This window comes from Vanessa atalanta, chromosome 17, assembly GCF_905147765.1.
Source record: "Vanessa atalanta chromosome 17, ilVanAtal1.2, whole genome shotgun sequence".
Classification (NCBI taxonomy): domain Eukaryota; kingdom Metazoa; phylum Arthropoda; class Insecta; order Lepidoptera; family Nymphalidae; genus Vanessa; species Vanessa atalanta.
The window spans coordinates 11664731-11736819 of record NC_061887.1 but is presented as its reverse complement, the minus strand read 5'-3'; the positions used below and the strand labels follow the sequence as shown (position 1 = coordinate 11736819).

At 33.9% G+C, this 72089-nt stretch overlaps 1 protein-coding gene and 1 non-coding gene across 4 annotated transcripts; one reads left to right on the top strand and one right to left on the bottom strand.

The window, feature by feature from the left end:
• Positions 1–18005: 18005 nt before the first annotated feature.
• On the bottom strand, positions 18006–18077 carry Trnae-uuc. Its single transcript has one exon. It is a non-coding gene; the product is annotated as a tRNA-Glu (tRNA).
• A 23897-nt stretch (positions 18078–41974) lies between these two features.
• On the top strand, positions 41975–55400 carry LOC125070370 (zwei Ig domain protein zig-8-like). Of its 3 annotated transcripts, none has more exons than XM_047680211.1 (8): positions 41975–42172; positions 49963–50054; positions 51106–51383; positions 51869–51946; positions 52388–52471; positions 53787–53921; positions 54267–54480; positions 54617–55400. In XM_047680211.1, exons 2-8 carry the CDS (start codon positions 49994–49996, stop codon positions 54727–54729), a joined length of 963 nt encoding a protein of 320 aa, XP_047536167.1. In that variant the 5' UTR covers positions 41975–42172; positions 49963–49993; the 3' UTR covers positions 54730–55400. The 3 variants fall into 3 exon arrangements, with proteins under 3 accessions (XP_047536167.1, XP_047536166.1, XP_047536168.1); XM_047680210.1 differs by having other exon boundaries at positions 41975–42209; XM_047680212.1 differs by lacking the exon at positions 41975–42172 and adding an exon at positions 42230–42246.
• The last annotated feature ends 16689 nt before the right edge of the window (positions 55401–72089 follow it).

The following is a 72089-nucleotide window of genomic DNA, read 5'->3' as shown; positions in this document are numbered from 1 at the left end:
TACAAGCTAGCCACTAGACCAACGAGGATTACACTAATAACATTGATTTAACGAGCATATATAATATCTGCTACGACGAAGAGAGGAGCGCACTAATAAATTTGCTTAAAGTTCTTACTACAATAGACGTAAAGGCCATAATTATAAATCACTCGATTTTAGGTAGTAGAGGTTAGATCCAGGCCATAATCCTCGTCGATGGAGTGTAAACCGCATTAGGACCGGTGGATAGGTTTAAATCGCGGTCACTTGTGAATAGCCGTGGATTTTCAAGTGCCCATTATAGTGTAGGCTTTAAACCTGAATGTAGAATGTATTCACTCGACTGCGACGATAGCTGAGCCTGATACTGTATATATGTTAGATACAAATTGTTTTAAATAAATAATTTTGTATAATAATACTAGAAAACTATTACATATATATGTATGTCTGAGAAAATAGAGTACGCGAACCGGTGAGAGCGTTACACTTTATTTAAAAGTGTTCTGTTTTTTATTTTGATTTCGAGAGTTACGAAATAGTATTTAAATTAAGTTTTGCTCCAAATTACAATTCCTTAAAGGTTTTATTACTCACAAAATGAGTATTCAATTATTATTTGCGTATACTTTGAGTGGTAAGAAGATTTATTTCCTCCTGGAAAACCGAAGCCGGAGTTCAGTTAATCGGTTATTCTACTAATATTATGGGAAGGTAAATTTTGTTTTTCCATGTTCACGCAAAGACCAAATCCAATTGATATGAATCTTACAAATTATTTTAGTGTATAGTTCCAGGAAGTTTATGGGCTATTTATTACATTTATATTATATCAATGGAATGAATGTTGTCTTTGTGTTATTCGATTCGATTGTAACGCAGTTTGAAAGGTGAGTTGAATGAAATATATACAAGTTGATAGTTGGGGGCGCAGTGAAGGTGTAAGAAGTGATCTATATATCTTACCCAAGAGAGTTCTCTACTTTGCCAATATTTATTGGCGCTGGGCCACTGCCTAACGGGGGGCAAAATAATAATAACAATATTTTGTTTCTGTAATATATAAGTTACATGTCAAATTTATAATATACTTTTTTCAAGAAGCCTCTTTTAGGCGCTTTTTAAACGTCATAAGAACATAGAGCGATTAACATATTTTCGCAGTCATCGCCCGTAACCCATATGTGCTAATTTTTTTTTTCTTTATGTGGGAGAGATTTTGAGACTTACAAGGTTTGCGACCTTGATTGATACGTTGGGCATAAAGTCCAATGATGAATGCTATCCAAAAAATTTAGGCTAAAACTGTAACAAATAAATGTACAGACATAACTAGGTCTGCGACTGCTCCCTATGATGACAAATTAATTCAAATCAAATTCCTTTAAAATCAAAATATACTTTACTCAAATAGGCTTACACAAGCACTTTAGAATCGTCATTTTTTAAGCTATATTAAGTAAAGCTTAATACAACGTTCGAAATGTAGATTCTACCAAGAAAAACCGACAAAAAAACTCAGTAGTTACTCTTTTTATTCAATATAGAAGCTTACTTACTTATATTATATTGACAAATTAAACAATACTACCAGACAGACATACAAAGCACAACTTAAACCAAATGTTCTAGTAAGTTGAATTTTTGCACAGAAATTCCATGTGGAATGTAGATGAGCACTAACAGGGCATTTCTTAAAAGCAATCTGCTGAGGGGGATTAAATTTTCTATGAAAATTCGTCATTTCTGATTTAAGAAATATGAAAATCGGTATTTAGGCTTATGTTGAGTGAGTTAAAGACGAATGCTAAAGTTTTGTTAAAAATTCATCCCCTTGGAGGGAGAACTAAGTTTCAATTTTGGGAAGGACCTAAGCAATATGGAAATGATAAATATAATTTACCATTTAACAAATTTAAAAATTTTGTTCATCCAAAATTAATCAATAAATCTTAAATACTTTTTGTAAAAAGATTAGGATTTAGGCTCGGGTTCAAACACAGAACTGATTAAACAATAAATACAATACTAGCAGAATTTTTGTTGCTTAGTTCTTGCCGATTCTTTGCTATTGGCGATTCAAGAATTGTTTATTGTAAAGTTTACTTTAATAAATTGATTTGATTAGATGATTTAGTTTATGCTTATGAGTAAAAGTTAGCAGTTTAATCGTTTCAAAAAATGTATCACACGAGAAGGTGAAATTGGAGTTGGAAGTAAGTTCATATCAAAGTAAGGCTTCCATTTATGAGTACGATGCGGTGTTTTCCGACGGGATATCCCGACGAGAACACAGTTACTGTAAATATAAATTATTAAACATTATAACAGCACAACTCCAATTATGTAAATTTTACTATTCAAGCCATACATAGCCCCGTAGCAATAAAGTATTAATATACAGATTACAGATACACATCGTATAGAAGCTGCGACCAGCTGACAGATTGAACAAGTGCTGTGAATTCATATTAGAGCTCGTCCTCGGTATGAAGGGCCCTCGGAAGATTTTCTTTTAACATGTTATTTTCCTTTCATACATTCATTATTTTCATATTTTTTCCTCGTGTGTTCCGGGAAATTGTATTTATTAAATGTCTTTACATAAGCCATAAATAATACGTAACTCATAATTTTATATTAAAGTCAAAGTCAAAGTCAAAAATCTTTATTCAATATAGAAGTGTTTGCACTTGCTTATTGATTGTCAAAAATCTACCACCGGTTCGGAATTTAGCACCTCGGACCTGAGAAGAACCGGCGAAAGAAACTCAGCGGGATATATTTTTTTTTCATTTTTTTTAACCATTTTCCATGTAGGTACAATGATAAGTATATATTAGTTGTTTAAAACAGCCTGGAGGCGATCATTTCATTCCCAAGGTGTGCAGTCAACTAAAAAGTCATTAGTGTTGTAATATCCTTTAGCACACAAACGCTCTTTAACGACTCTTTTGAATTTTATAATTGAATAATTTTGAACGTTTTCTGGGATCCTGTTGTAAAAACGTATACATTGCCCCAAAAAAGAGTTACTAACCCTGTGTAATCGGGTACTTGGAGTAACAAGTTTATTCTTGTTCCTAGTGTTAATAGAATGTACGTCACAATTTCTGGGAAAATCATTTATGTTTTTGCGTACATACATAACATTATCAAAAACAAATTGAGAAGCGACAGTCATTATTTTAATTTCTTTAAATTTACCTCTTAACGAATCTTTTGGGACCAGGTTATAAATTGCACGAATAGCCCTCTTCTGCAGTACAAAAATAGTATTAATGTCAGCTGCATTACCCCAGAGTAGGATGCCATACGACATTATACTATGGAAATAACTGAAGTACACAAGGCGTGCCGTATCCACATCAGTCAAAAGTCTAATTTTTTTTACCGCATAGGCTGCAGAGCTAAGTCTATTCGCCAATTTATTTATATGGGGGCCCCATTGGAGCTTAGAGTCTATTGTCATACCAAGGAACTCTGTTGATTCTAAAACATCTAATGCTTCCCCGTTTAAACGTACACTCGTTTTGACACATCTTACATTGGGAGTAGTGAATTTAATACATTTAGTCTTTTTACTATTTAACATTAAATTATTAACACTAAACCAATTTACTATTTCAGAGAGAGTATTGTTCACATCGTCATATATTGAAAGACGTCTTTTTATTTTAAAAATTAAAGAAGTATCATCAGCAAACAATACTATCTCGAGTTTATCACCTAGGAGATGTGGCAGGTCATTTATATAAACAAGGAAGAGAAATGGTCCAAGAATTGATCCTTGAGGGACCCCCACAGTAACTGGAGACCCGGGAGATCTCTTTCCATTTACATCAACCCTCTGAATGCGATTGCTCAGATACGAAATCAGAAGACTGAGTGCAGTGTCCCTAATTCCATAATGACGTAGCTTCCTGACCAAAGTTTCGTGTTGCACACAATCAAAGGCCTTAGATAAATCACAAAATATCCCTAAGGCATCCTGTGACTCCTCCCAGGCCCTGTAAATATTTTTAACGAGCTCAACACCAGCGTCAGTTGTCGAGCGACCCCTTGTAAATCCAAATTGTTTCTTGTGTAGCAACTTGTTATTGTTAAAATGTACTAGCATTTGATTTAGTAACAACTTTTCAAAGATCTTGCTAAGAGTTGGTAGTACAGAGATGGGCCTATAGTTGTTGGGGTCTGATGTACTACCTGATTTAAATATTGGTAATACTCTACTATGTTTCATGAGGTCAGGAAACACGCCACCAAGGTAGGGTGCGATTACATCAATTATTGAATTGACTACCTTGACAGAGATCCCCCACAGATCGGCCGTTTTCTTAATATCTAGTGATCTGAAGGAACTTATTACATCACTTACACTTACTGTATTAAATTTAAAGCTAATATTACATTCTTCCACATGGTTTTTTAATAATGATTCAGCAACGGTAGGAGAGGAATTTAATGAGTTAGTTGTCGAAAATGGAATGTCAGCAAAAAAATTTTCAAAAACAGTTGCAACATCCCGATCTGAGGAAAATAAATTGTTGTCAATAGATAAGCTAAAGTCGGAGATGTTATTTTTGACTCTTCCAGTTTCACAATTAATAATTTTCCATGTCATTTTAATTTTATCAGGTGCCTCAATAATTTTTTTTTTTATATGCAATGATTTAGCTGTATGACATACACGTTTGAATAGTTTAGAGTAGGCACTAACATAACTGATAAATGAAAAAGACCGGTTGTATGATCTTTCACTATAAAGTTCATACAACCTCTGCCTACTCTTGTGAATTCCGACAGTCGCCCAATCATTAAATTTAAGAAAATTCCTAGAATAGACTGTCTTGGAAGTAAATATGGCATTAAATTCTGTTTTAATTCATTTAAAAAAATTGTTATAAAGCTCATTAGAATTATCATTTAATTGTAAATATGAGAGCTTTGCCATGATATTACTTCTGAACTTCTCAATTCGATACAAATTGATTGGAACAAATGTCTGTTTTAAATCCTTAGCATTATTATTTATTTGCGAATTAAATGAAGCCAACTGTCCACAATGATCAGAACTTAACATATTTATAATACATTTATGATTAGGTACACAGTTGGTAAATATGTTGTCAATACATGTTCCAGTGGATTCAGTGATTCTAGTTGGCTCTAAGAATAAGTTAATGAGGTTATATGAATATAATAATGATCTGAATCTAATACTTGTGCTACAGTTTTCTAATAAATTTATGTTGAAGTCACCACAAATAAAAATATATTTACTTGATCCAGATAATTTCAATAATGCACTTTCCAATATTTTCACAAATGCTTCATATAACCCGCTAGGAGGTCTGTATACGCATACAACAATGACATGCTCAAGCTCTGCACAGGCTATTTCAATAGTCTGCTCAATAGAAAGGCTCACAACATCCTTACGTTCTTTAAATTTTAGATTTTTGTTAATAAGTATTAATGAGCCACCACGTATAGCTTTTTTTCTATTGAACATACTAGCCATCTGGTGACCACTAAAGTTAAACATAAACTGATAATTTACAAGCCAATGTTCTGTTATACATAAAATATCAATGGCATTACTGTTTATGAATAACTCAATTTCTAAATCTTTTCCTGTCATTCCTTGAATGTTTTGGTGCACCAGGTTTACAAGTTTACTATTATTATTGTTTTGATTATTTCTAATTTTAAGATTTAGGAATTTATCCAAGGTTAAATTACTATTAGGTAAATTAATATTAGTATTAATAATACTTGAGCCAGAGACTATCTCTTTTGTCTTAAAATTCAATTTAAATTACTTTTATCAGTTTTAATATAAATTAAATTGTTATTTTTATTATGCATATGATCCTTGGTAACATTAGGTATAAAATAATTATTGATATTGTAAGCTATTAGGTTACCAATTTGTCTTCTCGATTTTATTGGTAGGTACATAGTACCCTCTGTCAACTTAAATCTATATATGAATTTATTAATGTCAAATAACATAAAATCATTGCTACAATGTCGGGTCAAATTGTATAAAGATACATTTAAGTCATAAAAATAGATTAGATCCTTTAGACACAAACTTCAGTAAGAATATATATGCTATGTTTTATCGTGTATATTGTGATTGTATAATCGAGAAAGTCCAGTGAATTAAACTGAGAGATTTAAACCGAAGCCAAATGACAACTCTGAATTTTCATAATCTTCTTTATTTTTTGATGTGATGATGATGCTGATGACGGTATTTTCCTGAACGTTTTCTGCTACTTGCACAAGTATGTCTTCAAACACAGGTGCACTGTCATAATCTCATAATCCGATGGGACAAAAAGAGTTCAGATGCAAGACCAACGAATTTACGTACGCTTACGGTACGCTCTCCGAGACACGGGACAGCTCCATCTTGGAAAATAGAACTGTCTGGGCTGTTACCAAGAATTTTTCAACAGAAAACCCCAATAACTTTCATCGACTCGATCTGGGGATTGAACCCAAGACCTCGGGATCTGCGACCCTACGAAGCGGTCAGCATTTTTAGATAATTTGTATCAAATTGGTCAATTGATGGGAATTGGTTACCACTGCCATTAGTTTTTAAGGCCGTAAGAAATATGCACCACCAATCGAGGGTAATAAGATGCTATGTCCCTTGTTACGAGTAAATAAGTTACTAATAAATAACGAATAACTAAAACACTACTCCTTAATTTGAGATGGGACAATGTTATATTTTTTAATTTGAAAACATGTGTTGTTTACTTCAATGTTGCAAATAAATAATCCTGATACCATCATCATTATCCTGTTCTCGTCCACTGCTGGACACAGGCTTCTCCAATGGTATGCCACGGAATTCGATCTTCCGAGCCGGATTCCTAACCTACGTTATAGCGTAAGACTGTATTCCGAATAACAACCCCATACTATATAAGCTAATAAATAATAAAAACTTCTTTAAAAGTAACAATATTATATTAAGTTTAATTATTATTTGGATTACGAAACACATTGTGTAACGCCCCTGATCGCCGCCTGTATAAATGGTCAATTAGCTAGAGAATAGATCAAGGTAGAATACTCTGTAATCCGCTAACCGTGTACACTAAGCACGGCCTCTATCTAAACAGAATTAGTATGCAATGTTAGTTTAACGCGAGCTTTCTGATAATAATTGATTCAAAGAGAGCAAAAGACAAAGTGTATGATCAGTGTAAAGTCCGAATATAATTTATTCAAGAAGCTCTTACGAACGGAATAATCTTTATTCTACAATGTAACGTGAAACTTATAGTTATCACTGGTTCGGAAAATGGATCCTACCGAGCAGAACCGACAAGAAACTCAACAGTTAGCAGAACGACCACTAATTCAACGATGTTATAGCATGTATTTATTTATCGATTAAAAAGCTTTACTTATCAATATATTTTTATATGTGATTTAAATTTCTAGATATAAATATATTCGCAACTAAAAGTCAGGGTTGTCAGGGCTTGTACTCGCTATCATTTTACGAGATTGAAATTGTTAGGAACTGAGCTGTTTCGTCTTGATAAGCAAAGTTTACCGGCATATATTCAATAATCTCCAATTTCCCGAGGGATTCTGTATGGAGGAGGATCATGTATGAGAGATTAATTATCTTTAGTGCAGTTTTTGTTTCTTTTTCACTCAATAAAACTAGCCTTTGATTAAGTAGGTATTAGTATCTGCGTTGAAGATTTCAACGCATCTTCTTTCTGTTTAAAATAGGGAACATATTGCAACAAAACGCATCACCTTATGACATTTTTCGATCTTGTTCTGAGCTTAGTTTCAAGTTTGTTCGCTGAGAATAGCTTTTATAGCGAGATACTACTAAACAAAAGCCTTTTAAGAGCAAAGAATCAAATTAAATAATAGTTTCTCATTTTCACGGTTTCTTTTAGACACTGAGTTTGACTTTAAAAGCTTTTAGTTGACTCGTGCAAACTCATCCCGCGCGATCTCTCGAGATGTCTCCCGATAGTTGTTCGCGAGCGAAAATATCTGGGTAAAGGTCAGACTGGTACGAGTATTTCTCTCTTGCATATTACATTTTTGAAAATACGTTAAATATCCACTTCTTGAAATTCGGCGCTATTTTTATACATCATTAATTAATACATTTAAGCTTTATATTATATTTTTAAAAAGTAATTTAAAATATTACTCAATACAAGATTATACATACATATATGTATGCAAGTAGATTGGCAAATGGAACATTTAATGGTTCGTCCGCGTCCCCGTTGACACATAGCGCCAGTATGGTATGAGAAGTATTAATCATTCCTATAACCAAACAGGCTTAGCGGTATAATATATTATGAGTGACACAAAGCCCTACCATCAAATAGTAGTTGATTTCACATGATAAATTCAATACTATATTATTAACATACCTAAGTTACTTAACTGATGGTTGAGTGTAACTACCGAGTTACTTGTCGGTATTTCTGGGTATAATATATTTGATATTCAGTTTAGCTACGTTATTAACGGATATGTATAAGATTTGTTCAGTTGTAAATTATTCCACTAATCATCAAATTGGAGGTTTCCTGCCTGCCGGGCGTCCCGTGATGCTTATGATATTCAAACATTAATTAACGTAATTTGACCACTGAATCGCTTTGCTGTAAAATTGTCGCCTTCGGAATAATTAACAACGCTCAAAATAATAAAAGTTGCAAGCTTAATTAAGTCATATTTCGTTTACATCTCGCCGCTTTGTGGTGACTTTTAGCAATTATAAAAAGTTCCATAATGAGCGTCTAGTGGTTTCGCTAAAAGCGAGGTTCTACAATAATAAAATCAGCGCCTGAGGGTCCTCCGCGCCGACCTCTCGCCTCAAGTGAGGTTATTGATAAACTGGTTTTTGGCTCAGATATGAAACAATGAAATCTTATTTATGATCACAGCAGTTTACGTAAAATAATTCTTTTAAAAATTTAAAATATTTTATACAATTTTTATGTAAAATGTCACACTAACACAGTTAAGTGGGAGGCTAGGAGCCGAATCCAACATGCTTCTTCAATGCGGGGTAGCGGTTATATATGTTACAAAGTATAAAATTACAGATGCATTTTTACTTATGATGATTTACTAAGCGATACCATGTATAATAAAATACATAAATAAAGTACAACTTAAGATATTATTTTAAAACCAACGTGTTCTATCAACTACGTTATCTTGACTCATTTATCCTGTTCAAGAACGCCATAAATTTTATTATAACCATAAATTCATTTCGCATCAATGGCACAGTCTAACGATAAAACAAAATAACTTGGATTCAAACTATTTGAGACGATCAGTTAGAGAGCCACGAATGACATCCGGCCGAACAAACGACCATTTACCGACGGCCATTAGTCAACTCCAGCGCTCCGTTGGCGTGGACTTTATTCCCTGTGGTATGAGTAGAATTGTCGTAACATCCTAATGCAAAACAAGAACAAAATAAAAAACTTCTTAAGTTAAAGTTTATCCGACTTTTTAGGCAAGCGAAAAATATTTATTGTTGGTTGTTATTAGTAAACGCTTCCAGCCGATTAAGCTGATCCTTGTGACAGAACAAACTATTTTAAAACATTGTATTCGATATTTGTCTTTATCGTAGAACTTATTTATTTACATAAAAGTAATTTGAAATACCGCAGCAAATATTTCAAAAATTTCTCTATTAGCTCTAGAAAAATAAGAATTTAATATCAGTCTATTCGTTTAGTATTAACGGGCGTTTTAAATTATAATGTCACCGTCCAGTAAGCGTCGGCTTGGAATTTTTATTCTTCACTCTAATAAGAGAGAAGTTTTACGAAATTTTCGCATCCAAGTTATTGTGATAATCACGATAAAATTCTCTCGAACGACCCACTCATGTACTTTCGTAAAAACAACTTACGAGTCGGGGGCGGCCGGGATATAATTACCCTCTAAATTCTTGTTTGCGAAGGAATTTATTTTCATTACACTTTTTTTCACCTTTTTCTCTTGATATTTAGCGTTTTGTCGCTGAAACTTTGTGTTTGAAAAATGTTCTTAAGTAATTATTCGATTCTTTCTCTTTAAATTTGATACAATATTGATTTGTAAGTCTATAAAATAACTTTGATAGTTAAATTGTAGGCAACTATGGAATATATAATATGATACGGGGTTAAGAGCACGTGAATATCACCAATACCAGTAATTGTGGGTTCAAGGCCGGGTAAGTACTGATAAAAATTTACATGTATTTTTGTATTTATAATTCATCTCGTGCTTGGTAGTGAAGAGAAACACGGTGAATATACCTGCATTATTGTGTTAGATTTTCATCTAATGGGATGTTGTACCAAATTGTATTAGAATAGCTATGCCCCGAGATTAAGACATGAATTTCAAACTATTACTTAAAGTCTTACAAGACATAAATGACCGCATTTTTTACTTCTTAAAACGATATTTTAATTACATAAAGAGTATATTTTATCACATGCAATGCAATGTCTTGATTTACTGTAAATATTTACACTGTAAAACAAAGATACTGAGCACTTTGAGACCAACTATATTTAAAATTATTTTACAAGTTCTAATAGCTATTATTTTATCATACGATAAGAATACAAAAAAAGCTATTCCTAGTTTTACTAGTATATTATAATACGTTTTAAACGGCATTACATTAATTTAAATGAAACTGCTATCCACTTTACTTATTCAAATACCTAAGCATCGTCAACATATACATATTTCAACCTTATGTATGATGCATAGTTCAATTAGTGACGGAATGTGGAATTAACCCATATGCTCGCCTCAAGGTCGGGTCGACCTACGTACACACAGCCATTAAACTTACCTCACTCTTGAGAAACAATTGCCTCTAATCTGAATGCTTATACAATTTTAATAAACCTATTATTTATTATACAGTAATTCATGATGATACGTGTTATTTCTGAAAGTATTAAATATTATTTATAATCATATACTCGTATATACATATATACGTACAAATGTTATCATTCAAAAATAATTATTTATAATTCTATAATTTTTGAAATTTCCACTTTTCTTTTAATCTTCTTGAATATAGGGTCTTTTGATAATGTATTTCCTATTTATCGCTGCTGTTATAAATATGAACAATTCCCTTCAATGCTAATATTCGGGAGCATTAACATGCCACGTCTCTGCTGCCTGGAATTATACCAGCTCGTTCATCCTTCCAACCGGAACACAGCAAACACAGTCCTGATTTTTAGTGTTTTATTAATTTATATGAGGGTGGTAGACAGCCTGCTTCACACAAACGAGCTACCGAAAAGGCCTAAAAAGTAAATCGTTATTAAATGAAGGTTCGTAGCTTCGTAGCCACGAGTGCTACAAAGCTACGTATGTTGCGTGCTACATAATTTCTATAATTTATTGTTTAAATTTGAATCACAACAATGACGATGTCGTTCTGACCGATTTAGGTCACGGCAGCCAATCTCATAATCCGATGAGACGCGACTATATATACTGACACGACCAGAAAGAGTTCAGACGCTGGACCAAAAGTATTACGTGCTTTGCGAGGCACGAGAATACTTCACTTCTAACTTCCAGACCGGACTATTACTGACTTTTTTCTGACGGAAAACCCCCAGAACTTTATGTCGACCCGACCTGGGGTTTAGCCACTAGACCAACGTCGAGTGTGAGAGTCACTACAACGAGGCAATGAAAACGATATGTTTAATTTAAGTAAACACTTACAAGGAGTTTGAGCCCTCGTCTTAGATGATAAATGTACATAATATATAAATCTCTTAACTCACGAGACGCCGACGTCTCTGTGTTAAATTATCGGCGTGCACATAAATAACCTAATTTGATTTTTTGCCGTCTTTATTCTTACTCGTCTCACGCATAACAAGACATCTTGTGAACACGAGCGTCACTCACACTAATGCACGCCTATAATTTGACGCGGAGACGCGTCTTCGTGAGATCAACTCGGGAACAGTTCTATACGTTTATTAGTAAAAGTGCTTATAAAATAGCCAAAAGCTCTACTTCTCTATCGAGAATGCTTCGAGCTCATTCCACGCTACTGCACCGAGGGGTCGAGGGGCCGCGGGGTTAGTAATGAGTTGTAGCAACATTTATATTTATTTCTTTCTCGTCTGACGGCCCTGATTCTCGAAAGTCGTCATGATTATTAATTACTCGGGCAGCAACTTTAATCATTTATAAATTGGCTAGAGTTTCCATTCGTAGGAATTAATTAATTTTCGGAACTATACCATCTGCGGTCGGGTTTCATCGAACCATTAGATTTTATTTTAATAAGAATTTAATTCAATTACCTTAAAGTACGTAACATGAAACTTATCTTTATTTAACAGAAAAGTCTGGAGAATGTTCACTCTTCTAATTTAAACTTTTTCTTGTTTAAATTTTAACTGTTTTGAATTTTTAAAGATCTTAAGCCAAGCAACCAGAGTACATTTTTTGGATGTAGAGGTAAAGATAAACTTACTAATAACAATTTCAAATTAACATTTTTGCCAAAAAATTAATAATTATACTTAGTTTAACTGGGGCGGAGTTTAATGTCTAAGGTTAGTCGACCCATGAAGTGAGAACCGACTGTGACATCGCTTAAAGTTCGCGTGTGTCATTAACTTTATCTGGATCAAACAGCGCGACAGCTTTTTAATAACGTGTCGACTATACACTCACGGTGTACTGTGGCAGTACAATATAATATTTTAGTATCAGGATTGATAAATTTATTTGTGACGTGCATTGGTAATGTTTACAAATGTCTAAATAAAAGGCAGTTATTTATAATTTATAAATTCACAATCTCTGTATTCGAACGTGCAGTCATCAGGCAGGTTAAGACGTGCTAGCCACTGGGCCATCTCAGCTCAGTTCCGATATTTTTTATTTATCATAATGATGTAGATCAATTTTTTATTTCACTGGATGTCCTTCTCGATGGGATCTATGCATATTCCGAATCTATAGTAATTTTACATTTAATATTATCCTAGAGAGAGACTATCTCCTTGGTCTAATGGCTAAATATAACGTCGTAGATCTCGAGGTCCTGGGGTTCCTGAGGCCCCAGGTTGGTCAGTTAAAAAACATATTAGTTTTTTAATCGACAAATTCTCAGTAACATCCCGGAGACTGGCAGTTCGAAGAACAAATCTGTAACCGAGATCGCGTAAAGCCTGCGCCTGAACTCTTTCCAGTCGAGGCGGATTTGGTTCCCATCGGATTGTGAGACTAAGGGAATAGAATGCATCTGTGTTTGTGCACACACTTGCGAACTATAATATGTCCTGCGTAGTTCTCTGGTCTTCCCTGATTTGTCAGGTCGTCCCGACTGTATTAGTATCGTGGAACACGTCGTTGCAAAACTGATTATTCGATATTTTTTAAACAAATAAATTGATTCTTCGTTTAATCGTGCCTAAAATAGTTTCACTTAATTTTTTATTTTAAATTCGATATAATTAGCCCCGATCCCGTATTTCAGATCCGAAAATAATTCAAAGAGAACACGATAACTAATTTATAGAATGGTTTTTTGGTAAACAAATTATTAAGCCCTGTTAAAAAATACTTTAATTAAGTATTTTAATAAGTGAATAAAGTATTATATATAGGTTAGGTGATTATAAAGTATTACGAACAAAACCCAGAAGTTGGCTCTCGAACAGGCGCACCGACACGTGTCTACTCACTAGTTATACAGCTGAGAGCCTCGTGGCTATTTCAAATAATATAGCTATTTTGAAATACAATGCTAACACAAGAATATAAATTAAAACTGTATTCTACTTTGAGCCGGAAAGCGCGAATCTTAAACTATATTATAAACATCGGAGCGGTAAATATTCCAATTTTAAAAATAGATAATTTATATACTTATGAACCACTGGTAAAACAAAACGTCTAGTCTTAATATTGACAGTGACATTGCATGTGAGGCGACACATTGCGCGTACTGAAGGCCATGTCCTTATTTTGTAACTAAATACATAAGTATGGTGAGAACACGTACCGGTGATTACTTTATTACATTAGTTAACTGGTGGTTCTGTCTGAAGAACAGTTTGTTTCTTTAAACTTTTGTAATTAATTGTGTTGCGAACAATACAGATTATTCTAAATGTACTGATACTTTGCCTGACCATTTTTTTTTTTAGCCTTAGCAGCCCGTAAATATCCGACTGCTGGGATAAAGGCCTCCTCTCCCTTTGAGGAGAAGGTTTGGAGCATATTCCACCACGCTGCTCCAATGCGGGTTGGCGGAATACACATGTGGCAGAATTTCGTTGAAATTAGACACATGTAGGTTTCCTCACGATATTTTCCTTCACCGCCGAGCATGAGATGAATTATAAACACAACTTAAGCACATGAAATTTCAGTGGTGCCTGCCTGGGTTTGAACCCGAAATCATCGGTTAAGATGCACGCATTCTAGCCACTGGGCCATCTCGGCTCGACCATAATAACAAAAAATGTTTAATATTTTCAAATTACTCATCCAAGCGAGTTATTTAATTCTAGTTGAATTTTATTAGTAAAAGTCTATGTACCACGTCGTATATGAATTATGAATTCTTAAGACTAACTTTGTTGTTCAGCGCTTGAAGCGAAGAGCTGAAGACTTATACTCATACCTTTAATTTAATTAGGCAGAGAAGAGTATTTATTTGCTGCAGATGGAGTCAGTATAAGATGTCAAGGGACTTTTCTAGACTTAAAAATGTTACCAAGTTATAATTATTTAGTATTTTTTCTTTTACATTAAATCATAAGTACTTTATTTTAACTCGTACAACGAACGTATGCTTAGAATTACAATTTTATATGTGCATATTATTTAGTTCTAAGGATTATTATATAAGGTCTTGTATTAGAACTGGCAATGTAATTTTTTGCTCCACACCATTTTCTTATTTATTTATTTTCGATTTGATTGAGGCCCGGGAGACAAAATTTAAAGTCAACGACTATGCATCCTCTGAAGTTTTAATAATTTATATTTTTTAATCTCTATTCTTTAATTTAGTAATGAAATCCAGTCCTTCATATCTAATTTTCTAGTTTTAGAAGAAGGTCTATTTTCTATTTAACTAGAGTTATGGTCAGCTGCATTATCCGGGAATATTACTGTATACTGCCTTCATCTACTTTTTGAACTTGTTTTTAATAAAAACTTAAAACACAAAACTAAATAGAGCGATTTTCCCGATAACTCAATATCCACGAAAACTCGTATTACAGCTAACCATGTACACAAAGCCGTGGTCGAATCTAGACTAACGCTTGGGTTGAGTTTCCCGCAGCCCGCGCGTTCCCCTCGCGAAAACTAGTGGGGCGTGTCTTCGTACATTGAACTGACAACAAAGATAATTTACATAGACGCGACATATTAAAATAAAATCATAAATACTAAATTCCTATTTATTACTCTACAAAATTATACAGGTGAGTAATAAATAGTTATTACTAATAAACTTTTCCGATTTTGATTGTATATTAATCATTTAAAAATCTCAATTTTATAGCTCAAAGTAAGATCGTACTAAGTGTTCTCATTGAAAACGTCCTTGTAAGTTTAATTACAGCGTCCCGCGCCGCGGCTCCCACGGTAAAATAGAAAACATAAAAGAAAAGAGCTACATGTTGTATACTTTATCAGCACGTCACGTTAGGCGGACGCACGCGGAATGGCGGCGTATTCAGCGCCGGTTGATTGATAAAATTTTATTAGCGAACATTCGCGCAATGATATTTATCACAGACCCTCATGTCACCTCATGTGATGTATTGTACAAAATGGTATGGCGTATCACGCTTAGTTAGCACGCATGTTTATTTTTAAACGAGATAACGTGTTAACATTTCATCATTTATTTATATTTATACTGCTATGATTCATGCAAAACTGTTCATCCGATTGATGAGAGACTTATGACTTAATTTTTTTTTTATGTTATAGGAGGCAAAAGATCTGGCTTACCTGATGGAAAGTGATTATCACCACCCATGGATATCTGCAGCACCAGGGGGGTTGCAGGTGCGTTGCCGGCCTTTTAGGAAGGAGTACGCTCTTTTTTTGAAGGTTCCTAAGTCGTATCGGTTCGGAAAAACTGTCGGCGAAAGCGTGAAAGACGTTAAGTTGATGGTTTGAAAACGTATACAAACATACATAGCTTAGAATATTGCATGAACAGTATTATTGGCAATCATGTCTCTGGTTTAAGATTCAAGTGATAATTCATCATCATCACCTTCATCATCAGAAAATAATGTAATTGTATCGACATAGAAATTCGTAATTTGCAGTAACAAAAATAACAAAAAAATATATTATTTTTTTGTTTATTTTACAAAATAAACTACATATACTGCATCATATGTTGAATATTACTTTAAACATAGCTTCGTATGCTTATTACAGTATAATTGCTTATTATATACAGTAGTATTAATGCGACGTCGTCGGAGAGATATTGTCGCGCGGGGGCGCTCTTCCAGTAAGATTTATTAACACGGTACGGGCGTATCGCTTGTCTCGGAAGCTATTTTATTATAATAATTGTACATACATGGAGGTATTACATCTCAACTCAATTAAAAATTACATATCTTCATTCCACTCACACATACTAAAAATAAGAGTATGGGTACTGCATGTAAAGGTCTCACTGTTGGGCAAAAACAATTCCTCCTTATAAGAAGGTTACGAAGCTTAGTTCACTTCGTTGCTCATATGTTGGGTGGACAAACATCATCCTCCTGCCCTTATCCCAATTTTACTTTGGGTCGGCGCAACATGTCTTCCTCTTCCATACTTCTCCATCGGACATCATCTCACAAGTTCTTTCTAACCATATCATCTTTCACACAATCCATCCATCGTTTCGTTGGTCGTCTCCTACCTCTAAATCCATCCACATCCATTCTCAAAACCTATCTCACAACATGGTCCTCATTCCTGCGCATAACATGCCCATACCATGACATCCGGCTTCCAGTGACAAACACGTAGCATAATTGCATCTGATAGATGTAACTTTCTGCACAGTGTTTTCTTTTAGCGCGATGCACGAGATGAACTATAAACTATAAAAATGCCATCAGCTAATAGATTCTTAAGCTAGGTTTTTAATATTACCACTTCTATCTATAATGCATTATAATTATTTGTTTAAAATTTAAAAATTGTATATTGTTATTATATGTTTAAGTATTATATTGAATATTATCTTATATTGTCACAGATTGAAAATCAGCGTTGGGTTCTGGGAACCCATCTTGGGAGCTGAATGTTACACCTTTAGGACACGTTAAGTATCATTGTTTTGTTTAGTTGTTGTTGTTTTTTTGGTAGATTAAGTTAGTACTTATAATTAATTAATATGTTTTTTATTTTTGTTGTTTTTATATTTTTTCTTTCATTCTTCCTTATATGAAAATTCAGAAATGCTTCCCGGATTTAGAACAGCTGGAAACTGAACTGCAAACTTTTAAACACGAATAGATGGTATTTTTAATTTGGTCATTGCTAAAATAACATATTAATGTTTCATAATAATTAAACTAAGAAACGGAAACCATTTAACTCCTGCCATAAAAATATAGCAAACACCCGCCCGCTCATTCGGATTTTTAATACATAAATTAGCGGGTCACCGCAGGATTGCGAGTAAATTAAAACTTTTGTTCTAACTTATAGGAAGAAAAGCTTTATTTGTGACGTCAAACGGTTTGTTCACTGATCGTTTGGTTAATTTCAGTGACATTCGGTAGTAACTAACACTACTGACTAAAACCATAATCTTTGGTATATTTATAATTGTTTATTCTATACCCCTTTTACATATTTTTAATATTTGATTGACTTTAAATCGAGAAAGATTATTGTTACCCGCGTTAGAGAATGAGTTCAAACACAAAAATAAATATTTCCCGTACCGGGAATCGAACCCGAGCCTCCTGGGTGAAAGCCAGGTATCCCAGCCACTAGACCATACGGGATTATGTTTGATAAATAAAAAAGCAAATATTATTGTTTTTAGTATTCAATGTAAATCAAATGAGTGAGTGACGCTCGTGCTAACAAATATAATGTAATTTATTTTTGTTAAGTTCATTTTATTAAAAAAATAATTCATTTAAAGAAAGGACGCCTTCGCGGGCGAATATATCTACTCAGATGGTAAATAAATAATATTTGTTTACATTTCGCATGGATATTCGAAATTTAAGTATAAATTCTAATTATTATGATTTGTTATTTTCAATGTAAACAACAACCACAATGTTAACGAACTATTGAGTTTATTGCTGTTTTTTTACAGTAGAATCTACGTGAATAGATATTTAGTGTTACATTTTACGCTTTGTTCACCTTCGTGATTCAAAATTATAAGTATGCAATAATCACATGTGCTAAAAACGGAATAAGTCATTATACACTCTGTAAACCTAAAAGTGACTTTTATTTAAAAATATTTTAATACGCTTTAAAGGCGCTTTTAAAACCGCATTTTACAGGCATACATTAAATTTAAATTAATATATATTATATTTCATATAAGTGTATTATATGTTGTATTTAAAATAACGGTTATCGAATTAATTTACATCCCTTTATTTAATGTATTCTATTATATTTTATCCCATTCTGTAAAGCTGGCGTCATCCATTCGTGTTCCCAAAGGTGAGGATGAGCGAGCCATGATATATGAATCCCATAATTGGCAGCGATAGCGATGGCAGAAATGGTTCTTTTATACTTCCAAAAAGAAAACATTTATAATTATCTAAATTTTGAATAAGATTGATTTAACTAAAGAAAATAATTTGAATTGTTCGCCGAGTATTTTGTAGAGGTATACCTGGAAAAGCTTTTGGATTTTTTTTATTTTTCTTGCCAAAGAACACCATCGCAGGGGTGAAAAAAAAATTGATTGTGAGTCGTTAATCTTACCTAAATATCGCGGGCTCAAAACGAGGCGCACTACTGAGTTTTCATGTACGTAATTTGTTTATATTTGATTTCGTAAACGGCAAAGCAAAACATCGTGACCTGCGTGAGCTACAAGTATATTCTCCAATCCACATTAAAGCAGTGTGACGAAATCAGGTCCACAACCTTCTACTTAAAAAAAAGCCTTAGCCCAGCACTGAAGCTAGGTTACTTTTACTTGTTTATAGAATTTTAGATGCATATTTCATTATTCTTACTAAAAATTTCTAACGTTATATGTATGTACTTGACTGCGCAAGCAAAATAAATCAGACGAAATTTGGACTTAATGCTTTAAATCATAGCGAGAGTAGAGCTGGTGAGAAACACGATACCATTTTGTTATTTTTCTATAAAAAAATATGGATTGATTGAATTTATTTGTAAATTCTGAGTTTGAATATGAAATATGGGTAGGCTTTTGCGAACGCGCTAATGAACAGCGCCGAATCAATGATAAAAAAAGAGTAATTAAAATCGGTATACATTTTTTTTAGCAGATAATTAATCTTGAAACGTTGAAATTCGGCACGCACACGAGCTGATTCGATTAGTACTTTGTTTTACAACCATCGCTCGTCACAGGGCAGTAGTGTCGACTATCTCAAACAGTGATTAACCACACCATACATATAGAAGCTAACATATTATCTGCTTGTGCTAAGAGCGGAGTTGGTAGTTGGACATTGTGAATTTCTTTATAATCTAATAATACATTTAAAAAAAAAATGTTTTCAGTGAATAATATAGAACAAAAAATACCTGCGAACATGTATTTACCAACCAAGATACGGAACAGAAAATGATGATTGTCTGTTGAAAGGGCTTTACGTACAATTTTTGCGTATTTTGCTTTAGAGTGAGCTGTTCGATTCAAGGTCTTTTTGCTACCTGAGAAAGGGAACACTGTTTGTTATTTTTTTCTTTGCACGTGATTTTGAATTACCATTTCACGCAGGTTTGGTATGAACAATAGTTATTTGTAGATTTGGTAAATATTTATTCCATTAAATATTTTATCTTATAAAAATACTATGGGAATGTTTTCGAATAATTCGGACTTCCCATTTACCAGACTAGAAATATTTTCATCAACTTTATATTTATTCAATGGTTATTTCTATAAACAAAAACTATGATATAAATATTTAACGTTCAAGCCATTTCGAATGAGATTAGTTTGGAGTCGATGTCGTTATTTTTATTCATATTGAAAATATAATATCGTTCAGACGCAATATAATCGAACCAACGACTTGCAGACAGTGAAAATTTAGACTATTCTATTCAACATGCTGACGCCCGAAGTATCGCGAGGATTTTATGAAATAAAGTTGCTTTCCACCGTTCGTATAACTTTAATTAATTAGATCAACTTAACAAATTTTGTAATATAATGTATACTGACCCTTAGGCCTTTTTTTGATTGCTCATTTAACCGCTCTAAATCTTACTACACGTTTGTTTAACGTTTTCACATTTTTGGCCCTTAATTAAGGAAAATCCATCCATCTGTATCGAATTGTAACACAGACTTATAAATATGTGTGTAATGCCGCGACGGGGCTTTATTTGCCTCATCTACGAGTACAAGCGAGCTTTTCTACGAAATCTGACAATTGCGCTCATTAACCAATACTATCTACCCACAACTTAACGTTCAATCAAATTATCGTTCATTTATTTGTAATTCTCCTAAGTTACGCTGAATTATATACATTTTCGAAAACAGCTCAGGCATGTATTATGTTATCTTATGTTCAACACATAATTTTAAAGCGTTTGATTGATTGTGGAACCCTACAAATGTTTTTCATAATAATAATATTTTATTAAATATTTCATATCGCACATACACCGCTGAATATAATTTAGTCGGAGGTGGAAAGAAATACCACACGCGCACGCCGCCTGCAGCCCGCACCGCGCCCGCGCCGCGCCCGCACAGCTCTCGTCCGATATATTTCCCGCGGGACACACATCTGACGCGTCCTCACTCATATCGCTGGAAAGTCGACTTTAATATTACGATACACATATGTACACGAACATTTAGAAACATGATGATAAAAATGTGAAAATATTTTCAGCAAGCTTTTTGAATTTTTATATTATAAGTCAATTATTGGAGTCAAGGCGATAATAAGCCAAATATTATTTTATTATTATATATTTCGGTTTAAATTCATTTCCTTTAATATTTCTCGAATCTATTTAATGAATTAATCTATTCAATGAATATCCTAATTTATTTAAGTATTCTACTGAACAGCAAAAAGCGCAGCAAAACGACCAGGTGTGATCGAGATCGATCGGCAGTGTTTCCACATCGAGGACGTTTCACTTCATATGGACCTTCACGAGGAGGTAACTATATCACACAAACATCGAGGTTACTTTTTATCGATGGTATAATAACGTAATCCGCTTCCCAAAGTTTTGGGGCGCAACGGATCATTGGTCGTGAGCGCTTCGATCCAAGCGAAAGCTGACGCAGGCGAGGTAATATGAACATAATAAAAGTGACAATATTTACGGCACGACCGAGCCATGATTTAAGCAGTATGTGTCACCGTTGTGTCGTGATACGGAATAAAAATACCATTAATAATATTTGATGCGTGGCTGGCGTGTGCTTTTGTGTTGCAAATTTGTTGCTCGGGGACGCAGGCTATTTGTATTTACGTATATACAAGTGTACAGGTAAAAACATAACCTCCGTCCTGAAATTAGGCAATTTGGTTTGCTCGTTGCGAAAACCGGCAGCTCTTGTCATTATACATTCTTTCGCATTTACGGTAACATATTTATAATATTATTTTTGTTGTATACGAACCAACCTAAAAAAAATTAGAAATGTTCTCGATTCGTTTTTTTAATGTGTTTTAGTAATCGTTTTGCCCAGACCCGAGCGATGCCTTCACAACTTTGTCTAAAGAGCACTGATGTTTTGCCGAAACACATCTATGTAAGTCAAGTTCACAACCGTAGGCGCGCTTTTCGCCTAATTGAGTGTCGGTACAATTGATCGGATGCGTTATATATCTATATATATATATATATATATTATTAAAATTTTATTAAGTCTTAGTATAGCCGAGATGGCCCAGTGGTTAGAACGCGCGCATCTTAACCGATGATTTCGGGTTCAAACCCAGGCAGGCACCACTGAATTTTCATGTGCTTTATTATTTTATTATTATTGCTCGTACTCGGCGGTGAAGGTAAACATCGTGAGGAAACCTGCATGTGTCTAATTTCAACGAAATTCTGCCACATGTGTATCCGCTAACCCGCATTGGAGCAGCGTGGTGGAATATGCTCCAAACCTTTAGCCCAGCAGTGGGAAAATTTACAGGCTGCTAATGCTAATGCTAGAATAGCGCAAAGCTTGTATTTTATTTAAAGCGTTTCTTAATTAAAATTAAATAAATTGATAAAAATTTGCAATACAAGACGCAGTGTGCTTGCATCTCAGGCTTCGTCGCGAAGGCTATCAATCAGAAGGAGGGACATGTCAGCAGTGAGGCAATATAGTACGTGCTGTGAGGACGCGCACTGCGACACTCTCGCACACAGACAAGCAAAACGACAATTATAGAAATGTGTTTATTGTCCATACTGTAACAGGCGATCGCCTGGCGTGCGTCACAATGACTCTTAAATTATTTTTATATACAATTATCTGTTACGACAATCGAATACTCAATTATCTATAATAGGAGGTATCCCATTATACCTTGATCGTAAAAATGTTGGTGAATAGAAAGAAAAAAATGCTTCTCACGTAAATGTCTCACTACATTATAATTCAAGTTGCAAATTTCTTTTTAATGTACTTATGTAAACAGTGAATATAAGAAATATTATATTTCCAGGAAAATGTTTTAGACACGTGGTGTGAATTAATTTTTTTTTTGTCTCAATATCGCCCGCTGTAATGAGATCTTGACCATGATTAATATTTGTAAAATTTGCCTCCATTATTTGCTCGTGAATAAAAGACAGTATTTATAATATAGTAGTAGTATGGAGTATATAGAATTTAAAAAATGTAAAATGGGGTGTATTGAATATCGTTATTTTTTCAAGTTATTCTAGAAATATGGAATTCTGTAATTAGATTTCAGCTTATGATTAACGGTCAGTAATTGTTATTCTTGGATTAAGTTATATGGCAATTGATCTGTAATGAAATCTCACATCCTTGGACTCAAAATGAGGCATTCCTCAAGTCTTATAGTTGCTACATCGCAGACATTTTTTTATTACCAGAGTTACACAGCTTGTGTGCCACAACTGAGGTAAAATGAGGGTATGGGGAACGCAGATTACCAAAAAACATCATCTATTACTTGAGTTTCTGATTATAGTTTCCGATAGGATATGCCTTGCTTACAAACAAATAAATTCATATCACAAAACTTTAACTAATATATTAATAAATTCTAAAATTATATTTTCTTTGTTTGACTGAAATCAAGTCTATTTGCTTTCCAGTTTAATTAAAAATTACAGAATACTATAAAAGAAGCCTCGAGAACTTTAGAAACTTAAAGCGTTCAATATTAAAGTTAGTCGGTGTTGAATTTAATATGCGCTTTATATAAAAACTAGGAATGAGTTATTATTAAAATAGAAAAAACACTTCAATAAAGTTATTATTAAAAAAACATTCCAAGACGCAGATCTGTGTACATAAGTCACAGTACTTAGACTTGACGCGGCGTCAAAAGATAACACGCACACGTCGGAAACGATTCTCTTAAGAAAGAGACTTAGAGCTTATTCCACCACGCTGCTCGACGTGGTCTTGTGAATATCGAATAAAAATGTTGCATTTATAGAAATACAATTTGAAATCGATACTGAACATCTGTTCGTAAGTTGAAGCGAACACGCAAATAATAACACATAGAAACACATTCGCACTACTTTGGTAAACTATATGCTTGGCGGTAGAAGATATGATCAGAGGGTCGTAACTACCCGAACGAACGAACTCGCAGAGTCCTACTACCAAGTTTATAAGATCAGTTCGCTTAATGTGCTGAGAGGTAATTGTCGTTATTATGTCCCAAATAATTATATAAAGGCGTTACATTTCATAATAAATAATAACATATATAACATTTCACTTACACTTAAGTTATGTTTTTATAAATATTAGGCATATTTCACTCACTTTACATATTATTATAGTTGATAGAGGCGTGTCAATATTGTGCCGACAAACTTTCTCTTTGTTGAAAATCACCATGAAGATGACAATTTTTGAATCACACCTTCCTTCCAACGGTGCCTTCGGGGTACTAAATAACAGTATTAATTTATCGGAGGCGCCGGCTCCGTAAATGTAATATAATTATAGAAGCCGCGGCGATGGCGCATCGCAGCGCGCGGCTGTGCTCCCGCCAAGTTCGCAACTCTGTTATAAGTTAGACACAGAGTATCGGTACTTCCTTAACTATTACTTTAAGTAAAAAAATGCTTTGTCCGGGTTTTTACTAACCATTTAAATATTTTACAAATGTTATGTTTGTAACTAAATCTTGTAATTGTGTTAAATTACATGCTTACATTACATTTACTTGGTGGTAGTGGTGGTAGGTACATTTACTGTTCTGCCGCCAAGCAGCTATACTTGGTATTGTTGTTCCGGTTTGAAGGGTAAGTGAGCCAGTGTAAATACAATCACAAGGGAAAATACCATTTGAGTTCCGAAGGTTAGTGGCACATTGGTGTAGTAATGTAATTATTTCTCACAGCTTGTTTTCATGCTCAAAATCAAAATCAGAATCAAAGTGTCCTTTATAGTATAGTAGGCTTTTACGAGCATTATTAAATTTTCATTTTGCCACTTTATTAAATGTAAAGCTACCACCGGTTCGGAATGTAGATTCTACCGAGAAGAACCGGCAGAAAGACGCAGTAGTTACTATTTTCCAACATTTAAAATAGAAACTTAATTATATATTTTACCTAGAGACCCGCCCCGGCTTCGCACGGGTGCAATGCTGATACTAAATGGATAATACTAGAGTATGACTTTATATACATCGATCACGGTTTTTTTAGCCATTAGACAATACAAACCGCTATGTCCCTGCGTGTTAAATCTGTAATATCTTTCAAAATATTTACTTAAATTACATGCTGTAAAGGCCCATATTCATCTATATTAAATGCACAATGTATTTAAGGTACTTAATTGTATAAGGATCAATGCCGTATTGCTTAAAATCGCTTCGAAAATAAGCCTTTTCTCGTAAAAAGTAAAGGATAAAAATATTTGTTACACATATAGCAAACATATACAATCATGACCTTTTTTGAAGAACTTTTAAGGTGTACAATACTGCAGTATATTACTTTGATCTATCTCGTAGGATTCAGCCAGCGTTGCAATGTAAGCGTAAAAATGTATTTATTTACGACATCACTTCAGAAACCTCTTAAATAATCAGTGTTTCTCTACTATATTGTGCATTTATTTTACATACAAACCATCCTCTTGAATCAATCTATCTATTAAAAAAAATCGCATCAAAATCCGTTGTGTAATTTTAAAGATCTAAGCATACATAGGGACAGACTTTGTTTTATACTATGGAATGATGTGCTAGCAGCATCAGTTATGTGATGTAATAACTTGTGCGTGTTTTATTACTCTGGCTCACTCACTAATACCATTAAACCTTACATATATTGGTACACCATACTATAAATCACTGATAAACAAAAGGGTCTGCAAAAACCCGACCTCGTTATATAAGAAAGAACAAAGTGTACAAAAACGAAGTATGAAGCGATTAAGAGTTTATTCATTTAACTAAAGAGGAAATAACTTAACTACTTCGGAACACTACCGCCTATTTTAATAAAGTTAAAGATTTTATTAGTAGTTTTTCAATTCAAATATAACTTGCTGGGGAAGGGTTCATTAACTTCGCCGGCATATTTACGAGTTATTCGAAACTTATATTTGTTAGGTTTTCAGCTAAACTTTGCAGAGACCAAGTTTAAAGTAAGCCTGGCCTTCTTGGTGCACTCGTTACAGTGAGGGCCCGCGGGCGGTCCTCGAGAGGAATACAGAGTGAGCAAAAAGTGGTTTATATTATGGTGCGTGTCTCTAATTGACAGTGAATGTGAAAATATTCTCTTTTCTGTCACTAGTTGAACAGAATTGCATCATCTTTAATTGAATATTACTAACGCTGGATTTATCGAAAATATTTATCTTTTAATTTAAAAGTAATCTCAATAATAAAGTCAAATCAAAAATAAAATAAAAATAAATAAAGACTGCTTGCCTGGGTTTAAGTTTGCAACCAAATATTGTGTGTGTTTGCGAGTATGTATGTATGTGCATACTACTTACACAAGTGAAAGATAAATCTAAAAATTTTAAAGCTATATGCGTTGACACGCTGGTCCCGTCTCATATCCGAAAAAAGATGCCGGAGCCACTGCGGAAAAAGCTGAAGCGAACAAACGATCCAAATATTGTGTCTTATTGGAAATATTTTTTTTGTCCCATTTGCTGTTGCAATACTTAGACCTTGGAGTTGTAGTGCAAAATGATTCATTAAAAGTATAACACGTCGCCTTATTACCTCCACTGGTGACAGGAGGGCTGGTTCATTTTTTACCCAATGGATCGGAATTGCGATTCAACGGGGAAATGCTGCTAGCATTTTTGCCACCGTAACGCGGTCAAGATTTATACAGTCTAAAAAAAAAAAAAATATTGGACAACATCACATACATTACTCTGATCCCAATGTAAGTAGCTAAAGCACTTGTGTTATGGAAATCAGAAGTAACGACGGTATCACAAACACCCAGACCCAAGACAACGTAGAAAACTAATGAACTTTTTCTATATCGACTCGGCCGGGAATCGAACCCGTGACCTCAGAGTGGCGTACCCATGAAAACCGGTGTACCACGGAGGTCGTCACAGTCACTACTTATAATTCATATTTGTATTTCTTTAAGGACTTCGTGTAAATAATTCTTATGTATATAAATATATTTTTTAGAGAGTATGCATTATATTGATTGGTATAGTAACTTATCTCGGTCTCACCAAAATTTACATAATTAAATTTAATTATTGAAATATATTTATTCAATTCAAAATATTGCTACGAAAGAACATTTAAAACGACCCTGAAAGTAATTTATTCTCTCCGTCGAATACATATGCAACTAAAATAAACTTTTTAATAAGCTTTAAATAAGCTCTTCAATTAAAATAAATAAAACACAAATAGAATAACATTTGACTTTCAATATCTTCAATTTGTAAGCCAATAATTTTGAATTCCAATCAAAATGTAACCGTAAACTTAGTGTTTGAAGAGCCACGTGACAAGATCGCGATACGTGTTCCGCGGCGCCAGCGCAAGCAAACAAGTGGGTAATAAAAAACAACAGACCGGCAGGCAATACCGAGCGCACTGCACACATTATTAGCGAAGATATTGCCGGGAGCACAGACGAGAGACTTATCAGTAGGTACAGAATGTTACATTTAGAATAAGAAACTTATTTTCTACTTGGGGTAACGCAGCCGCTAACCATACGATTTTTGTGCTGCAGAAGAGGGCTATTCGCGCAATCTATAACCTAGGAGCCAAGGAATCATTATGGTATAAATTTTAAGAAATTAAAATATTAACTGTTGCTTCTCAATATACTTTCTGTAATTTTTTGTGTGTACGGAAAAATATTAATGTTTTTATGAGAAAATGTGATACTCATAACATTGGTACAAGGAACAAACAAAAATTTGTCACTCCTGTTACTCGACTGCATAGAGTCAGTAACAGAAAGCGTTCAAATTAGTGAGTTTTTGATTGATAGCACACCTTGGGAATGAAACGATCGCCTTCTGGCTATTTTTATTCATTATCAATGAAAAGGCTCGCTAAGTTTCTTTCGCCGGTTCTTCTCCGGTGCTAGTGTTTAATTTGACTATTAATAAGTAATTGTAATGCTTCTATATTTAATAAAGCAATTTGAGTTTGAGCTTGACATGAATTAATATCTCCGTCACCTTTCTACCTTTGGAAAACCAGGCGCCGTGAGAAGGCACGCTCCTACATCATCTACTTACCCTGTTCACAATGATAGTGTAGAATGGCCTTTCAGCGTCTGTTTTACTTAGTATTATAATCCTTCTATCATATTTATCTTCAAAGCAATAAAGGGTAAGTTAGAAGCTATGAAAGCAAGCGCATTATATCTTACAATTTATAAGTACTTACATCTAATTACATCAGGTATCGAAGACTATATGTTAATAAAGAAATAGTTACTTATTTAAATACAAAGAAATCATATTTTATTATCGCCAAAAGACGGTACCTAAAAAAGTACCGGTAGGGTAGTACCGTACAAACAAACTTTGAATTGACGACCTTAATATAGAAACATTTTCTTTATTTTTAAATATGAAATTAATTCTTAGGTCGCAGTCATTCTGAATGTTCTTCGGAGTCGGGTGATCTTGCTTAATACCTGATAATGTGCATATTTACTAAAGTTATGCGACACAATTACCTGAAGTCTGCCGCGAATCTCAAGTCCCAGTGGCGATATCCTGAGGCGTTGTTTGCATTCCATTACCGAGGTATCGTCCCGCCCGCGTCCCGCCCCTCCCGCCTCGGTCCCGTTTCACGTCCCCACTGTAATTACAGCTACAGCACTGCCACTACCTATCGCATAAGTTTCCCGGTATTCACACGGGGCACTTAATTAGGTGCATTTAATTGCCGAATACTGCGACGACAATTACTGTGTCATATAATCAATGTTCATTCGTCTGACTCCATTTCAAATGTTACTTATTGATGTATTTGTGATTAACGATGAGTTACACATAGGTATGTAATACGTTAACTCACATCAAACTAAGTTGCCCAGAGTTATTCGTAAACGAGCTGCTGTTCCCTTAATTTATTTTTAAATGTGAAATATAGACGTGCTTTGTGGGCGCACTCTTATGCTGTGACGACAAACGGCATGAAAATAGTCGTATTGTCGCCATGAACCCCCTTCAAAGCCGCTCTCTGTAGTAATAATATAAATTATTTTGTTTCTTAGTAAATATAATAGAAGGATGGCAATGTCAACAAATACACTAGGAACTTAATATAAACGGAAGGTTTATAGTTTACTTTTTTCTGTAATATTTGAAAGTTTAGTGTTGTAACTGTTGTCTCAATAAAAACAATTTAATGAGCGTCCCCAGGTAGGCATAGAGACCGCTGATTTTTAAGTGAATCCAAAAGCATGAAACGAAAAGTCGCAGTATGATTCATAAAAAGTGTGAAGAATAAAGCCGGTATCAATTTAAATAAGATAATTTTAGGATCGTATTTAAAATCGGAAATGCTCTTATTTCTCGTCCCCAGTCAAGTGGGAGCGGCTTATCTTTTATCAAACGGAATAATAATGAGAACCGCTTGTAACTCGGGATACAAGCACCGGACATGAAACAGCGACAAGCGAGTCGGCTAAAGGACATTCCTTAATAATATTTTCCTCATTATTTCAGAGTTCTTTAAAAGCTTTTAATTTATGTCGTTGTCTAAAGCCGATTATCCACTAAGTAATATTTTATAAATATTATGAAACACGTGGCCGACACACGACGCCTGGCATATTTACATATATCACAGTATGCAATTAAAGTTTTAACGTCTATCCAATTATAGTGTTGTTGTAACTGCCTAGGTTTCTAGTAGGATACAATTAATGTACGATCATTATTACAAAAAAACAATCAAAGGTAATACACACTACTAATACTGAAAAATATTTTGTCAAACTATAAAATAAATCTATTTCACGACAAGATTTACTGACACAAATATAAACTCTCGTTACTGTATTAAAAAGCGGCGACACTGCCCTGCTTTGCAGCATGTCATACACGAGCTCGCAAATAGATTTTCAGCGTGACACGAACAAAGGCGCGTGACGTATACTCAGTCTTTGACAAATAAGCAAGTCGGAATACGAGTATCATGGACTTTGTAGCAGCTTGCTGCGATAATGCGACCGAGAAATTGTCTTGTGGTGATATTTTTAACTCGCCGCTGTGTTTGAAAACAAATAGTTGTCTGTTTGTGTACTAATCATATTATGCATAATTCCAGAAATTATTTATTAATTATAAAATATGTGTAATTATAATAATTTGTATACCATTTATTGATTTTGCTTCTGCAACAAGTTGTAACAAATGAAATTAGAAATTAATTAATTGTACAGTTGTACGAATTATGAAGCATAACTTATTAATTCTATTGCTGCTGATAGTGATAGATACAATATTTTCATTGTGAAATTAATTGTTTATTATTAATTATCTATTACTAATTTGAAGTTTTAGGAATTCACTAATTGCAGTTGAGTGTTTGCTCTATTATTAAATAACCTTTACTGCCACACTTTATACCAACAGGTAGGATTGGTTGCTCGGTTGCGGTTCGCAACTTCCTTTAGGTTATTAAGTTATATATTGACAAACTTTGTGTTTTTTTTTTCTTTCTTGTTCATATATTTCGTGATATCATTTATAACGCGTTTTTTTTGCTCTTGCTATGCAAAGCCGGGGTGGGTCGCTAGTATTAATTAAAATACGAATGAAAACAGTCTTGTCGATCGTTATTGTGTATTCCCTATTTTAATTGTTTCGGAGCACAAGATGCGTGAAATAGAATCTCCAAAAGGCCAACGCGCCCGCACCTCGTGAAAAATATTATATTGATCGATTCTGTTAGAATATTTGGTCGCGTTGCAGCTAAAGCGTTTTATTTTGTTTTTGATTACCGTTACTTTTGGTTTTGTGCCTCCTAAAACTTATCTATGGAGTTATTTTTGATACAAGTCCTTTCAAACCTTTGTAGAGTTTGCGGTAAATGTGCAGAGCTGACGTAGCGTAAGAGAATAATTAGTTACCGATCTCACTGAATTCACAAATAACGGCTGTCGGCTATAATATAAATATCTCAAAATTATATAAAACTGCAATTAACTTACAAAAACTTATAAAATGACACATTTTGAGGTTACTTCTTAATATGATAATGTTTCTTTATCGTCGAACATGTCAACACCTTTTTTTTTTAAGTTTGTTAAAAAAATATAAAGCATAAAGATGAAATAAAAAGATACAAAATGTTGAAATATGGTGAATACACTTAACGTAATTCACTTAAGCACACTTGTATTATAGCTGGAGGACGAGGAAATGGGCGTCCGACGTCCGGTCGTTACATGTTGCACGTAGCATTGCGGAAATTCACGTTTCTGCCCCGAGAATATATTGACACACAAGTGGAGCTATTCTGTGAGAACAAACTCGAAAGTCACAGAACACGATCGAAACGATGAATTGTCAAAGTGTGTACCCGGCACTATGACAGTTACAGCACGCGCAGGAATATAGCTCGTTAACGTATGTCGCCTATCGACATTTCACGGGTGAGTTCGAAATTAGTTTTTACAGAACCGAACAGCACGGCCGCTTTTATTTGTACTGTGATCACGATATTGATCGAAAATCGACCCGAATTATATTGCTAATAAAAATGAGATTCGACATAATTTTATTTTATTTCTGGTAGGATACAAAATTCGACAACAGATTGGAGATGATGTATCGCATCACAAGCTACGAAGGTAACGATATACATATTTTTATGCTTTTCATTTTATTTCTATGCATTAATTTTCAGGTTATTTGAAAAATATGAAAAAGGCCTTAGGTAGACTAGAACATTCGCTTATTCATTTCATTATAGCATAAAAATATCCCAAGGTGTAGTCAAAAATGCGTTTGCATATAAATTTGATAAGTCGGCAGCATGAACGGAAACAATAACTACGAAATATTATTTTACATACCTACATTAGATATGTAGGATTTTACAAAATAATCACATACTCCCGTCGTCGCCCGTCGTCGTCCAGAGACACGCTCCGAGTAAGTCAAACTAAATAATGCATTTCGTATATATCGTGCGAGACCGGGCAAGCGTATATGGCGTTCAACCGTCGCACTTTTACAACATCATACAATAGTGTCTTTAGAATCGGTAGGAAAACCTAATTTAATTTCTTCAATATTTTTTTTTTAAATATATATGTTATTGGTTAATTTAATTTTAGATTTTTGTATATAATATAAATTCATTCCCATCCGACAAGCAAGCAAGTGTTATTTTATTACCAAAAAGAACTACAAGTAAGCTACGGACCAGTACCCCTACATATATAAATATTAAATTTCTTCACTCCTTCACCATATAAATGTTAACTTTGCCAAATCTCCAGTACTCCGTATGCCCAACATGCTTAGAAAAAGTTACCAAGTTTTGGCTTCGCGTATTAGTATTTTGATTACCGGGAACACACGCTGTATCACAATGAGCTTGTTTGATTGGTTACAGATTTTAATTAACAGTCACGAAACTCGTTAATGTGAACATCAATATATGTACATAGCAAATTACAAAACCATCGTATTCAGAGTGTCGCGGTCGCGGCCTATTGCGATTAAATCCTGTTGTTTCAATTAATTAATTATTCTTTTAACTATAATAATAACAAGAATTGTTAGCGTGAGTAATTGAAAATATGCGCAAATAATCTTAGCATCATTAACTCATCGCGCTTTGATTGCGGCCGTTAATTGTTAGTTGCGCTCCCGTCAATATAAGAGATTCGTCTTTTTTATGGCATTGTTTGGCGGACGAGCGTATGGACCGCCTGATGGTTAGTGGTCACCACCGCCCATAGACAAAGGCGCTGTTAGAAATATTAACCATTCCTTAAATCACCTATGCGCCATCAACCTTGGGATATTACGTCCCTTGTGCCTGTGATTACATTGGCTCACTCACCCTTCTAACCGGAACAGAACAATACAGAGTACTGTTATTTGGCGGTAGAATATCTGATGAGTGGGTGGTACCTACCCAGACGGACTTGCACAAAGCCCTGCCACCTATTAAAAGATCATCAATGTTTCACATTCAAAACTTTAAGGTTATTCTCGTATCAAAACCCTATCCAAAGTGAAGTCGCGTTGCCAGTACGAATATGCGTCGGCACGCCTTAACTTAATAAAGAGATAAATGTGACATGCTCGCGGGATTTCATTGTACTCGCACATCCAGACACTTGTCCCAAAAAGAGACATTTATGTTACAATGTTAAAACTCCTTTGTAAGCTCTATATAAATAATTTGAATTTAGATATATTAGGTATTTATATTTTGTTTTCTAAAATTTATAGCAGAATATCAAAATGAGGAACACGACATTCTTTATTATAATTAGTATATTTTAAGGATATCTAAATAGTACATTTTCAAGATTTCAGAAGTGATATAAGAAGTGTGTTCTTACAGAAAAGCAAAACTGTTTTTATTACCTCGACAATGAACTCTTTACCCGTAATTGACCCCTTGTCCAGTGTTGTCTCTCTTCGCGTTCAACTCGATTCTCGATGGTCGAGAAAAGTCACCACGCACAATCCCACGATACCGAAAGTTGAATTCCAGTAAAGTGCTTATAGCTTATAAAGCTAAATGTTTTAATCTTTTTCGTCAAAAGTCGAGTGGGCCTGGTGGCATCCACCAGTTCGTGCTGCGCACATGAACTTTGGAGCTGGCACCGTTTTTAACGCATCTCCTGATCTCCTGAAAGACAACTCTTTGTACACCCGATCCCTAAAAGAGACAACCGCCTAGACTCATCTTATTATAGGGCTATTGCCATAATTCCTGGTTTTCAATGATAGGTAGATAAACGCCAGCTGATTAGCGACCGGCTACTGCCGGCAAGGCCTTCTTTTTTATACGGTATAGCACAAATCCCTTCTTTTAAAGCCTTCTTGTGTGGCTGGATTACTAGCTTTTTGGTTTTCAGAATTACCGTTATTACTACTCAGTGATTGTTCGTTGTAATTTGGAATTGTTCCACTCCCGCACTACGGAAGACTATAAAAGCCATTCCTGCACCTGTTGTTACTTTAACTGTGTCAATACATTGAAACCTCATGTAGAACTGGCTCTATTTATTTCTCAGGCTTTCTCAGGCTCTATTCGCAGATCATATAGGCGATAAAAAAGTATTCATTGATTTTCATCTAAGATTGATATTATTTTATCGATGAAAAAATACCCCTACTGAATTTGCTGCCGGTTTATATCGTTAGAATATTCATTCGAAATCTTGACGATTCAAAATAAGACAGAGAATCGAGACTGCATTTATGTCCGCACGGAAAATATAATAAATAGCACCAGTTGCAAGTCGCCATTGAAAGTAGCCATCACCATTAACAGTTACTCAGAAAAACTATAAAATAATTTCAAGAAATATTTCCTTAATACGATATTTTATTAAGTTCGAAATAAACAACACGTAATTATCCATATAATCGTAGACGAAACACGAGGCTTTTTAAATTTCCAATAACGAAAGTGATTACCATCGAAGGCGCAAACAAAACACTGTTATAACCTTCCATTTTTCGTGAGACCGGTCAATTAATATGAAAGTACACAATACATTTATATAGTTTATACGAGTCAATAGCTGAGCGCTGGCAGTGACGGCGGGTCGAGCCAGGGCTTATATTAATCTCTCCTATGATTAATGTTCATGCCCCGTGATATATTTTCCTTAATAACCAACACTGACATACACTTATGTAATTGCATTACTAAATTATGCTAAAGAAGTGAAATATTATGCAGGCGCGTTAATTTAGTGAATAATAAGCGCAATTAGCAATTCAAAGCGGGCTAAATTCGAGTCAGGTATTTGCAGCGCAGCGCGTCTCGGAGGGCGTTCGTGCACGAATAGCGCTTTACCTCGCTTTAGCGTCCTATTTGTTTATTAATGCACGTGCGATTACATAATGAGAGCTAACCCAAACGATTACACCAAGTTATCGAAAAACCACATTGATTTAGGAAGCGAGGTACTTAAATGAGCCATCTGCTGTAATGTTCTGTCAGAACTCGCTTCATATCTCACTCGTGAAATGTTGGAGCCGATTTACACTGAAACGCTATTTTCTTACGGACATCCCTTAAACGTTATGATCTTTACTTTTTTTTTATAACATCACATTTCGCTTATCATTTTTTGACGTTTAATTTTTGCATACTAGGGTGAGTTTATCAAGTTTTTGTGTGTTATTCTTATAGAATAGCTGCACTGATGATAAGTACCTTGACCTTCGCCTATAGACAGTGAACAGTGACTAATACGCCGCTATTCGCCAAATCATGGGATTTAATATTACATCGCTTGTGCGTGTAGTACTTATGCCTGCTCGCCCTTCAGCAGCAATAATAGGAAAAATTAACCTGATGGTAAGGGACCGCTTCAGCCCATTCACATTTTCGATGAAAAAAGTATAAGCCGCTTGTGAAACCGTCAATGCATAATACAACGATATAAATGTTTGGTTGAATATTTGCTAGATGGGTCCACCCAGGCTGGCCTACACAAAGCGCCGCCACGAATATAAATTTACTAAATGGATACTAAACTTATGCGAATAGTAACATATTTGATCAATTTTGCCTTCCACATTTATGTTAACTATCTGAGGACCGACATTATTTAAGTAAGCTCTTACTATCTAAATTAAAAGTAAAGTTTTCGGTACAGATTCTTCATTCTATCGAGATTAATCGACGAGTAAATCAGTAGTTAATCTTTTGAAAAAAGGAAAAGCCTTTCGATGGAGCTTTTTTTATTTGCACGTTTCTCGGTGTTCTCTCGCTTCGTCTCTCTTGTCTCCTTTTCCGCTACGCGCGCTCTGCGTCGTCTCCATACACCGGGGATGTTTTTTATGAAATACGATGGAGCGTCACCCAGTACCAGCTTCTTCCTTGATCGTATTCAACGCAGGGCAATTGAATTAATATCAACGATCAAGCCCTATTCACTCTGCACCTTCCACTGAATTTTTCACGGAAAATGTTCCAAGGAATTGTTCGGATTAAACCCGGCTGAATTTCACCTTCAGACATCGCGTCAGAATTTCAAGTTTCATCAGCAACAACCTAGATGGCCGAAAATCTACAACAAAACAATTTTTAAGGCATTTTCTGCCTGGCACAACTTACAAGTCCCCATATCCCCATCCATCTGATGAGGCTCCTGCTCGTTTGATACCATTCAAAAACCTTGGGCTATATCAAAATCTCTGATTATGACGTACAATCATGTACTGCCCGTGAACGAGTTAATATCGACTGGTTCAATCTAGTGAGCCATTTCGGCTCTTAGTGTTGGTAATATTCTCATAAAACCCAAAACAAAGTTTTTACAAGAACTAATAACAAGACACGGAAAAAATATATTTTCCTCAATCGCTCCGAAATAGAGGAGAAAACATAGTCCTGATTAATTTTATATTTATGGCATGTTTTTTCGTATATTTTCTGTAAGTTTAATAAAAATCCCTTCTACTATATAATAATAAAATTCCGAAAATTGTCATGTCATGTTGAGGCCAGTTTTGCCGCGAGACATCGGCAATGTAAACGATATTTAGGCCAGCCATCTGACATCAGCCATTATTATAATATATTTAATCGTCTATTCGATATGAAGTTATTTCTAATAGGATTTAAGTTTACTTTAAATTTATTATGTAAGTATATGTTTATTTATCATAAGAACTATAATAACTTTATAATCTTTACTGAGCTTAAATATATTTAGTAGAGCTTTAGGTAAGTCCGTCTGGGAAGTACCACTCACTCATAAAATATTCTACAGCCAAGCAGAAATACTTAGTGTTGTTATGTTTCAGCTTGAGGGGTGAGTGAGCATGCAACTGCAGGCCATAGGTGACATAACATCCGTTCGATAACTGAATGTTTTTTTTTACTCCATAGACACTGTCTATGTGTAGGGGTGACCATTTACATTTCTAAAAATGACATAAAACATAAGTTTAGTATATATCATTATGAGTCGTTTAATTACATAATGCCGATAGTTTTTTACCCACAATGCAAAAAGTGCTATAAAAGTGTGTATTTGTCTGTTGCGTCGTAGCTCCATAACGGATGAAACGATTTTGAAAGGTGACTTAAGAAACTTCGTTTTAAATAAAATAGTTTAACTGTTTGCAGATAACTAAAATATCCTTGTTTATAAAGCCAATAAATCAAGATTATCGTTAATTTACTGGATTTTTTTTTTTTTAAATTACAAGACACATACTACTCTCCGGTACTTATGATAAAATTCTAGGAAGATTTGATAGTGAAGGACAGCACTATACACTGAAGGGCCCTTTGGCTGTTGCCATTATGATTTCTCTGTTTCAAGCCAGACCACTCAAATTATATTTACATTAAACTCTAAATTGCTTTTCCAATGTAAAAGCCTTCGTACAAAACATTAAATATAATTATGGCATATGGAAATTTGCTCATATAATGTACTACCGTTTGAAATGAATTCGCCTCGCATTAAATTGACTTTGTGCCCCGTTCTACTCATATTAACTACATTTATAAATTAATAGTATAATTACGAAAGAGTATTCGTTGGTTTGGTTTTTGTTCATACACCAACGGAGACCACTAATCGTCTTTTATAATTGCCTCTTGATATCCCATAATTATACCACGCAATTATCTTTATACTTATAGCAAAATATATGTAAACTCAAATTATACAAATCGAATCTAACGCATTAAAATATTTTCTATAACTCTTTTAAAGTCTCAAGTTTTGTGACAAACTTAAATATGACAAACAGAATTTTATTGCATTAATCATCATCAAATCTTCTACCAAATCTAATCAAGTCCTTTGTCCTAAAATCATTCAAAGTTTATTATCATAGCAGATAGGCGGTTCGCCAGATGTTAGAAGCAATCAATCCGCTTTAAATTAGTTATAGAAAGTAGCAAGTCGATCTAAGTTTCGTAAGGTTTCTTCGAATATCATTGAAAGTAATTATAAGTTGACTTCGATCCGGTCGCGAAGGACCAACTCTCTGCTTGTCTTCGGTCTCCCCGGCGCCTGTCTTTACTTAGCAGCTTTCACCCACACGTTTATTTAACATTTAACTTCGTGTTTATAAGGAACAATTGCTTTTTATTAATTCATTAGAGACATACTCGTATAGGAGGATTTTGCATTGTTTGGAACTTTTTGATTAATGTTGTCATCGAACTGTAATAACATCAAGTAAATTTATAAATGTACGTTACTTTCACCAAGCCAACACTGATACTAAAATCCCGTAAACAAAATTTAAAAGCCTTCGTGCATGAAGAATATTTTTGATATTGGTTGCAGAGTTAGCTTGTCCTTTTTATGACTCCTAAACGCTAGTAACAAATTACCGCTGCGATTCTCTGCTCTCGACGCCGGCTCTTGCATCATTCTGTAAGAACGATTTATCTTATCCATTGGCTCATTTCATTCGATAGTCCTTTTGAGTATTATTAAATAGCTTTATACGCGAATTAAAATATTAAAATTCGGTTTATATCGATGCTACGTTCAACCGCTATCAGTAATCTTGCTACCATTATACACGTTAAATACACAATAGCCAGGTTATTATTTCTTCACTTCTGATTGATTTACGTTGTTATATATTATAATAATTATTATACATATATATACAATTATACATACATTATTATAATATTCTTTTATAAGCACATATGAATCATTATTATTTAAATTGAATGTGTCTGACTCGATCGATACCCTTTTTAAATATAAAATAGTTAACAGTAAGCTTGAACCTACGAATTTCACAGCGCGATTGACATTCCTTTGAGCTACAACGACTATACTAAAAGTTAATAAACGGAATATGAATGCAACTATTAATTTTTAATTTCAGAGCCTTTTGTATGCAAGTTTTCCTATAAACTATTAAAGTGTTTAATTTATTCATTTTAATTAATAGCCACATTTATGAATAGTGAATTACTAAAAGGACATTAGAAATAAAATGTAGAATAATCACCTGCTTGGAGTGCACAAGTCGTGTGCACAAATACTGAACCACTCTGAAAATCTGATGGAACAGCAGACCGGCTTCCGGACAAAACTACTCATCCAAGGTCAATTTTAAATTCAGAAAAAACAATATCATATAATTATATGACGTCCCGCATTAAATTTAATGCGGGACGTCATAGCTAAATATTGACGTAACTAAATCAAAAGACCGAATTACCAAATATAATTGTCTTTACATATGAGAGGTTAAAGGTCTAAAGTCAAAAAGACGAGCGTCTTTCCTTTTTCTCGTCATAGTTTTTAGTCTTCCCTTCTGAGACTTTCTTTATGAGATTTTTTATTCTTTATGAACGTAAAATTTTTATGCTCTTCCGGGTTTAAGTTCATTGTAAGATCTTTATGCAAACATAATATAATTTCAAAATGATTTGCATGCTCTTAAAAGATAAAATGTAAATCATCTACATTTGTTTTGTGCAAACAAAATATAAGTAATGCAATATACGTAGTTACCCGTTCGTAATCCGTTCAGGTAAAAAAGTTATCAGCAATATTAACAAATATTTTTAAAATAACTAGTGCACCAGCCGACGACCGCCCGCAACCCGGTGGTCAAACATGCAAAAAGAGGCCTAGAAAGAGAATCTAAGTAAACAGACAAGCCATATAAATATACATACAAAGAGACCCGACCCCGGCTGTACTGGGAAGAGGGCTTGGACAAAGAAGAAGAAGATTACAAATGGCTATCTTACTCAGTATCGTTTGATTTGTTGGCCGTCACATGGCACCAACTCATTTTCCGAGAGGATTTAACGTTGATGTTGCTTATTGGCGCGGTGAGATGTCAAATGCTTGTACACATCGTATTGTATGGTTCGCTCGATTCTTATCCCCCATTCAGTGGGCGTTATGAGTCTTTTAGATTTACTATTGATGACCTCCGTGGTCGAGTTGTGTGTACATGGGTACATGGGTACATGGGTACGCCACTCCGAGGTCCCGGGTTCGATTCCCGGCCGAGTCGATGTAGAAAAAGTTCATTATTTTTCTATGTTGTCTTGGATCTGGGTGTATGTGGTACCGTCGTTACTTCTGATTTTTCATAACACAAGTGCTTTAGCTACTTACATTGGGATCAGAGTAACGTATGTGATCTTGTTCAATATTTATTATTTATTTATTTATTTACCACTGTTTAATCTACGTTAAAAGATTAATTGGATTAGGATTAATGATAATCATCATCACGTTAAAGGACTAATTTGAACAAAATGATAAAATTGTTGCGCAACTATAGCAGTTAGACATACACCCTCGCGGACTTTTTTTGAAGTCATTATGAGTATTGTTAAAATTTACTACGATATTTTTTATATCAATAATAGTTTGTGAGATACATCCAACACGACACTTGATGTTAGATTGGTGTTGTTTTCGTACTTAATACAATTTTTAACAATAAAGTATAGCTCATGTTACTTCGGAATAATATTAAAAAGCCAAGGTAAAAGATTTTTTTAAATAGTTCCAAAAGTTTTCTAATAGATGCAAACAATTCTACAAACAATCAAATCTTTCCTCTTCATAATATTAGCATAGATATATATATATATATATATATCTATGCTATATATATGTAGATAACAATAAGTCACTCCCGACCGAGATATTCGCACTCGGTATTCTATTACACCCCCAGTCCCTTATGTCTGCAAGTGACGGTGACTGGAGAGCTGCTACTGATAATTTCTTGTCTGTAAAAATGGTAATGGATATTTTTTGGCACGACCCGCATTTAACCCCAAGACTTGATTACGGTATTCTAGACTAACTAGACACATGACTAGCGAGGCAATAATACTTGTATTCAGTGATTATCGTGCCGCTATTTTTATGATTACAACAAAAACCGAACACATTCAGACAGGTTACACGTATAAGTATAAAACTATCATATTAAGCATCGTTGAAAGTTTCAAGTTCTATAAAAATACCGTCAACTCCGACGAACGAGTTTATTTAACAAGTTCTTTGTCCATAACTTATTTTTCTCATATTCAAATTTCTATCGATAAGAAGAAGAGAGATGACCTCGAAGCCTCGAGCCAACTTTCATATGTAAATTGCTAGTTGTTTTAAAAATTTTGTTCGTAATAGCAGCCGTCTGGATTGCCTGCGGCCTTTTACGCTGAACGCTGTGCATAATGTACGCTGTGACGTCACACTCCCTTTCCCCCTCCTCCTCCTCCCGTCTCCTCAGTCCGCGACCCAAAGCGCCCGCACTCGCTTCATGCTATACGACTGTACAGTCGATAAGGACGACTTTATAATACAAGAGGCGGTCTAACTATTTGCTTTCTGTTCTAGTAACTAATGTCTCACCTGGAGGACACCGAGCACAAAAGGCGCCAGAAAATGTTCGTAGTTAATTTTTAAAATAAGTTTTAAATAGCCTTTACGGTTGGACAAATACATCGTTAGCATTCCTACAATAGTTATTCTAACTTTCTTACTTCCCTCCTTTGTTTTTGCAATCTTAATATATTTTATTACACTATGGTGTCTCACAGAGCAGTAGTCGATTATTATTTAATAATAAAGATTGGGAAAATATAAACAGTTATAAATATTAAAAATTACAGGTCCGTTAAATCTATTGAAAAATTGACATAAATTGAAACCAAATCTGCCGTACTGCAAGCGTTTTCTTTTAAATTCTAAATGATATTTAATTTGCTATTTCTATTGATAGAGCTTAAAGTTCCAATCAATCGTCTCTCAGCCTACATTTTCAGGCGAAGCGCTCGTCCAACATCGGACCCCGTCGTCACGTTCGGCTTCAGTCGCGCCACACTCCTCGCCTCGGTAGGACCTTGAGCACGTGGGCGAACATTCTGAATACGCGACGCGCAAGCACGAAGTATCGTGTGGCGTCACATCGCAGTTCGAGTGAGAGATACTGTGTCGACTGTGCAGTGAAGTTTTATTTTTAAGACATGTGATTGGTTGAAGTGCTTCAAAGTCCGGCGACATGTGAACTGACTAATAAGTACTGACCTTGGATTACTTTTTTAGCAAGGATACATGTAATTAATTTTCTATTATATGTTGATTTGCAGACGAGTGAGTGACTTTACTATGAGTTTGAAAACTTTTTTATAATATTCTTAATATAGGCATATTTATGTCTCTTCGGAACTTCTACAATTTTAATTTAGTACTGAATTATATTATAATGAATTATATTCTTGTTGTCAATTAAAAATATTGATTTGATTTCTTAAAAAAAAATTTTACTGTAGCTGGCTAAAATAGCGTCGTAAATGCTTTGTTTTTTTTAAGTATGCAATTTAAAAAATGTTCTTTGAATTTAAATGGGTGCTCCCATCGAAAACTATACCGTCCCAAACAAAAATCACCGAGTTCTGATCTGGTAACATACTAGAAAAAATACAACCGAATTGATAACATTTCTTTTTTTAAATCGTTTGTAAAGAAGATTTTTCCTAATCTTAATAATTTATGGTTTCTTTTTTTTTCGAAAAACTAAAAATAAGTTTTAAAAATTAAATTTATATTTGACTTTACCTAATAAATCATAAATTTACTTTATTCGACGACTAAAAATTAAAATTGTTGTTCATACAACTATTAATTATTATTTTCAAATGACGTTCAAGGTGACACATTAAATATAATTGTGATTGTATTACGATTACGATAAATAAAAAAAAGAACATGCCATTTCGCGATAAGCGGCGAGAATATAATTGGAAGCCAATTTGGTCGCACGAAGCCTTATAGTTTCACCAAGAGTAAGCAACATTGTTAAAATATATTAAAATATAGGTTTTAAATTATCCAAAGAAATATTGTTTTATAAACTATATTTAAAAAGGGATAAAAATATATTTAATAGTTGTTTTCTTAAAACAAAAAGCCTTTAAGAAATATTAAATATATTTTAATTGAATATTAACTAATAATCATTGCTGGTATCTCGTTGAAATAATGAAACGTCCATTTCAATATTGCAAACCATACAATAATCTACAATTACACTAAAAAGCTGGAGCGTTCTTGCGCTTGAGGTGAGTATTGAGAAAGACTATAATGTGACTTGTTATAAACTATATATTTAAGTTCATTCTACGAATCTCAGAACTGAAACAGTAACCATGCAGATAACACGCACGGGGAATTTAAAATGTCTTTAATTTAACAAATATACAATAAACGTATTATTTAATTTAGCCAAAATATAAGTTAGAAAACCTTTTTTTTTCCTCGTGATATTTTCCTAGATAGTTAAAAGCTGATGATTACTTGGTTCATATTACATACAAATGAGTTCAATCTTAATGTTCACTCTTTCAATATATTAAGGCGTTGCCACACACGTGCATTATATATATAGCCTTTAATGGATATTGGTTTCCATTCATCTTTCTAATAAACAGCTTTTAGAGATGGGTTTGTGTTAATTATGTGTTAGCGACTAAGTTAATAATCACCGTGAGTGTACTGTAACTCCGTAGTTTCAATTTAAACGTCTTCATTCAATATAGAAGCATACAATTACATATTGATTGTAAAATTAAAAATTAGCGCTTGTTTGGAAAAAGAAATACCCTGATTAAGAAGAAGAAGAGAAGAACTGGCAAAAGAAACTCACCGGTTTTTTTTTAGTTTTGTAATCTCAAGTGTCAATTTTTTATTATATATTAAAAATAATCCAACCTCAACATAAGACAATGGGAAAGTAATGCCAAATTTCTGCCAACGGGTTCGACCTCGTACGTTACGTTACGTTACGTTACAGTACGGTACGTTAGTTAGTCCTTATCTATACAGTTGGAAACGAGTGTGCACAATTCATCGTAACCGGTTCAAACTCAAACTCAAATTCCTTTATTCAATATAGAAGTATTACACTTTCTTATTGATTGTCAAGTTAAACACTACCACCGGTTCGGAAAAGAAAACACCCTGACCTGAGAAGAACCGGCGAAAGAAACTCAGCGGGACTTTTTTTTTTTTTTACGTCAAATTAATTATATACATAATTATATATGAGTAGAAACAGCCAGGAGGCGATCGTTTCATTCCCAAGGTGTGCTATCAAACATAAACTCACTAATTGTATAGTAACCTTTCGCACACAAGCGTTCCTTAACAATTTTTTTAAATTTCGCAACAGAAGCATTTTGAACGCTTTCTGGGATCCTGTTGTAGAAGCGTATACATTGCCCCACAAAAGAGTTACTGACTCTATGCAGTCGAGTAACAGGAGTAACAAGATTGTGTTTGTTCCTTGTACCAACGTTATGAGAATCACATTTTCTCATAAAAACATTAATATTTTTCCGTACATACAAAACATTACAGAATATATATTGAGAAGCAACAGTCAATATCTTAATTTCTTTTGAAGGTTGAGTAGTTAAGACGTGATGGCGAAACAAATAAACTTATTTTCATATTTATATCTTTACTTAGAATTCTTTTATTAATTTACATTGAGAACTTTATGAAAATCAACATCAATAGTAGATACGACGGCACGCTACCTGAGTCCTGTAACCGGAGTAGGAAACACGACGTGCTATTATATTTCTTAGGAATATAAAAACCACTCTTATGTCCAATTTAACGTAATAATATATCAATAAAATAAAAATAAAAATGAATTGAATGTTCTCAATTAACGTTCAATCGTCGTAACATAGCGAGAGCACCTGTACCATGTACACACTTGTGTGGTATTATAACTCCTGCGCAAGTTAATCCTTAAGATGGCTGCCGTGCTCTATATCCGAATAAGAGTATTATAAAAGTAACTTGAGCAACTGTATTTTTAACTATTTCTTGTGTAAATTAAGTTATATGCTTGTTATACATAGTTCTCTTTGTCATTTTATTTATATTATATAATCTGATACGTATCATAAGTAAAATTAAGTATATATGTGTAAAACAATTAACAAAAATCATTAAATGTTTCGCATTATCACAATCGTGTGACTTGTAAGATCTACGCAAGCGTGACACGCTTCTGAGTACGGTCTAATAAAAATGCAAGGACACGCGCTGATAGCGCCTGAGGGCTCACGTCTTAACATCTCGCGTCGCCAGCGGAATTGCGACACGCTAACAATTTGTCACTTTGCCATTTTTCCGAAATAAACATAATATTGTAAAGCCTTTTAGAAATACTTAATACCTCTTTCGTTTATTTTATTAGACGTTAAACTTAAGAGCGAGTATTTCATATTAAATAGTTTTCATGAATTATGCCGAGATGGTATCATGGTTGGGGCTCGTGAATATTGCGTGGCGAGCTTTTATGTGCTTAATTTGTGTCAATAATTAATACGTGCGGGTTCAACTCATTTATTATTTTTCTAACAAACAGCAATATTCTGTTTTGCTGTGTTTTGTTTTGAAAAACGAGTGAGCCAGTTATTTATTTAAAGAAGTTTTATCGGACGGAACAAAGGCTATAACATATTATGTAGTTTTACTTGTTGCTGTTGCCTTTTTATCCGAACGATTTGCTTGTCTAACGCAGGCTAACTCCTGAGGTAAATAAAACAAGATAATAAAGAAACATACATTGCTAACATAAATAATATTTTTTGAATGGCGTCGAAGCACAGCATAAATGTTGTTCATGTGAAGCATTACAATTTTATAGTAATTAAAAATGAATAAAAGACGACGTTGGTTTTGTAGTCGGCGTCGATGAGAATCGCACGTGAATTCATTGTTAATTTAAAAGCAGACTAACTTTTTAATAAAATTAAGAAATATTTAACTCGGAAAGAAAGGATAAAACTACACATAGCTTAAGAACAACATTGAAACTAAACATGCAGGCGCAAAAGATTTTATCACTGAAGTATCTCTATTAACCTTATCACACATTTTAATTAGCTAAGGCAATAAATAATGTAATCCGCACATCGCTATTATAATGTCATCATTATTCTCAGCCCAAAGTGTGCTTCCACCTTTCACTACCTGTCGACAGCATTGATTGATTAACGCTCTCAACTCTCGCCTTCATTATCAGCGGTGGATATCGATCTCATTCCGGATTACATCAGTCAAGTAGTTGCTCAATAAGTAATAAAAATATATTTTATTATATAATTTTGAATAACATCTGAGGTGGTTCAGTGATCAAATATAATCTGAAGATTGTGATCTCTAATCGGAACAAGCACCACCCTATTTTCATGTATTCATTTGTAGTCATAATTTATCTCGTGCTCATCGGTATAGTGTTGAATAAGTTCAGTTTGACAATCAAGGGATGCAGGTTCTCCGATGCGTGGGACAGAGTGGTGGAATGATCTCCTTCCAACAAACAATGAGAGATATTTACGGAACAATACTTTATATTTGAGTAAATTTTTCAGTTATTGTTATTCCACAAATGTTAAGATATTACAATAGAAGATATATTAATTATCTTGTTTAATTATTATAATTAAATTCCCCCGCCTTGGCAAAAATCCCCTTTTCTGACAAGGAGTCTAATCTAGGCTAATCAAAAGCTAGTAAGTCATTTTGAATTTTATTAAAATATTATTGTTATAGCCAGATATTAGACGGAGATATCTTCTAAAGTCTTTATTCTAATAATATAGCTTAAAAGATAAATTTAATCTATATTAAATGCCTAAGGAAACTAAAATGTTATTTTAAATCAGGATTAATAATACATTGGAGAAAATGGCTTCGTAAATGACCTAATTTTTTTTTACAAATCTCTATGGGGTTACCGTAAAATATGAATATGCGATCGCGGACTTTTCTGTAGGCGTTTTTAGTATTTTTGTCTTTCTTTAAGATTACTATGTATATTCAAAGCTAAACATAAACAGCATGGCACGAGCGTCGTCCGTTGCGCATAGCCCTTGTCTTTACGGTCCTTTATTGAAGTGCCTTTATCGATCGGCGCACTGTCACTACGTCTATCATCTTAGATATTCTTTAAAAGATTAAATACACGATAAAAAGTCTGGGGTAATTATAAATCATATAATATTTGTATTATTGAAAAGTAATTACTGAGTTGACACTAGAGAGAATCGGTTGGAACTTTCAATACTTTATGCACAAAGTACTAGATGATGATGATATCTTCCTGACAGATTTCGACCACGGCGGGGAATGTCAATGGAGACGTGTGAGGCACAGGTGTGTACGCACACACAGTAAATTCTCAATACCTCATAATCCGATGGATCGAAAATCTGACAGTAAAAATATCAGTTGCGTGCAGGACCAAAGGTTTTACGTTTACTTTTCGAGACACGATAGCGTACACACTTCCAAATTCCGGGCTGATACTAATACATTTTCGATAAAAACTTAATAACTTTAATCGCCCCGATCTGGGGTTTGAACCTAGGGCTTCTGAATACGGGCTTATATATTGCTACTAAATTACATATTATAACACATTTTGAAAACAAACATACAACGAAAATTCTAGTTTATTTGATGTTGAAAACTCGAATAGACAGCAGAACTCGATAGATGAATTCGGAATTAGCTTCTTAAAGCCAATCGAATAAGTAAAATATACAGGGAGAAGATTGCCAAGCATATTATTATTGCAATGCCAAGAAAATAATTAATACAGCTATCGTAATATAACCCTAATTATTATTTTCTTTTTGTTGTAACGTTTTTTACTAACAAGTTCACCGGATCTATTTAAGGTATTTTTTTATGATATAAATAGGCGGATGAGCAAATGGGCCACCCGATGGTAAGTGGTCACTACCGCCCTTAGATAATGGTGTACAGCACTAGGTATACACCAATACTCACATCACCAATGCGCCACCATGGGGGCTAAGATGTTAGGTCTCTTGTGCCTGTCACCCTTCAAACCGCAACACAAAAATACTGAGTACTGCTGTTTGGCGGTAGCATATCTGATGGGTGGGTGGTATCAGACGGGCTTGCACAAAACCTCTCTGCACAAAGCACCGAGGTTAAATGTTTTATGAATTATCTTATGATTCCATTTTACAAACCTTTTTATTTATATTCAGAATGAAATGATATAGGGGTGATTAATTAATTCATTTCCACTTCTCAGATCGAAGAGAAAGCTCAGCCACCAACGAACAATATGAAATTCAATATGATTTTAGATTCTATATAATTACAAAAGTTGAATGTCTGACTCAGATTTCATTACAGCTAATAAGTTGAGGTTTCCGCGTTTGCGATTTTAATTATTAATTTAAGTTTTATTATTGTTTAGTAAATTTGTGAGCCGGGTCGGACCAGTGGTAAGAACATGAAAAATTTCGATTAATATAGATTTTTATTGGTAAGTGCACTATTGTCAATAGACATTTATGCCGTTAGAAATTGTAACCATTCCTTACATCGCCAATGCGCCACCAACCATTGGAATTAAGAAATGACGTCCATTTGTAGTTGAAACTGACTCACTTACACTTTTAAGAGCAAAACAAAAATACTAACAATAACAATGGAGGTAGATAATGCGTTGAGTGGGTGATATCAATGGGCTTGCAAAAAGTCACCAAGCCAATTTGTCTTTAGTATGAATTTCAGACTTTCCTATAAAAGAAAACATCGTGATAAAAATCTTCCACGTGTGTTTCCACCAGTTGGGGCCGCTTGGCCAGCTCTATATCTTCTCCTCAAAAGAAAAGGCCTGTGCCCAGTAGCAGTACACAGGCTGACATTTTCTAGCCTGCTTATATAATTATCGACTTTGCACATGTGAAATTGTCATTTTAAGATATTGATATGATGGAAGAAAATGAAGTAAATATATATTTTATTAACGCTCTGTTCTTAATTCTAAATAAGCTAATCCTTGCGTTTTTAGCTATTTATGTAACAATTTTTATTTATTTCCTTCTTTTGGGAGCAGAATAGTTTTTTTTAAAGTATTTATTCAAATATATCGTCATATCTCTTAAACAACCATTCAAACTTAAGAAATGGAAATATATGATCTTCCAAAGAAAGTTTTCGTATGTCTGGCATAGTTTTGGCAGCGTCTCCTGAAAAAACACCCGCACCGATTTATTTAATTTTCTTCCCGACGTTGACAAAATAAGCTATATCTCAAGAAGATGCAACGTCTGCGTTACTGTAGCATTGATTTACTCTGAAATTATAGTCTATCATTGTATCAACGTTACAAATTAAAACTAAAAATGAGAAAAATAATCAAACAAAAGTTGTAGCATGCCATCGGACTGTTGAGATAGACATTTTTTAAAAAGATTATATACGATATTTTACTCTAATTTATTTTCAATTATTTGTATTAAAAGATTAACATCATATGATGTCAAAGAGAGTAACGTGCTCAGGAGGTGGAGGAGTCCCAAGATAGATGCACTCTCTATACGCTCTCAAAGAACCAAATAGGCAAAACAAGTTGCAGAATTTCGGGATCTATAATTTAAAATATCGAGTTAGTTAACGAATGTATATGTAAGTATATATGACAGAACAAGAGAGACGGATGAACGATCAAACGATGAATACTAGAGGATAATGGAAGGAAAACACGTGCGCTGCAATAAAACAGCTTAGGACAAGGGCAGGGAAAAGAAGAAGCGGTTTTATAATCTAAGATAACGAGGCAATAAGCTCAAAAACGCGTGGAGCTCAGACGTGGAATATCATAATTTGAATCGTAATTGTGACTGTACAAAAAATGTATCAACCTGTTATAAATCTCAGTGCGATGATAACTGAGTTTTTATGTAAAAGTAGCCTAAGCATCAGCCCGTTGCAATACTTAAAGATATACGTTTCTCGCAGGTTCTCAATAACGTGTCACTAGCGGCGGCGGATGGCGGCCGCACTCGCCCTAACGCTTCTCGCCGCGCTTCTCTCGCCCGCTGGTACTGCCGGTAATATTGAATTTATTCGTTATTCAATTACTTTATAAAGGCTGAATAAATTAGCTATCTAATAGTTACTGGTCACCATCGCCTTTACATTCAAGCGTTACAACTACATTGCAGTCCTTAAACAATCCAACGACCACAACCAAGAGACCCTTAATGTTTGTCTTTTGTTTTAACTCATTAAAACAAAACACATAGAAATACAAAGCATTGCTAAGTAGTATAATAAACCATGAGCGGGAGGTATTCAGATAGATGTCAGCAGACAGAAACAATCGATCAGTAAAAAGCCCTCTCGCTATTCACATTAGCACAACGTACAACGTTGTGCTAATGTAAATAACTGCTCTCGTGGTAAATGTTATTACTACCCGTATACCCAATGGAACACCCTACTAACTCGTTACTCAAAAACTCACCGAATTAGTAAAAACTACGAATGTTCATACAATCTTTCATCCTTTTTACTTCTCTGAGGAGTTAATTATTAAAAGCACTATACCGACCGTCTTTCACTTCTTAAAGTATGCCTCAACACAGACCTCGATATTTCCAACATCAAAAATGACGAATTTCAACTCTCATCCCCCATTTTACTCCCTCAGGATATGAATTTTGTAAATTCCTTTCCTAGTGCTCGCATACATTTCAGGAGGGAAATTCCATCTGTGCAAAATTCCATCTCGCTTGACCGGCGTGAAATACCAGTCAGTCATTTTAAAATTTTATTAGGGAGTTACTGTTTGCATATTCGTCAAATAATTGCATCGCCGATGCATTCCATCTCTGTTCACGAACTAGTTGAATGTTTAATGGGACGAAAACATGAAAGTGTATTAAAGTTGGACTTACACGATAAATGAATTGATAATTTGTTCATTTTTATACCGACTAGAATAAATACATGTCTGTGTTTGAAAAGTGACAGAGAAAACTGACCCAAGGGAGTATCCTGAATAATATTATTGCTTATTAAGACATTTGAATACATTAATAAATTATTTTGTTTTGATTTTACTATTATATTATTTATCCAAAGTATGTTTGGTCACAGAGCGGGCGCGGCGCTCAGCGGGCGAGGCGGCCGCTGTGGAAATACATCAGAATGTACCAGATATCCCACATACGGAAATGTCTCAAGCAGAAATAGACGCAGCGGCTCAGGCTGAAGCCGAAGCAGCAGGAGTACCAGCTTGGCGGGATCTCTGGTATTCCTCTTTGGAGGCCCTGAGACGGGAACCAACTATAAACAATACTCAAGAAGACATCCTGGTTCAGCTCGGTGGTGTGGCTTTTCTTCATTGTCCCGTGCGAAATCTTGGTGAAAGAGGCGTAAATAATCTTCTTTTTATCTTAATCATATCAGAACATATTACATGCGCTATAAGTAACATCATATCATTATTTATGTACGCGTAGAACCCCGGTGATACGATATTTTGAATTTTATATTTATAAGAGTCAATGTTGCATATCACCTTCTGACATTAATCCATAATCATGTGCAGCACATGAATGGTTTTAGCACTTTTAAATGTATCTTTTTAAATAGTTCTGGTTGTGTTTTATGAACAGAAGATATAAGCATTCAGATGTTTTGGCTTGCAAGTTCTACTAAAATACTTTATATGGACCAGTGTGGCTGCAGCATTACATACCACACTCGCGTCGCTGTAAACAATACCTCGTCTCATTTTACCATCGCTTATAGCAATAACGTTGCATTTGCCTTCAATATTGTATCAAAATAAACAATAGTATTGAATTTTCCTGCAGCCTCATTAACAGTTTTTGTAAAATGTATAATTGTTTCACAGGTATCATGGGTTCGAAGACGTGATTGGCATATCATCAGTTCTGGTGTTTTCATGTACACTAATGATGAGAGATTTCAGGTACGTTATGTTAAATTAAAATAAAAAAAAACTGGATTTAGGACAAAAAACAATGTGTAACTATATTCATATACAAAACATAAAATAAAATGCTAGGATTACGTTGAATATAATAATACTTGTATATTACAAGTAAGCACAATAAAAAATATTTACGTCAAATATTTAAAATATATTCAGATTGAAATATTATCGTGCAAATCAGTACCGCGTGGAATAATGGTAATAATGATGGAATTCCGCATCGAAACGAAATTTCAATTCTAAAATGAACCAGAATCGAAATTTTAATTTCTTTTTTGCATTCTTACTGCAAATAGTTATCCCTTCTTTATGTATTAGAAATCCTCCTTTAACTTGATTCGCTAATTTTGATGTTATTTTCACAGGATTTTAGAATCATTTAATTTGTTTATACATTTTGAGCTTTTTTACATTTAGGTTCTGCACAGCGAAGGTTCAGACGACTGGATATTGCAGATAAAATACGTACAGAAACGTGACAATGGAACTTATGAGTGTCAGGTATCTTCGTAACTTACTTATCGTTGTATTAATACGCTCGTCTAATCCAATCCAACAAAAATATTATCTTTCTATCGTATGATATTTATTTAGCTTTAACAAAGATTACATAGATTGTTTCAAATCAAATCGGAATTAACTTTATCCTCTTACAAGGAAATTTGAATCAGTTTTATTGGTAAGATTAAATTATATATAAAGCGTTTCTGAAAAGAGCTGACAAAACACTGTGTTTAAATTAGACTAGACCTCAAAAATAAGAGTAATTTATATGACTGAGGCGTCGCTTTTTTTGTTCCTTCACCATTTTTCTTAAAACGGCTAATCCGATTGGGATGATATTATACGACGTATATTTTTCTTTACATACATTAAATTGTAACGAATTTAAATGAAAAAATACGTTTATTAGACTATCGTCAAAGGCTCTAAGCCACAGGACCTTACCTTCACATCCACTCCTAATGCTTAAAGTTTAAATAAAGAGATAACTAGTAGTACAATCGTTTTTGAACCCGCAACCTTTGGTTAAGATTTTGACCATTGAGCCATCTGAACTCTCACAGAATTCTTTAAGAAATAAATAGGTTTAGCTAGCACACAATTTCGCTCGTGTAATTTGTTAATTTTTCACACAAACTTTGTCACTCCATTTTAACTTGTTCCCGGAGGATTTATAAAATCTTTTCTAAGCGAGCTCCCACAATCCAAGAGAAACATAAGTGCCCCAAGTTTGTAACTTTTATAGTTCCAAAGATTTCGTGATGTCTGAGAGAATCAGTGGACGGAGACAAATAGGCTCTTGTAAATTCTTGTCATTCTTGCTTCGTAGTATAATAACGAATAATTTCATAAAATATGTCTTACAGGAGACTCCTTAATCATTTCTCTGACATATTTTTTGGCGATCGCTATTCAAAGGTATTCGTTCAAATTACAAAGTTAATTAAAATATTTTTCTTCATAATAATTCCCAAAATTTATCTTTCTACATAAAGACGGATAAATTATTAATTATTATTTACAGTTACAATAGGATAGTTCTACATTTTTCCAACTTGAGGTACAGTAAAATCTTCCCAAAAAATGTATAATATATATATATAATTGTTTGTTTGTATCAGTTTCGTCACCCGATTAGTTTCTCAGTCCCCGTGATTGTCTTAAAGAAATCTCTCTTTAGCGAAATAAGCTATTATCTCATCCATTATTTAGAAGTCATAGTAGCTATTATGTGTTAGTATGCAAAAAAGTGTTTCATAAACAAACAATTAATGTGCACATTATAATGTGATCTACGTGTTTCTACACACAGGTTTCAACGGGGTCGGGGACCCTCTCACGCCTCGTGCACCTACACATAGTTGTGCCCGAGGCGTTTATACTCGGTGCAGACGAGTACCATGTCGATGCAGGTTCCACGATCAATCTCGTCTGTATTATTGAAAAGGTTAGTTTTATAATTGCTATTGGTCATTTATTCAGCATATCAATGTCCCAATAGAGCAAAAGCCTCCGGAAAATTATTCAAACATGTGATGAGACAATTAGAGCTAATTATTTCAATACACTCATCCATCAAGATCCATAGTTATAGGATTAATGCTCTGAAATAACAAAAATATAGCTTAAAACATAAATACAAATGATATATGCTAAATTGCTGGGGCAGCAAACAGTAATATGACCTTGAAATGTTGCTCTCATCGTGCTCAAAGAAGTTTAACTTTAAAAGTACGTATTCAGATTGATTACAGAAAGTTTGAGTATTTATTTGTTCTAACATAATGCCCAGAGTCCAGTACCACCACAGTACGTGTTCTGGTACCACAACGCGCGCATGATTAACTACGACGCGGCGCGCGGCGTGACGGTCGCGACGGCGCCGGGCGCTCGCACTCAATCCGCACTCGCGATTCGTTCCGCCGCGCCTGCGCACTCCGGGAACTACTCCTGTCGCGCCGCCAACACAGAGCCTGCGCACATTTATGTATATGTCTCAGAAGGCAGTAAGTAACTCTTTCACGTACTTGTTCTGCCGTGAGATTCGAGTTTCGAGCCCTACTGGTAGAGAAATTACTCTGGATGGACTGAATGTTACGTAACTTTAGAACTGTCATCAATTATTATTTCGTCTGTACACAGGTGACAAGATGGCCGCCACTTTAAGCCGCAACGCCAGTAACACTCTAAATTACTGGCTGGTGCTGTTGATCACATGCTCGTACGCTGTCCTGCGGAGTCACAGCACGCTATAGTCGCGATAAAATTGTCCATCCGAACGTATACTATACAAAAGATAACATTCCTTCAGATTATATAATTAAAAACAACTAGATTTAATGATATACTTGCATACTTTGAGTTGAAGAGATTTTTATATAAGATGAAGATGTGGAAATGTTAGTGTAATTATAAAAATCTGGAAATAAATTATATATAAGCGTGCAAATAATGTTAAATCAAGACGTTATGACAAGATATATTTGTTTCCCAAATCACACACATATTCCGACGGTTATATTTAAATTTACGTATCTATTTAAACTCTGTAGAATATTTGCTTTATTTTATCGAAACAACTGTCGAAATATGTACGAAAAAAAATATTAAAACTTTTTCACTTATAAACGATTCGGATTATATAAGGAGTAGTTGTATACAGTATTGCATTTGTATATTATAGAAATGTTTAATTTTCCGATCACATTACAGTCTTACAAATATCAAAAAAGAAAACTATATTTACAGTGAGTTCATGGAAAATAAAATTCGTCTCTTGTTACTGGATTAATAATCTCGGTCAGAAATGTTTTCAAAACTAGTGTATGTATACAAATCTGTTACTTATGATATTATATAGATATCATTACGAACATTACCGGAATTATTCGAACTAAAAAACTAAATTTGCGTTCAAATATTTGAATGTTTTTATTTATTCCAACATATGAACAATTATATAATATATATATTAAGAATTAATTGCTCAAAGCAAATAAAACATTATTGTATACTCTCATTAATTGTACAAAATTTTGATGATATAATTACATTTAATGAAGAATTGTAAAATTATACTAAGTTTTGTTGTTCGTTTAATATTTCTCTACGCACCTCGTATGTATAAGGGACAGGACGCACTTGCGCGTTCTAGCGAAGCACGGATGTTCTCCGAGGACCCGAAGGCCGGGTACATGCCAACCGACGTGCAGACGCTCAATAAATCGTGTAGATTTCAATTCTGATTTATATTATCTATTCTTTGCTCTTAAAGTCAAATGCAAAGTTAAGTGCAAATTATTCAGATAATTTACTTTAGATTTTCTTTTAATGTATGTAATAAAATCGATTGTTTAACGGTAACAATATGTTGAGTACTGCACTTAGCTGAGTGTGTGCCAGTCTTAAAGCTGCATACACACCTGTATGGCATGAAAATAGCCGCACTTTTAGTAATATACTTCTCAGGCGCAAATCGATCAGGCGTGGCGACAGGTGCGTCCGGTCCCTAGTAATGAAATGGCTCAAATGATTTTTTGTGTAAATAATATAAAATAATCTGCACTTGGTGACTGTAAAATATTAATATCTCAACGTTTGTAATCTGATACAGTTACGGAACTGAGTTCTAATGTAAGATAACATTCTCCCTTAGAATTAAAACGATGATTCTGTTTATTACGGCTTTGATTTACACACCTTCCCGCTCGTCCTTTAATGGACTGTGTTACTTATTCAGTTTTGCTAGATTCAATGGAATATTAAAGTATTCCTTTAAAATCAGAGAAACTCGACGACGATTGGCTTAGATGAAAAAATATTATTATTTAGTTAGAATGTTAGGAAATTTAATAAAGAGTATTCTAGATCCGACAAAGGATAGAAAAGAAATAGCGAAACAGATTTAGCGAGTATCAAACAAGCTTAGTTTATTCCTTGCACTATATAACTTGACGAATTAAAAAAATAAACAACGTTTTACTATGTCACACATACATATATCAATGTCAACACATACAAGTCAGAAGCTACACCAAAACTGAAACATACTTTCAATTGGTCTAGGAGCGACTCTATCATTATCAGTCTGATATTATCGCTATTAATTAATATTTTGTTGAAACGTAAGCTCGTGAACATTAATTAATTACCGAGTAACGAATGGCCTCAGTCCGACCGTGGCGCTAACTCTCAGGCGACCGCAGTGCAGTGGACGCGGTCATGAAAACTAAACAGAAACACTTAGCCGTTAATTACACACAGTTTGCTAGAAAACTCGATAAAACGGGTTTTAATTAAAACACTTTTCATTAGTTTTGTTAACACGAGAGATATCGATAAATTGATAATGCTCGAGGGATTCAGAATTTTTATTGCCATTTTTCAGATAAATGTTCAAACTGGGAGAGAGTAACGAAAAATGTTTTGCGTGCCTTCAGCTATTATTATTTGTCGAAATCAAAACAACGAACTGCTGATACGTATAACGTCCGTGTACTCGATTTTATCGCTATAAAATAAAATCGGAGACTCGAACAGTGTCAACTATATAATGTTACTTTCGATACACAATTAAGGTAAGTTTTATCGCGTCTCGCACACGAACGCTCTTCGACAAGCTTACTGTTTTTTATTGCATTCAAAGGCCACGTTGACAGCGTGAACCTCACCTCGCATAAGACTCATGTTATTTTTCGATTACTAAGGCCAACATGCACTCTCATATACGTCATATTTAAAATCTAAATCTATCTTAGTAATAATATAGTTATGTTATTAAAAAAATTAAAGTAAATTAGGAAAAAAAAATCAGTCTATTTATTAGAGTATAATGGGAGAAAACCCTTCACACTAGCTTCTGATATCAGCGCAAAAATATATACTATACCATAATAGTTTAAGACAAACAATATTAGCTGACACTAGGAGGACGGTGCGCAGCCAACCTGTAGTACCTGTTCTTTTCATTTACTTTATATTAGGACTAACTTTAAGTTCGACAAGGATGACAAAATCATCAATCGTTAGTATGCGTGGTAATCTTGGAGATCTGAAATTTTGAATATGATTGCGGATTCAAACTCAGGCAAGCACCGCTGAATTTTTATATGCATAATTTGTATTTATAAATCATCTCGTGTTCGGCGGTGAAGGAAAATATCGTGAGGAAACCTGCATGTGTTCATTTTCAACTAAATTCTGCCACATATCAATCCACCAACCAGCATTGGAGCAGCGTGCTGGAATATGCTCCCAACCTCCCAACCTCAAAGGGATAGGAGGCCTTAGCCCTTCAAAGAAGACGTGTCGGTTATTCTTAATCTCATGTGTCCCCGTATAACATATGATGCAATTATGAATAATTTGAAATGGAACAACAATTCTAATTTTATGTAATTCTTATGGGAGACAAGCGAACTGCTGGTGATATCATAATACCTTTGTGTGCTGTGTAAACACAAATGCACTCTACATTATTAGTTAGTTTCTACAACAAAATTTAAATTAATTGAACTAAAACAAACATTTACTGCTGTTTAATAGATGACGGCTTAATTAAAATCACCTGTCCAATGTTCCGCCGACACGTATCACAGCGGAAGTTGCTCGTTTGTTCCTTCCTGCGCCGGACAATTAAGCAAAGAATGCCATCGATTTTCTCACAACATTTTCTCTAAAGCTAAAGCTTTTATTGAAAAACACAGATGTTTTGTAATACTAGCTACCCGTTCTTTCTTTCCTCGATCCGAGTTCGCAATGAGGAGCCACATAAAGTATTCATAGTAAAAACAAACATACGAAGATATCTTCTTGTTTTTTAAGCAGTGACTTTTACTGGCACAGGGAGTTTCATCACAATCGCACAAATAGCGTCAATACATAACCCTGAAAGGAACGCATAAAGGAAACACAAAGATACAAACTTTAATTTAAATTTAATAATACGAATAACAGTACTATGAAATTAGCTCTATGTGTCTATTCGTACATCACGACAATTATATCACTAATCCAATATTAATGGAATAAAAATTGTGCCGCTAAGAATTATTTATTACTTAATACCTTCGTGTTTCGGCTTGAAGGGCAAATGAACCAGTGTACAAGTACAAAAAACAAAACACTTTGCTTCCAAGTTTTGTGGTACATTGGTGATTTAAGGAATGGTTAATATTTATAACACATAGAAATTGGTGTTCTATTATAAATTAAAAAAAGAACTTCAAAAAAGTAACCTATACTGAACCCGTATTTGTACCATTTTAGGTCACTAGTATGTGTTGAGGTGGTTGTTCATTTACTCACGAGCCTGCTCATAAGAGACTCAACACGTTTGCGCATTATCGGGCGAGACATCCACACGACCGCAAACATCGCTGGAGCTCTGCAGCGTCGAGGCTAAATGACATTCTCCAAACAGTATTGTAGTAAACATTAAATTAAATAAAAACTAATATATATTTCTCATATTTAGTGCACATCCTAAATAACCGATTTGTTGTTTTAATAGATATTTTGTTACTTTTATAGCGTAGATATTAAACGAATTGTGTTAGTAGGTGTTAGTTAATATTTGCTGTGTGAATATATCAAAGATTGCTTAAATTAAAAAGTGTGAACGGTATTTTTGATTGGCAGAAATTTTTAAAAATTACTATTTATTTTGATAAGGCTATAAACTGTATGTATTTGTAAATTAAGTTTTAAAGAAGTGGGCGATAATATAAATCTCTTTACACAATAGCTAAGAAAGTAATGAAACGATTTTGCACGATGTCAAAAGTTAAAAGATATATTATTATATATTATTTAAATAATTGCAACAGTCACGTAACTGCTAAGTGAAATAAAACCTATTAAAGGTATACACTGACAACAGTCCAAATAGGTTTTTTTTTTCATTACGGTAAAAATATAAACAGCTACTATTGAGCTTTCGTGTGCTTCATTTGACCTTTGAATTTACTTCGTGTCAGCCAATGAAGTAAAACATCGTGAGAAAACAAGCGTGCGTTAATTGTAATCTACCGACCAGCATTTCTTCAGCGCGGTGGATAAAGCACCAATCATTCTTCTAAAGAGGGGGGCTTTGCAAAGTGGAAGTTTTACAAATTGTCACTTTTGTAAACTTCTGAATCGCTTAATGAAAACTTTAGAAAAAAAAGTGTACGTAAATGCGAATTCAATTGCATTTTTATTTTTTTACTCTAATAGAAGTCGCAGATCCAAGCAGTTCGTTGTCACTGCCGACGGAGCATTTATCAGCGTGACACAAACGCCTCGCTCAATTTGTTTTATAAATCTGGTCGTCACGCGTTCGTCGCTCGCGTCAATATAAATAGAAAACTAAAGCTCTACATTCTGTAGTTGTGTTTATTGTTTTGTTTTAATAAATAATTATTTCTATTTCAGCTTTGAAAGATATCCCATAACAACATATTGATATTTTAATGACTCGAACCTTTTTATGTCATGTCATATATGAAACATACTGTGCTAGACATACTATGGATTATAAAGCATGGTACACTAAAATTTCATTTGGTATAATTTGGCTCTAAATTTTATTTGTGAAAAAAGTATTCACTCAATTTCGAGTCGGAAATTCTTGGTTTTACACCATCGTTATACATTAATATTAAACCGATAAAATTCGACAATATGTATGAGTGCTTAACTAATTACAATAGTAATTAAATATATTAAATTATTCACTATTGTGTCTTCTAAGTAATAAGTAACTACATTACTCAATGCAATCCTTCACTCACAACAACAACAAAAAACATTCTTAATACATTAATAAGTTCTTACCTTTGGTTCTTAGTTTTATACGAATAAATTATTTATTTTAAAATGATTATAATCGACACATTTCAATTCAGTTAAAGATGCTCGTTCTCTCATCTCCTTATTACAAGTAAAAAATAAATATATATTGAGTATACTTGGGCACTACGTAACATACGTGTCATATATACGACGTAAGTTACCTCTAGTTGGAATATAAATTACACTTAATACTATACTCTGTAGTTTTTTGCGACGGGAGCAAATTTGTGATTGTCTATAAATGAGTTATCTATGCATAAAAACAAGTTTACATGTAATTAGGGTACAAGTCCAGTATATAGAGGAATAGCTCGTGATACTCGCACACACAACTTTCTTCCTCCCTCTGCTTAGTCCTCTCTAAGCTGAGCTTGACGCTAATAGTAGTCAGTCTGTTTTTACTTATACTTCATAAAATATACCTATATTTATTATATACATTAGTTGCATTTCCAGCGCCATCGAGCTTAATATTATGAATACAATCACTGAGACTATCGCAATACACAATGAATAAAAATAAAATGGATCGTTAATTGTACTTATAGCTTACTAACTAATGAAAGGCCTGCATTGCAATGACTTTAAAATCATTGCGACTCGCCACCTCTCTCTCGACACAAATTGATAATCATTCATTTATATATACGTCGTAATTAATTAAATATATTTATAGTATTTAGTACTCATACTGATATGATTTATATCACGGGTTTATATTTTATATCAAAGAAAACATAGGAGTTCTCGTGTACAGGCGGTAATGACGTAATGGTTTATACCTGTGTGACGCGCTACGTCACTGTCACCTGCCGGTAATGATGTGCCGTCGGCTGCATATCCTTTGATCGCGTTACTCTCATAGAAATTCATATCATGTTAATTAAGCCGAGGTAAAAGTCAAACGTAATTAAGTTTACATACCTTAAATATTTTCAGTTAAATATGCCGGCGTTTCAATTTAATCCTGTAACATGTCGATTCAAAATTACACTTAAAGTTAGAGCTTAATACTAGAATAATTTGATTTTGATTTCAGCGCATGCATCAATAGTAATTATATTCAGTAAGTTAGTAATTATATAAAGTAAAGAGCGTTATTAGAAGCACGGTGGAACAAGCTTACCGCGATATCAACGACTGTTAACTATTCAGCCTTCGTATTATCAATAATATTTAGTTTTCAATAAAAGAGATACTATGAAAAAAACACTTTAAAGATATACTGGTTGTATGATTCAACCAAAAATGTATATTATATTTATAAAATCTCTATATGCAAGTGAAAATGGGCCACCTAGTGGTAAATGGTCACCACTGCCCATTGACAATGACGCCGTAATTTTTTTTAAACATTCCTTACATCGCGTTTCCTATTGTCTCTATCAACATGATATCAACATTAGCGGTAGATTATATGGGTGGGTAATATCTATCCAGACGAACTTGAACAAAGCCCTACCAAGAAGTAAAGATAAAATTATCATTAATATTTAAGATTATATACAATACCAATACCAATAATGCAAAATCCTCAACAGCGCGATTTTAAAGGCATTTTCTGCCCCGCACAATCACTCTGTGGAACCAGCTTTCGCCGGCGGTTTTTTCGAACTGATACTGATAAGAGCGTACTTATTTCTTAAAGGCCGGCAACGCACCTGGTGTTGCGGATGTCCATGGGCGGTGGTAATCACTTTCCATCAGGTGAGCCTCCTGCTCATTTGCCCCCTATAACATAAAAAAAAAATCTATAAACTTAATGGAACTCGCGAATGTAAAATATTAACTATTTAAAGACATTTTTTTTAAATAAATTACATGAGAAACTGTTTGACTACGTTTTTAAGTTGGGTCAACAAGTTCAACATGTGCTTCGTACTTATCACAGCACACTCAGTTCGAGCTACGGAATGCTACGGAATGCCACGAAATGCTACGGATGTTACCGACAGAGCCCAGCCGTGGAGCTTTTCTAGGTTATTCATTTTCCCATAAATAAATCAAGAAACATGATTTAAAATTTTACAATATATTAGTATATAAAAAATATGGCTTTATTTAATTAACTACTTGACGAGACGGTAATTATGTTTCATAAAACTTTTCTAAGTCAAATAGCATAATATAGGAAAATTACCAATATTGGCAATAGTGAAGTTAATTGGAACGATTTTTCAATATGCTAATGAACTAGCCGGCGACGATTAGAAATTAATTATTTTATACTTTATTAATATATAATTACCGCAATTCGTAGTATAATCAGGGAATCAAATGACAAATATATTTTAAACCATTCCAGTAAAATAAATATACAAATTTATAAATCTGTACCTAATAAATTATACGAATATTTTTCGTATTATATTGAACATTAACACGTGAATACATCGTTAATGAACTTCGAAAGTTTTGAAATAAAACCACTGATCGGGAAACAGGACAAAAGAGCAATAAATAGGATTTGTGCGCCTTCAATTGTTCATTATATGAACACAATATTAAATATATATATTTAAAGTTACAACATAATGATGTATTTTGATAGAGATTTATCTTCAATATTATTATTTTTTATAAAAAAGTCCTGAAGAGCAGATTCAGTGATGACTGTCAATTACCAGCTAATTGCATTAAAATATTATATGTCTAGATGTATATGTTACTGTAAAAGCTCAAACTATGGTAAATCTTAAGATTTTTCCAGTAAAACCTAAGATTTACTGATTATGAATGGTAAATGTCCATAAAGCGTTGGGATTCGAACTTTTACCATCATTCACTTGGTAAATCTTAGGATTTACATGTTAGGTTAGGTTAGGTTGGAATGGTAAAAGTCCGAAAAAGTCGTTTTATAATATTTACATTTACCACCTCATGTCGGTAAATCTTATGTTTTACTGGAAAATCTTAAGATTTACCTTAGTTCCAGCTTTTACAGTAACATATACATTAAATTCGCCTGACGTTTTGAGGCTGCAAAGATGCGTACAACTTGAAGGTCAACAGACTAAAAATTTGTTCAACAGAGATAAATTATATACAATTTATGCCTTCGTAAATTTATCTCAGGTAAACAAATTGTGGTTAAACCTGCATGTCGTACATATTAGTTACTCACCCTACCGCTACAAGGAGGAAGGGTCCGCCTTAGTAGGAAGTTATGTAATATATACAAATACTTTTTTTATATAGAGATATTTGCACTAATAAAATAATCTGATTATGTCACAATAAGATTACACATCGCTTAGTTAGAACATGGAATGAGATATTGTATTCACTCGGCGCCACGGGACGCCGTCCCGGGATTTATTGCGGGAAATTGGTTATATATGGCTGATGGTAAAGTGACCGACATCGGTACTGGACAATGTTTTTGCTTGTGTGTGATGTACGGGTAAACATTGTGCTCTTTGGTTTTTTTTTAAGCTTCTGAAGTCAATCTTCAAAACACACACGCTAAATGCATCATAAAATCTGATGATGTTGATTATATCTTTCTGGCTGATTTTAGTCACGACAGTTTTACTCCAAAGAAAAGAGAGTGCAAACAAAAATGGAGTTAATTTTTGTTTCCATTTCTTCACTGTTTCCGATCGAGTGGAGAGAACGGCGACGGATTCTGGGGGTCATAACTAATAAATTAAGATCATAAGATTTCCGGTCCATATGACTAGCTTATAGAATATATTTTTATTCAACGTACAGATGAACAATTATGGAATGCCTTAAACATTTAGCAATCTGGATCTATTTCCGTATTCAACCGATTGATAAGAAAATATTTTTAAAATCCAATTTTTAATCTAAGACTCCATTAATGTTTCATATTGTTTTTTATATTTTTGTAATATTTATTAGATATAGATATCACGATAAGATATTGAAACATATTTATGTGATATACTTATTCACATTTTTATAGTGTTAAAATAACAACAACATATCACTTACATTAATTTCAATTTCTACATTAATAAAAACTCCAAAAATAGTTGACCAATTTTAGTAGGAAAATTTCATAATGTTTATTTCATTTTTAAACAAGAACAAAAAGGTCAGTTGGTTTAATTAACATTCCCGTTCTCCTGGCATCAAAGTCCAAAACTCGCGTTAATTGTTACCACGAGAACATATCGCATCAACTTCAAACCTCGGGTCGCGCTCGCGTTACGTATAACATCTGAAACAAAACTTAAATTTATACTTTTTAATGATATTTTCTTTTATTTTCGTAACTCATTTTAACATTGTCTCGCGATGAACATGGAGATTAAACATTTGTTTTGGCAGTGGTAACTTTCTTTATAACTGAGCTCTGAGGGAAGTAGACAATACATACATGATAAAAAACACCCATGCGATTTAATCTTATATTCTATAAGATTGTCAATAAATACATTGTTTCTGGTGTCCTAAAAGGCAGATTGTGTTGCTGCCTGAAAATTTAACACGCAGGCACATCAAAACTAATAAAAATCAAATAGAAAATACCAGAAAAAAAACTCAAAACACGTCTGTGAATAAATTACATTAGCAGCCTGTTAATTTCCCACTGCTGGGCTAAGGCATCCTCTCCCTTTGAGGAGAAGGTTTGTAGCATGAATATACCACGCTGCTCCAATGCGGGTTGGTGGAAATTTCTGTGAATATTTAGGTCGTCTGTGAATATTAGTATTATTTATGAAAAAAACTGAATACACAATCTCAATGGTGTGCGATTCGATAAAAATTGAATAAAAAGTATGAGCTTTCAGCGACATCAGACAGCACATGAATTAATTGTAATATCCCAGAGGTGCTATTTTTAAACAAGGAAACATAATTATTGATAGCTATCAATAAACTTAAAACCAATTTTGCATCGTTCAGGAACAGAAACGTTCAGTCAACTGACTCGGTAATTAACGCTTTATAATTGCCTTTCCGCTTACTCGCTTCATTTCGAAAAACAAATTTTTAATTTACTGTAACAACATTTATATCAATCAATCAATCAATGATAATCAATTTATTTGCTCAAACATATTATTGTGTGTAATTAAATTAAAATAAAACATTCAGTATGGCGGTACAGCAATTATTATTATGTGTATAAATAAAATGATTAAAAATAAACACGCTAATTAATAAATTACGGTTTATTTTATACTTTGGCAAATGAAATAAATTTATGACAGTCAGAATTTTGGTCACGTCGGTTAATAATCGACGCAAAAGATATTTTATGGGCAAGTGAGCGCTCACAATCCAATGTAACTGCATTCCGACTGGAGGGTGTTCATAAGTAAAACCAACCTTTACTTGCTTTTTGTGCTGACTGACCTGAAACTGAGCTGCTGCTGAGAATATCTATACGGAAAAACACAAGAACTGTTTGTTATACAGATAGGTGAGTTCGGGTCAGAACCTCAGTTCTCCATTTGTATATGCTTTTCAATGAACCAACCACGGTCTGTCTTTTTAACCAAACATTTCTAACTCGTGAAAATAGTAAGAGCAGCGCTCAATTGTAGTTTCGTTTTGGTGTTTGGGGAGAAATTGGAAGTAAAATAACAAGAGCCGTAGAAGTTTGTTATAACTTGGAATGTGAGGTGTAACATTGGCAATATAATGTAAACTATATAATTTAAAACCTGTTTCATTTGTTGTGAAAATGTTCGTGAATAATGTCACTATATTTAACAAAACTCGTAGCCTCGCATATAACTATTTCTCGGATAAAATATTACATTTATTTCTAATGTCATACTCGTATGAAGCGAAATTATAAGTGATCTGATGAGTGGCTTAAACAAAGCACTGCCACCGAGTGAGAAATATTACATCGCTAGTTTCTTACCATCTAGCGTGTGGTTGAGTTAAGATGAATTGTATTTATATTCACATAATCTTCAATAATGCCGTATAATTTGAACTTTGAATTATAAAATTAATTGAATTCGTTTAACGCATACATAAATAAAATCATTAATAAAACTTTGACCAGTATTTATATAAATTGCCAGATACATTGTCGGTTCCGTAACGATCGAGTATGAATGTTTTCTTTTAAAAGATAAGAAATATATAAATTGAAACTAATTTGAATATATTATTCGAGTACGCTTGCTCGGTTTTGCTATTGAGAAATAAATATGTACGTAGGGCGTGCGATAAAATATGCTGACTCAGTTGTAATAAATTTATAATAAATCTGTATATTTTTTAAGATATTTTTATATACCTAAGCAAAGTTGGAATGGCTGAAATGAAATATTTATTTATTAGATGTAAATTATATATCTGCCGTGTTATACATATAAAAGGCGAATAGCTTTTTTTTTTTAAGTCAATAAAAAGTATTTATAACAAAATGCGTTTCAGATTGAAAACATTCAATTTAGTTACTAGTAAAAGGACGTTCGTAGTGTAAAGTACTAAATCTAGTCCAGGCAATTTTTACGATTAAATGTCTTATCTAAAGCCGAGGAAAACAAAAGATATTTATTTCGCAGCTGTTCAAACTTCTCGTGGCTTTTAACAGTAAGTGTCCATTACTGCGGGACTAATGGACGCAATGGAGTAACCGAAATTATATTCCAAAGAATTAAAATCATATTAAATAATATAAGAATCCATCAAGACTTACTTTAAAAAATTTATTCGTCGCGGCACCCCCGACAGTATATGTAATTATTTTAAGTAAGTTAATTTAAACATAGTTTCTGTTATAAAATAAATATGATATTATTATTTTAATAATACATAGCAACAATATATGTGCCAGATAACATAAGGGAGAGGCGGAGTGGGGATCACGGCACAAGAGAGCGTCATGTGAAAGCCGTCACGGTGGAAATCCATAAAATCAAAATATACTCGTACTGTATTCAAGTAGGCTTTCGCAAGCACTTTCGATCGAGTCGGTCTTATCGACGCGACAAAAGAAGGTGAACATACGGAATATTGAATAATTTAAACAGAAAATTAAACGCCTTATGTAGAAGTTTTAGCTTAAACTAAAATAAAATTGTCTTTATTCCGCTTAAACTAAGTACATAAAGCGCTGTGAACTAAGTGAAGCCACTTTTTAAGGCATTAGTTTCGTCGCAAATATAATCTAAGTCGCAGCGCCGTTAGTGCTTCACATGTTTATTTCATTCGACGAGTTTAACGAAATTACGTGTGAAGAATATTACATTAGCAACAGACTCTTATTGTAAAATGCTTTAAATTTCAATGTATTTAGTAAACAATTATACGATCTATATAAGACTTTGTAAGTCAATGAAAAATTATTTATTTCTCAAATTTCATATCTCACTAGCTGCACCGCACGTTATATTCACGGTAAATATTACTCCTTACTATCATACTATATTTTTGTATCGACTTTTTACCATTTTAAAACGGTGCCTTTTGGGTGCCCTCTAACGTACCACCAGTATCATAACAAAAGTAAATACAGGGTAAGCCTTTCGGGCTCCTTTGCAACGGTAGCCCTGGGTACGTGTCCCTTGTGCCCTTGTGATAAAGTCGGTTATGCTGCTCTACCTTCTTGGATTTAAACCGTTTTTCTGAAATACTTCGTCATTTGCGCATCCACCAAACATAAACGTATTGATCAATTTCAATAATACATTATAACATCAGTACATTGTACAGTAATTGGAGCTGCTCCACCAAGCAGATCCAATTCAAACGAAAAAACTATCTTATATATAATTGTAGTAAATACATTGCCTTTTTTATTCTTTAATAATAAGTTAGTAAAATATTATAACGTAATTGGTTGTATTACATAAGGGGTTCTACGTAGAGGCACTGCGTAGCAGATCATCAAAATGTAATTACGTGTATATTGCAATTCCTTCGTATAGAATAAGAGAGCATGTGTGGGGTCGAGCGGACGACAAGATATTTAAGTGACATAAATCAATCATGCGTTGAAAAGGTCGCATCGATCAAAAAGCTTCAGATAAACAGCGACGTACGCGTGAAACGAACATGACGTACATATATTCGTTTTATATTTACGTTAAATTACTGCGTCAACATGTGACTAGTGTCACCAGCACGAGAGGAATTATAAACACAAATTAAGCACATGAAAATTCAGAAGTGCTCATTCGAGTTAAAAGTCACAATCTTTGATAAAGACAACACATTCCAACTTCTAAGCCATCACGGCATATAGAATAATACTTCATAAAATAATGTTCCAATAATTCATTAATTCTAGATTATTATTATTCCATTAAAAGGTCGTTTTAAAGATCTCTTTTATATAACAAAAACGAGTAAATAAAATCTAAACGCTTTCCTTTCTTGTTGTATTAAATTATACGCTCATTATATAAACAGTTTTGTTTCTATGCTTTACGAATAATGTTGTAATAATGAGAAGCTTAAGACGCCGTTATGTTCGCGTAGACGTTTAAGTACGTAACAAATACAGTTTAAATTTACAAAAATACACTCTTTTATAGTTAAATAAATTAAAATTATAATATTATTAAAATACTTCAAGTAAAATCCTCTAAAATGAAAGGCAAACATTTGCTCAGCAGACACATATACAGAACATTATCCAGTGCCATGATATGTGTTACTTTTATCCCAAACACTCGTTTAAACCGGAAAGCGTGTGATGTGTGCGTGTGCCCAAGAGCGGGACATATTAGGGCGTAGCTAGATATGTAGCGCCATATGTATCACAATACTATCAACTTCTATTTCAAATGAATATTCAAAGGATCAAGATTAATTGCGTAACACAAATCTCAGCCCATGAAGTCCGAAAATAAATAATGAGGCTAGGATACAGTTTGATTTGAGATATCTCTACCATCGTTCTTTTCAATTAAACTCGCTCAGATCAAAAGAACAACCGTTAAAAATTAAAAGCGTTTATGGTAAAAGAAAAAGGAAAAGAGTTTCCTTGTTACTAGCCATGTCGGCAACTTTAAAGTAAGATAAGCTCTTTCATTAATGTTGAAATCAAAGAGGCGTTCGGTATCATCGATGTCCGTACAATATCTTCTCGTTGCAAATTTGCATAAATTATTGGTAATGGAAATATTAGTTCTAAGCGTAAGATATAGTTTGGTTATATACATAGCTTATCAGTACTATAAGATTGTAATGTACAATTTATATATACTCAGTAACGGTCTGTCTGTCTTGTTGCCCGGCCAAATCACTGAATTGAACTGAATGAAATTTGATATAAAGCTTGAACTCCAAGGAAGAACAAAGTCTTATTTTCATTCCTAACGCCTGATTACTAACCCATTAAACAAGTACGAGTGTAACCGCGGGCAAAAACTAGTATAATATAAACGCATGAACTTCTATGCTCTTAAGTTCATTTGTAAACAATGATCCGATACGATTCGCGCAACTTATTGTAATTTGGTGTCTGTGCCAGAGATATTCACGCACTAACAACAACTGCACGAAGTGTCAAATCAACCGAATAAACGACGTGGAACGCATCGAATACGAACAAACCAAACATATTTTTTATTTACAAATGCAGTACGGAATTTATTATTATAAGTTATTTGTCTCTACTTTAAAATTGATTCCTATTCAACCTCTATTGATAAATAAGTTATGATGACGTACAGTTTAATCCTTCATTTTATAATATTTTACTTATGCGTAATAAGGTCCGAGAAAGTTTCATATAAAATGCAATTTTTAAACCAATATTGGAACCCTTAACATTTTCCGATATAAAAGACTCTCATAAGCATGTTGAATTAAAATTTAATATTATTAATACTTTATTTAAAAGCTGTGATTGGTTATATTATTTATTTTCCTTTGTGCGGGACCGTGTTTTAGTTAATCTATTGTAAACTTCGTCTCTTTTAATTTTTATTATAATTCGTTTTATAATAAGTTTTACGATCAGAAGATTATCTGTTTTCATATTTGTATTAATGTAATGTCATTAAACTCTATTAATATTCCTTGTTTTAGTATTTTAATAAAACCGTTTATTCGCGAGAAAATTAAAAAAAAATTATTAATTATTTATGGTTGCACACACACACATGGACAATAAACGAAATTTTATTCTTAATCTCAATTGATATCGTGTGTCCTTCTGATATTTACTGTTTATTATAAATATAGATTTCTTTTCATTTCCTTATTGCCGTTATGTGAATTGTTATTGCCCATTCATAAATGTTTATGCGAGGAACATGCCTAAAGCCGAATTGTCTCGTAACAATATTGTACTGTTGAAGAGGGTCATCGTACGAAAGGCGAGTGAGATGGGCGTGTATGAGCTAATGAATTTATCAATGACCGCCCCCAGACGGGCGTAATTACATACGTGATTCAATATATTGGCTTTACATACTAGTCGCTAGTCGCGACTCTGGCCCCTTAAAAACCATCTTACGATATATTTTCTTATTTTGTATCTAATAGAGCCGAAATGGCCCACTGGTTAGAACGCGTGCATCTTAATCGATGATTTCGGGTTCAAACCTGGAATTTTTTGTGTTTATAATTCATCTCATGCTCGGCAGTGAAGAAAAACATCGCGAGGAAACCTGCATGTGTCTACTTTCAACGAAATTCTGCCACATGTGTATTCCATCAAATCTCATTGGAGCTGCGTGGTGGAATATGCCCTAAACCTTCTCCTCTAAGGGAGAGGATGCCTTTCTCAGCAGTGGGAAATTTACAGGCTGCTGATGTAATGTAAAGAGAGACGGACTAACCTAGAAGGTTAGACGGACGGGTAGATGGGCTACCAAGAAAGTTATAAGAAAAGTGATCACAAAATTAGACAAAGCATTCCGTGCTCAATCAATGCTCCAGTAACTGGAACTACGGTGATCTTGTGTATGTAAATACATAGTTACACCGGTTCACTCAAATTTGAAACTGGAACATAATCGTAAGTATTGGTGTTCGGCGGTAGAAATTTGAATGAGTAGGTGATCACAAAACCCTTCCAGCTAGAAAATATTCTTGATAAAAAATCTTTCATTTATTGCCCTTATAAATGGAGCACTCGCTTTAAGGTTCCTAAACCTAAAGGCGATTGATATGTTATTCTGTAAAATTGCTACAACAACAGATACAATACAAATAACACTTACCTGTGTCGTCCGATTTTAAAATTGAACATTTTTCAACGCTTTCTAAGAAACGTTTGTACAAGGGATATACATTGTCCCACGAACGAATTACCCACTTTGTAAAGTCGAGTAACAGAGGTAACAAGCTTATGTTATTCTTTGTAGCAATGGCGTAACTATTTTTAGGAACATCTTTTGTGATATTATATACATCCATCAAATATATGCTTAATATCTTATATACTTAGACTATGTATAGTTAGGCGATCTCTATTCACAGACCGAATAAAGGAAGGAAACCCTACCGCCTACTACTTACTCAGAAATGCTTCCTAATTTCCTGTCTCTCGTAATACGATTTCCCTAATTTAGGAAGCTGAGTATTTAGAACCTGTTCCCAGCAAATCTTTGTTCCAATTAAGTACTAAACTTAATTCGAACAAAGACATATATAAAATATTTAATGTAAAGTTGATACCTTTAAATAAACCTTTATTGACAAATCCCTCCCACTTACCTCGTATCGTTAGAAAAGATTGGTGGTATACTTTATTCAAGTCCGTACCACCCACTCGTCCTACACACCGGTGTAACTACAGGCACGAGGGACACAAAATCTCAGTTCACAAGGTTGGTGACGCATTGGCGATGTGAGGAACAGCCATTGGTGACCACGTACCATCGGG

Coding starts and splice junctions, on each gene's coding strand:
- LOC125070370 (XM_047680211.1), top strand. CDS start 49,994: ATGGCGGCCGCACTCGCCCTAACGCTTCTCGCCGCGCTTCTCTCGCCC. Junction 50,055..51,105: donor CTCGCCCGCTGGTACTGCCG/GTAATATTGAAT, acceptor GTTTGGTCACAG/AGCGGGCGCGGCGCTCAGCG. Junction 51,384..51,868: donor GAAATCTTGGTGAAAGAGGC/GTAAATAATCTT, acceptor ATTGTTTCACAG/GTATCATGGGTTCGAAGACG.